Genomic DNA, 72,089 nt, shown 5'->3' on the forward strand with positions numbered 1-72,089 from the left:
TGCAGCATACACGGAAGATTCCACAAGACTTGGTGATCAAGACAAGGACTCCTTGTTGGGTTTCATAGTAATTTCAAAAAATTTCCTACGCACATGCAAGATCATGTGATGCATAGCAACGAGGGGGAGAGTGTTGTCTACGTACCCACGCAGACCGACTGCGGAAGCGTTGACGCAACGTAGAGGAAGTAGTCGTACGTCTTCACGATCCAACCGATCAAGTACCGAAACTACGGCACCTCCAAGTTCGAGCACACGTTCAGCTCGATGACGATCCCTGGACTCCAATCCAGCAAAGTGCCGGGGAAGAGTTCCGTCAGCACGACGGCGTGGTGACGATCTTGATGCACTACAGCAGCAGGGCTTCGCCTAAACTCCGCTACAGTATTATCGAGGAATATGGTGGCTGGGGGCACCGCACACGGCTAAGGAATAGATCACGTGGATCAACTTGTGTGTTCTAGGGTGCCTCTACCTCAGTATATAAAGGACTAGAGGGGGGAGGCTGGCCGGCCACAGGAGGCGCGCCAGGAGAGTCCTACTCCCTCTGGGAGTAGGATTCCCCCCCCCCCCAATCCTAGTTGGAATAGGATTCCTTGAGGGGGGAAAGAGAGAGAGGGGGCCGGCCACCTCTCCTAGTCCTAATAGGACTAGGGGAAGGGGGGAGGCGCACAGCCACCTTGGGCTGCCCCTTTCTCCTTTCCACTAAAGCCCACTAAGGCCCATATAGCTCCCGGGGGGTTCCGGTAACCTCCCGGTACTCCGGTAAAATCCCGATTTCACCCTGAACACTTCCGATATCCAAACATAGGCTTCCAATATATCAATCTTTACGTCTTGACCATTTCGAGACTCCTCGTCATGTCCCCGATCTCATCCGGGACTCCGAACTCCTTCGGTACATCAAAACTCATAAACTCATAATATAACTGTCATCGAAACCTTAAGCGTGCGGACCCTACGGGTTCGACAACAATGTAGACATGACCGAGACACGTCTCCGGTCAATAACCAATAGCGGGACCTGGATGCCCATATTGGCTCCTGCATATTCTACGAAGATCTTTATCGGTCAGACCGCATAACAACATACGTTGTTCCCTTTGTCATCGGTATGTTACTTGCCCGAGATTCGATCGTCGGTATTCCTATACCTAGTTCAATCTCGTTACCGGCAAGTCTCTTTACTCGTTCTATAATACATCATCCCGCAACTAACTCATTTAGTTACAATGCTTGCAAGGCTTAAGTGATGTGCATTACCGAGAGGGCCCAGAGATACCTCTCCGACAATCAGAGTGACAAATCCTAATCTCGAAATACGCCAACCCAACATCTACCTTTGGAGACACATGTAATGCTCCTTTATAATCACCCAGTTATGTTGTGACGTTTGGTAGCACCCAAAGTGTTCCTCCGGCAAACGGGAGTTGCATAATCTCATAGTCATAGGAACATGTATATGTCATGAAGAAAGCAATAGCAACATACTAAACGATCGGGTGCTAAGCTAATGGAATGGGTCATGTCAATCAGATCATTCAACGAATGATGTGACCTCGTTAATCAAATAACAACACTTTGTTCATGGTTAGGAAACATAACCATCTTTGATTAACGAGCTAGTCAAGTAGAGGCATACTAGTGACACTAAGTTTGTCTATGTATTCACACATGTATTATGTTTCCGGTTAATACAATTCTAGCATGAATAATAAACATTTATCATGATATAAGGAAATAAATAATAACTTTATTATTGCCTCTAGGGCATATTTCCTTCAGTCTCCCACTTGCACTAGAGTCAATAATCTAGATTATACAGTAATGATTCTAACACCCATGGAGCCTTGGTGCTGATCATGTTTTGCTCGTGGAAGAGGCTTAGTCAATGGGTCTGCAACATTCAGATCCGTTTGTATCTTGCAAATCTCTATGTCTCCCACCTGGACTAGATCCCGGATGGAACTGAAGCGTCTCTTGATGTGCTTGGTTCTCTTGTGAAATCTGGATTCCTTTGCCAAGGCAATTGCACCAGTATTGTCACAAAAGATTTTCATTGGACCCGATGCACTAGGTATGACACCTAGATCGGATATGAACTCCTTCATCCAGACTCCTTCATTTGCCGCTTCCGAAGCAGCTATGTACTCCGCTTCACATGTAGATCCCGCTACGATGCTTTGTTTAGAACTGCACCAACTGACAGCTCCACCGTTTAATGTAAACACGTATCCGGCTTGCGATTTAGAATCGTCCGGATCAGTGTCAAAGCTTGCATCAACGTAACCATTTACGACGAGCTCTTTGTCACCTCCATATACGAGAAGCATATCCTTAGTCCTTTTTAGGTATTTCAGGATGTTCTTGACCGCTGTCCGGTGATCCACTCCTGGATTACTTTGGTACCTTCCTGCTAGACTTATAGCAAGGCACACATCAGGTCTGGTACACAGCATTGCATACATGATAGATCCTATTGCTGATGCATAGGGAACATCTTTCATATTCTCTCTATCTTCTGCAGTGGTCGGGCTTTGAGTCTTACTCAATCTCACACCTTGTAACACAGGCAAGAACCCTTTCTTTGCTTGATCCATTTTGAACTTCTTCAAAATTTTCTCAAGGTATGTTGTTTGTGAAAGTCCAATTAAGCATTTTGATCTATCTCTATAGATCTTAATGCCTAATATGTAAGCAGCTTCACCGGGGTCTTTCATTGAAAAACTCTTATTCAAGTATCCCTTTATGCTATCTAGAAATTCTATATCATTTCCAATCAGCAATATGTCATCCACATATAATATCAGAAATGCTACAGAGCTCCCACTCACTTTCTTGTAAATACAGGCTTCTCCAAAAGTCTGTATAAAACCAAATGCTTTGATCACACTATCAAAACGTTTATTCCAACTCCGAGAGGCTTGCACCAGTCCATAAATGGATCGCTGGAGCTTGCACACTTTGTTAGCTCCCTTTGGATTGACAAAACCTTCTGGTTGCATCATATACAACTCTTCTTCCAGAAATCCATTCAGGAATGCAGTTTTGACATCCATCTGCCAAATTTCATAATCATAAAATGCGGCAATTGCTAACATGATTCGGACAGACTTAACCATCGCTACGGGTGAGAAGGTCTCATCGTAGTCAATCCCTTGAACTTGTCGAAAACCTTTTGCGACAAGTCGAGCTTTGTAGACAGTAACATTACCATCAGCGTCAGTCTTCTTCTTGAAGATCCATTTATTCTCAATTGCTTGCCGATCATCGGGCAAGTCAACCAAAGTCCATACTTTGTTCTCATACATGGATCCCATCTCAGATTTCATGGCTTCAAGCCATTTTTCAGAATCTGGGCTCACCATCGCTTCTTCATAGTTCGTAGGTTCACCATGATCTAGCATCATGACTTCCAGAACGGGATTACCATACTACTCTGGCGCGGATCTCGCTCTGGTTGATCTACGAGGTTCAGTAGTATCTTGATCTAAAGTTTCATGATCATTATCATTAGCTTCCTCACTAACTGGTGTAGGTGTCACTGAAACATTTTTCTGTGATGTACTACTTTCCAGTAAGGGAGCAGGTACAGTTACCTCATCAATTTGTACTTTCCTCCCACTCACTTCTTTCGAGAGAAACTCCTTCTCTAGAAAGTTTCCGAATTTAGCAACAAAAGTCTTGCCTTCGGATCTGTGATAGAAGGTGTATCCTATAGATTCCTTTGGATATCCTATGAAGACACATTTCTCCGATTTGGGTTCGAGTTTATCAGGTTGAAGCTTTTTCACATAAGCATCGCAGCCCCAAACTTTTAGAAACGACAACTTTGGTTTCTTGCCAAACCACAGTTCATAAGGCGTCGTCTCAACGGATTTTGATTGTGCCCTATTTAATGTGAATGCGGCCGTCTCTAGAGCGTATCCCCAAAACGATAGTGGTAAATCATTAAGAGACATCATAGATCGCACCATATCCAGTAAAGTACGATTACGACGTTCGGACACACCATTACGCTGAGGTGTTCCGGGTGGCGTGAGTTGTGAAACTATTCCACAATTTTTCAAATGTACACCAAACTCGTAACTCAAATATTCTCCTCCACGATCAGATCGTAGAAACTTTATTTTCTTGTTACGATGATTTTCAACTTCACTCTGAAATTCCTTGAACTTTTCAAATGTTTCAGACTTATGTTTCATTAAGTAGATATACCCATATCTGCTTAAATCATCTGTGAAGGTGAAAAAATAACGATATCTGCCACGAGCCTCAATATTCATCGGACCACATACATCTGTATGTATGATTTCCAACAAATCTGTTGCTCTCTCCATAGTACCGGAGAACGGTGTTTTGGTCATCTTGCCCATGAGGCACGGTTCGCAAGTACCAAGTGATTCATAATCAAGTGGTTCCAAAAGTCCATCAGTATGGAGTTTCTTCATGCGCTTTACACCGATATGACCTAAACGGCAGTTCCACAAATAAGTTGCACTATCATTATCAACTCTGCATCTTTTGGCTTCAACATTATGAATATGTGTATTACTACTATCGAGATTCAATAAGAATAGACCACTCTTCAAGGGTGCATGACCATAAAAGATATTACTCATATAAATAGAACAACCATTATTCTCTGATTTAAATGAATAACCGTCTCGCATTAAACAAGATCCAGATATAATGTTCATGCTCAACGCTGGCACCAATAACAATTATTTAGGTCTAATATTAATCCCGAAGGTAGATGTAGAGGTAGCGTGCCGACCGCGATCACATCGACTTTGGAACCGTTTCCCACGCGCATTGTCACCTCGTCCTTAGCCAATCTTCGCCTAATCCGTAGCCCTTGTTTCGAGTTGCAAATATTAGCAACAGAACCAGTATCAAATACCCAGGTGCTACTGCGAGCATTAGTAAGGTACACATCAATAACATGTATATCACATATACCTTTGTTCACCTTGCCATCCTTCTTATCCGCCAAATACTTGGGGCAGTTCCGCTTCCAGTGACCAGTCTGTTTGCAGTAGAAGCACTCAGTTTCAAGCTTAGGTCCATACTTGGGTTTCTTCTCTTGAGAAGCAACTGGCTTGCCATTCTTCTTGAAGTTCCCCTTCTTCTTTCCTTTGCCCTTTTTCTTGAAACTAGTGGTCTTGTTGACCATCAACACTTGATGCTCCTTCTTGATTTCTACCTCCGCAGCTTTCAGCATCACGAAGAGCTCGGGAATAGTCTTGTTCATCCCTTGCATATTATAGTTCATCACGAAGCTCTTGTAGCTTGGTGGCAGTGATTGAAGAATTCTGTCAATGACGCAATCATCTGGAGGATTAACTCCCAATTGAATCAAGTGATTATTTTTTGAGTATATGCTCACTGACAGAACTGTTCTCCTCCATCTTGCAGCTATAGAACTTATTGGAGACTTCATATCTCTCAACCCGGGCATTTGCTTGAAATATTAACTTCAACTCCTGGAACATCTCATATGCTCCATGACGTTCAAAACGTCGTTGAAGTCCCGATTCTAAGCCGTAAAGCATGGCACACTGAACCATCGAGTAGTCATCAGCTTTGCTCTGCCAGACGTTCATAACATCCGGCGTTGCTCCTGCAGCAGGCCTGGCACCCAGCGGTGCTTCCAGGACGTAATTCTTCTGTGCAGCAAAGAGGATAATCCTCAAGTTACGGACCCAGTCCGTGTAATTGCTACCATCATCTTTCAACTTTGCTTTCTCAAGGAACGCATTAAAATTCAACGGAACAACAGCACAAGCCATCTATCTACAATCAACATAAACAAGCAAGATACTATCAGGTACTAAGTTCATGATAAATTTAAGTTCAATTAATCATATTACTTAAGAACTCCCACTTAGATAGACATCCCTCTAATCCTCTAAGTGATCACGTGATCCAAATCAACTAAACCATGTCCGATCATCACGTGAGATGGAGTAGTTTCATCGGTGAACATCGTTATGTTGATCATATCTATTATATGATTCACGCTCGACCTTTCGGTCTCCGTGTTCCGAGGCCATATCTGTATATGCTTGGCTCGTCAAGTATAACCTGAGTATTCCGCGTGTGCAACTGTTTTGCACCCATTGTATTTGAACGTAGAACCTATCACACCCGATCATCACGTGGTGTCTCAGCACGAAGAACTTTCGCAATGGTGCATACTCAGGGAGAACACTTCTTGATAATTTAGTGAGAGATCATCTTATAATGCTACCGTCAACCAAAGCAAGATAAGATGCATAAAAGGATAAACATCACATGCAATCAATATAAGTGATATGATATGGACATCATCATCTTCTGCTTGTGATCTCCATCTCCGAAGCACCGTCGTGATCACCATCGTCACCGGCGTGACACCTTGATCTCCATCGTAGCATCATTGTCGTCTCGCCAATCTTATGCTTCCATGACTATCACTACCGTTTAGTAATAAAGTAAAGCATTACATCGCGATTGCATTGCATACAATAAAACGACAACCATATGGCTCCTGCCAGTTGCCGATAACTCGGTTGAAAACATGATCATCTCATACAATAAAATTCAGCATCATGTCTTGACCATATCACATCACAACATGCCCTGCAAAAATAAGTTAGACGTCCTCTACTTTGTTGTTGCAAGTTTTACGTGGCTGCTACGGGCTTAAGCAAGAACAAATCTCACCTACGCATCAAAACCACAACGATAGTTTGTCAAATAGACTCCGTTTTAACCTTCACAAGGACCGGGCGTAGCCATACTTGGTTCAACTAAAGTTGGAGAGACAGTCGCCCGCAAGCCACCTATGTGCAAAGCACGTCGGGGGAACCGGTCTCGCGTAAGCGTACGCGTAATGTTGGTCCGGGTCGTCTCGTCCAACAATGTCGCCGAACCAAAGTATGACATGCTGATAGGCAGTATGACTTATATCGCCCACAACTCACTTGTGTTCTACTCGTGCATATAACATCAACATAAATAACCTAGGCTCGGATGCCACTGTAGGGTTTCGTAGTAATTTCAAAAAATTTCCTACGCACACGCAAGATCATGTGATGCATAGCAACGAGGGGGAGAGTGTTGTCTACGTACCCACGCAGACCGACTGCGGAAGCGTTGACGCAACGTAGAGGAAGTAGTCGTATGTCTTCACGATCCAACCGATCAAGTACCGAAACTACGGCACCTCCGAGTTCGAGCACACGTTCAGCTCGATGACGATCCCCGGACTCCGATCCAGCAAAGTGTCGGGGAAGAGTTCCATCAGCACGACGGCGTGGTGACGATCTTGATGCACTACAGCAGTAGGGCTTCGCCTAAACTCCGCTACAGTATTATCGAGGAATATGGTGGCTGGGGGCACCGCACACGGCTAAGGAATAGATCACGTGGATCAACTTGTGTGTTCTAGGGTGCCTCTACCTCAGTATATAAAGGACTAGAGGGGGGAGGCTGGCCGGCCATAGGAGGCGCGCCAGGAGAGTCCTACTCCCTCTGGGAGTAGGATTCCCCCCCAATCCTAGTTGGAATAGGATTCCTTGAGGGGGGAAAGAGAGAGAGGGGGCTGGCCACCTCTCCTAGTCCTAATAGGACTAGGGGAAGGGGGGAGGCGCACAGCCACCTTGGTCTGCCCCTTTCTCCTTTCCACTAAAGCCCACTAAGGCCCATATAGCTCCCGGGGGGTTCCGGTAACCTCCCGGTACTCCGGTAAAATCCCGATTTCACCCGGAACACTTCCGATATCCAAACATAGGCTTCCAATATATCAATCTTTACGTCTCGACCATTTCGAGACTCCTCGTCATGTCCCTGATCTCATCCGGGACTCCGAACTCCTTCGGTACATCAAAACTCATAAACTCATAATATAACTGTCATCGAAACCTTAAGCGTGCGGACCCTACGGGTTCGAGAACAATGTAGACATGACCGAGACACGTCTCCGGTCAATAACCAATAGCGGGACCTGGATGCCCATATTGGCTCCTACATATTCTACGAAGATCTTTATCGGTCAGACCGCATAACAACATACGTTGTTCCCTTTGTCATCGGTATGTTACTTGCCCGAGATTCGATCGTCGGTATTCCTATACCTAGTTCAATCTCGTTACCGGCAAGTCTCTTTACTCGTTCTGTAATACATCATCCCGCAACTAACTCATTTAGTTGCAATGCTTGCAAGGCTTAAGTGATGTGCATTACCGAGAGGGCCCAGAGATACCTCTCCGACAATCGGAGTGACAAATCCTAATCTCGAAATACGCCAACCCAACATCTACCTTTGGAGACACCTGTAATGCTCTTTTATAATCACCCAGTTACGTTGTGACGTTTGGTAGCACCCAAAGTGTTCCTCCGGCAAACGGGAGTGGCATAATCTCATAGTCATAGGAACATGTATATGTCATGAAGAAAGCAATAGCAACATACTAAATGATCGGGTGCTAAGCTAATGGAATGGGTCATGTCAATCAGATCATTCAACTAATGATGTGACCTCGTTAATCAAATAACAAGACTTTGTTCATGGTTAGGAAACATAACCATCTTTGATTAACGAGCTAGTCAAGTAGAGGCACACTAGTGACACTAAGTTTGTCTATGTATTCACACATGTATTATGTTTCCGGTTAATACAATTCTAGCATGAATAATAAACATTTATCATGATATAAGGAAATAAATAATAACTTTATTATTGCCTCTAGGGCATATTTCCTTCACTCCTCCCCACCGGCGTATTCGTCTAGGACTCTTGTTATCCTAAGCATTTGGTGCATTATATAAACCGAGGCCAGGCTAGTCGATATACAACATACAATCATACCATAGGCTAGCTTCTAGGGTTTAGCCTTTCCGATCTCGTGGTAGATCAACTCTTGTAATACTCATATCATCAAGAATAAATCAAGAAGGATGTAGGGTTTTACCTCCATCAAGAGGGCCCGAACCTGGGTAAAACATCGTGTTCCCTACCTCCTGTTACCATCCACCTTAGACGCACAGTTCGGGACCCCCTACCCGAGATCCGCCGGTTTTGACACCGACAGAGCTCGACTCCGTACACTGGGGGCTGTGGACCACGCCGAATCATAGTACCGGATACACACCCTTCTTTATGGTGTACGGCGCAGAGGCAGTCTTGCCCTGGGACATAATTCATGACTCACCTCGAGTGCGCATGTACGAAGAAAGAGAAGCCGAGCTCGATCGGCAGGACAGTCTGAACACCCTGGAGGAGGAGCGTGACGTAGCCAAAGCCCGTTCCGCATTTTATCAGCAACAGGCTCGCAGATACCAAAGCAGAGAAGTACGGGCCAAAACTTATAACATTGGTGAACTAGTTCTACGCCTGTCGGATAAGAAAAAGAACAAGCTCGAGCCCAAATGGGAAGGTCCCTTCATTATTGACCAAGTTCTGACCGGTGGAGCGTACCGACTACGGGATGCATCAACTAGTCGACTCGAGGCGAACCCATGGAACGCGGCCAGGCTCCAAAGATTCTACGCCTAGCGCCGGACCCTATATTCGTCCCCTCCCTTTGTCCATTTTTTGCCTGTACATTATCTGTCTTGTTTTTCTTTCTTCCTTTCTGTTATTATTTCTCTAGGCCTTTAAGGGCCAACTTGTGCCTCGCTTGCACATTATAGATGCGCTAGCCGCGCTCATAATACCTGGGGGCTTCTTTCACAAAAGCTTAATTATTTATCTGGGCCTCAGGCCCCGAACATGTGTCATGCTTCCGCATGTACCTTTTTTTGCCATTATATGCATCGATATGACTTAAGTTTTGGCCAAGCTGGGTTGCCTGGCTCTTGTATTTATGCCCTACGTTCCCGTTATTTCGGCTAGGGCATAAGGGGAGCACCTCTGCGATTGTTACTATCGGGTCAGCCGGACGTGTACCTCAGACTGGGTGAAGCCGAAAGCTAGCATTCTTAAGGGAATATTCGGTCGGTGAACAAAAGATGATTTTTTTATTTATTTTCCATATCTGCCCCCGGATGTTTTTCCTGCGTTTCCTATTTCAGTCCAGACATGCACTTTAGGGCATGCTTACCCAGGGAAAGGAACCCTTAACGAAACTATTCTCCCTGGAAGATCTTTCTTACTACCCATGTAATATAACATAACTAGTTGGGCACTTGTCTATTCAAGCACTTATGACCCCTATGCCTGGTCTCCATGCATGCCCCGGTTCTTATATAACTGCGCGAGTATTCGAATACACTCCAGACTATCGGGTCCCGAGGTTGAAGCGAAAAGGTCCGCCAAGACAAATGATCTACAATCCGGCTAGAAGGCATTATACATGTCACTTTAATTACATAGTCATGCAAACTGACTAAATTCCTCTTCTATACCATCCAACAGGCGGTCTAGCTTACAATCTTGTTGGGAATACTTTGCGGCTAATTCTACTTGCCCATAAACTAAGCTAACATGGATCTCTTTTCCGTCGGGCCCCATAGGTCCGACCTCGGCCATGTGATTTGTGTCTGCCTTGGTATACCGCGTCTTCACCATGGCCCAGGCTTCTCTGGCACCCTGTCGGCAGGCTAATATCTTCCATAATCAGAAGCGCTGCCGTGCTCCCTTGAGCGTCTCCGCAAGCTCTGCAACGCCCTCTGGCAGGGAGACGGACGACCACAAGGCCTGGGCAACACCCTGCATCACCTGCTGAACTTGTTCGCGCAGATGTGACAGCTCGGATAGAAGATCACCCGTAGACTCGGGCATTTCCTCCGCAGGACGACCCGTTAGCATACCTACAGACATAACGCTGTTAGTAGGCTTCTTCGCCGAACTCCTTTAAAAGGATTCGTTCAAGCACTTACTGAAAATGTCGCGCCGAAGCCGCGTATTCTCCTTCTCGGAGTCTGCAAGCTGGCCCCGAATGTCTTTTAGTTCCACGCTCAGCTTAATATTGGCATCTTGGAGATTGTTTTTCCCCCGCCTAACCTCAGTCAGCACGCGTTTGCCAGGCTCTAGCTGTTGCATAACATGTTGGTCCTCCGGATTTTCTCCGGATTCATCTGCAACATCTGTTGTTAGATCTGCAGCCATACCGCACATTATATGGTAACCATCATTCTTTAAAGTAAATGTTACCAGCAAGTGACTTTTTCGGTTCCTGCAATACAGCCACAACAGCCCGCAGTTGGGTCTTGCATTCCTCTAGCTCCTGTGACAGCCTAGTATTCTTCTTTGTAAGAACCCACACAATAAAGATGATCCTTAAATCAGTTCTGCTAACTGTTTCAAGTCTCAGGGGCTACTGATACATATAAATCGTCAGATTTACTTAGCCGAACATCCTTTACATACTGATCCGTGGCTCTAGCTAGACCATCTTGAGCAGCTCGGAGGTACGCCTCTCCAGAATTAAAGGCATCAAATGCCTCTAGTGAGAAACAAGCGTCACGGAGTACGGCTCGGCGGCGCCTATGATTCATGGCGCTTTCCACCTCTGAGTTTGTAGCGGATAATCTATCTGCATCCTCTGTAGGGGGGTTATCCGGCGCCCGCCCCATATCGGCGTCCGCCTCTATGTCCGGTCCTGGTGCCCGGCTGGTGGAAGCGCAATTAGTAACATCAGCGGACATATTCCGACGAGCGTTCTTTCTGTTAAAGAAACACGGGTGTCATTATATTTCGAGAAAGACGACAACCACGAAGCGGGGTTTGTTATACCTTTGCGTCGGCGTCTCCGTCCTGACCACCTTCCTTTTTGGCCTACCCGGCCTCGGTGCCTCCTGTTGGCGCGTTGCTGCGGGTTCGGCAGGGCGTCCCGAATGCCTTCCCTGTAAAAATGCCATGTGTATATGGTGGGTGAAGTGTCTAAAAGGGGATCCTAGTTTTGGAGTTGGGATTTTTGGTTTTTCTTACGTGCGATGCAGGGAGCAGTCCGGGATAGTCGGCCGTAATGGCGACCATGGCATCGTCACAGCTTAACTGATAGAACTGCCGGTCTATCAGCTCCATGAATATAACCGAATCTTATTCAAGTCCGGAGTCGAGGGCCCGGTCAGGGTCCTCTGGTTGTGGAGAACGGCTGCTGACCTCCTTTATGGCTTTTCGCAGTTCCTGCCGCAAAGTGGCAAGGTGAATACTTACGACAAAGAATGCGGGAAAAATGGGAGCAGGGAGATATAACTTACCCAGCTTGGAGGATTGTACGTGGAGAATCCATCCCGTGTCTTGATGCGGGTGAACTCCTCTTCCTCACCCTTGAACAATTCGGACAGAATTTTCGCTAAAGCGGCAGCATTGTCCGGACCCTTACGCCCGCAGCGGGTGGCGTCATCTGCCCCGTTATAACACCACAAGGGGTGCCCACGATATTGAAGTGGTTGCACTCCCCACATTATGCAAATCGACATAACTTCGATTACTGCCAGTACTTTAATTCGGTTCATCAGGTAGAGGACTTCTCCATTGTCTTCCACCTGTGGGCTCTGTGGCCGCCAACTTCAGCGTTTCTTAAGAGAAGCATTATTGAACATAGGAAGACCCCGCCGAACAGGGTCCAGAAGGGGAACGTCCTCCATATAAAACCATTCTACAGGCCAGTTTTCGGACGACTTCTTCGGGGTACCGGACAGGTATCCGGTATTGGCGATGCACCATATTTCGGCTCCGCCCACTTGATAAAGTGACCCCCTCTGTGTGCGAGGGACAAGGCAAAATAGCCTTTTCCACAGCTCGAAGTGAGCCTCGCAGCCAAGGAACAACTCGCAGAGAGCAACATAGCCGGCGATATGTAGAGTGGAGGCAGGGGTGAAATTGTGTAATTGGAGGTCGTAGAACTCCAGGAGCCCGCGGAGGAATGGATGAATTGGAAATCCTAGTCCCCTTAGTAAATAAGGAACAAGGCAGACTCGTTCCCCCATGGAGGGACAGGGAAAGCTCTCCGCTTGCTCCCCGCCATTGTAGGTGGCAAGCCCGGCTCGAACGGGCACCATATACGCTGGAGCGAGAAATCCCTTGGTCTGCAGTTCGATCAATCGACTGTGTGGGACTAAACACCTCTCCCAATCACCGGGCTTAGGGCTACGGGGGCGGGAGGAGGAGCTGTGGAGGTCGGCCATGCTGGAATGGATCTTTCTGAAACGTGCTCTGATGGATTCTCGCTGAGGGGAGGATGGTGTGGATCGGATCTAAGAATCCATATCCCTTTAATAGACAATTTATTTATCTGGCTAGGGGGCAAATGTAAAAATGCCCTGGTGCCTTGTATTCATTCGACGCATGGGAGATAGCCCTTATTGGGCACAGAAGCCAAGAGGTTCAACATTTATGGGGCCGAACACTGCTTACAAACACTTGGAAATTGGAGAAGAACCCGCCTTGCAATGCCGACGACAATACTGCGCGCCGGACTCATCGTCATTGAAGCCTAGTTCGGGGGCTACTGAGGGAGTCCAGGATTAGGGGCTATCCGGACAGCCGGATTATATCCTTCAGTCGAACTGTTGGACTATGAAGATACAAGATTGAAGACTTCGTCCCGTGTCCGGATGGGACTCTACTTGGCGTGGAAGGCAAGCTAGGCAATACGGATATGTATATCTCCTCCTTTGTAACCGACCTTGTGTAACCCTAGCCCCCTCCGGTGTCTATATAAACCGGAGGGTTTAGGTCCGTAGGACAACATACAATCATACCATAGGCTAGCTTCTAGGGTTTAGCCTCTCCGATCTCATGGTAGATCAACTCTTGTAATACTCATATCATCAAGAATAAATCAAGCAGGACGTAGGGTTTTACCTCCATAAAGAGGGCCCGAACCTGGGTAAAACATCGTGTCCCCTGCCTCTTGTTACCATCCGCCTTAGACGCACAGTTCGGGACCCCCTACCCGAGATCCGCCGGTTTTGACACCGACAAAGAGCCTAAGCTTGGGGATGCCCATGGCACCCCCAAGATAATCTAAGGACACCTAAAAGCCAAAGCTTGGGGATGCCCCGGAAGGCATCCCCTCTTTCGTCTACTTCTATCGGTAACTTTACTTGGAGCTATATTTTTATTTACCACATGATATGTGTTTTGCTTGGAGCGTCTTGTATGATTTGAGTCTTTGCTTATTAGTTTACCACAATCATCCTTGCTGTACACACATTTTGAGAGAGCCATACATGATTTAGAATTTGTTAGAATACTCTATGTGCTCCGCTTATATCTTTTGAGTTATATAATTTTGCTCTAGTACTTCACTTATATCTTTTAGAGCACGGTGGTGGATTTGTTTTATAGAAACTATTGATCTCTCATGCTTCACTTAGATTATTTTGAGAGTCTTAATAGCATGGTAATTTGCTTTAAATCCTAATATGCTAGGTATTCAAGAAGAATAAAATTCTCTTATGAGTGTGTTTAATACTATGATAAGTTTGATACTTGATAATTGTTTTGAGATATGAAGATGGTGATATGAAAGTTGTGCTAGTTGAGTAGTTGTGAATTTTAGAAATACTTGTGTTGAAGTTTGTGATTCCCGTAGCATGCACGTATGGTGAACCGTTATGTGATGAAGTCAGAGCATGATTTATTTTTTTGATTGCCTTCCTTATGAGTGGCGGTCGGGGACGAGCGATGGTCTTTTCCTACCAATCTATCCCCCTAGGAGCATGCGCGTAATACTTTGCTTTGATAACTTGTAGATTTTTGCAATAAGTATATGAGTTCTTTATGACTAATGTTGAGTCCATGGATTATACGCACTCTCACCCTTCCACCTTTGCTAGCCTCTCTAATACCGCACACCTTTCGCCGGTATCATACAGCCACCATATACCTTCCTCAAAACAGCCACCATACCTACCAATTATGGAATTTCCATAGCCATTCCGAGATATATTGCCATGCAACTTTCCACCGTTCCGTTTATTATGACACACTCCATCATTGTCATATTGCTTATCATGATCATGTAGTTGACATCATATTTGTGGCAAAGCCACCATTCATAATTCTTTCATACATGTCACTCATGTGTCATTGCATATCCCGGTACACCGCCGGAGGCATTCGTATAGAGTCATATTTTGTTCTAAGTATCGAGTTGTAATTGTTGAGTTGTAAGAAAAATAAAAGTGTGATGATCATCATTATTAAAGCATTGTCCTAGTGAGGAAAGGATGATGGAGACTATGATTCCCCCACAAGTCGGGATGAGACTCCGGACGAAAAAAAGAGAAAGAAAAGAGGCCATAAAAAAGAAAAAAAAGAAAAAGAGAAAAGGCCCAAATAAAAAAATGAGGGAAAAAGAGAGAAGGGACATTGTTACTATCCTTTTACCACACTTGTGCTTCAAAGTAGCACCATGATCTTCATAATAGAGAGTCTCTCATGTTATCACTTTCTTGTACTAGTGGGAATCTTTCATTATAGAACTTGGCTTCTATATTCCAATGATGGGCTTCCTCAAAATGCCCTAGGTCTTCATGAGCAAGCAAGTTGGATGCACACCCACTTAGTTTCTTTTTGAGCTTTCATATACTTATAGCTCTAGTGCATCCGTTGCATGGCAATCCCTACTCACTCACAATTGATATCCATTGATGGGCATCTCCATAGCCTGTTGATATGCCTAGTTGATGTGAGACTATCTTCTCCCTTTTTGTCTGCTCCACAACCACCACTCTATTCCACCTATAGTGCTATATCCATGGCTCACGCTCATGTATTGCGTGAAGATTGAAAAAGTTTTGAGAATGTCAAAAGTATGAAACAATTGCTTGGCTTGTCATCGGGGTTGTGCATGATTTTAATATTTTGTGTGGTGAAGATAGAGCATAGCCAGACTATATGATTTTGTAGGGATAGCTTTGTTTAGCCATGTTATTTTGAGAAGACATAATTGCTTTGTTAGTACGCTTGAAGTATTATTATTTTTATGTCAGTATGAACTTTTGTCTTGAATCTTTTGGATCTGAATATTCACACCACAATTAAGAAGAATTACATTAAAATTATGCCAAGTAGCACTGCGCATCAAAAATTCTGTTTTTATCATTTACCTACTCGAGGACGAGCAGAAATTAAGCTTGGGGATGCTTGATACGTCTCCAACGTATCTATAATTTTTGATTTCTCCATGCTATATTATCTACTGTTTTGGACATTATTGGGCTTTATTATCCACTTTTATATTATTTTTGGGACTAACCTACTAACCGGAGGCCCAGCCCAGAATTGCTGTTTTTTTGCCTATTTGAGGGTCTCGAAGAAAAGGAATATCAAACGGAGTCCAAACAGAATGAAACCTTCGGGAACGTGATTTTCTCAACAGATAAGACCCGGGAGACTTGGACCCTACGTCAAGACACGTAACAGGAGGCCACGAGGTAGGGGGCGCGCCCTACCCTACCAGGCGCGCCCCCCATCCTCGTCGGCCCCCTGTTGCTCCACCGACGTACTCCTTCCTCCTATTTATATCCACGTACCTCCAAACGATCAGAATAGGAGCCAAAACCCTAATTCCACCGCCGTAACTTTCTGTATCTACAAGATCCCATCTTGGGGCCTATTCCGGAGCTCCGCCTGAGGGGCCATCGATCATGGAGGGCTTTTGCATCAACACCATAGCCTCTTCGATTAAGTGTGATTAGTTTACCTCAGACCTACGGGTCCATAGTTAGTAGCTAGATGGCTTCTTCTCTCTTTTTGGATCTCAATACAATGTTCTCCCCCTCTTTTGTGGAGATCTATTCGATGTAATCTTCTTTTTGCTGTGTGTTTGTTGAGACCGATGAATTGTGGGCTTATGATCAAGTCTATCTATGAATAATATTTGAATCTTCTCTGAATTATTTTATGTATGATTGGTTATCTTTGCAAGTCTCTTTGAATTATCAGTTTGGTTTGGCCTACTAGATTGATCTTTCTTGCAATGGGAGAAGTGCTTAGCTTTGGGTTCAATCTTGTGGTGTCCTTTCCTGGTGACAGTAAGGGCAGCAAGGCACATATTGTATTGTTGCCATCAAGGATAACAAGATGGGGTTTTCTTCATATTGCATGAGTCTATCCCTCTACATCATGTCATCTTGCTTAAGGTGTTACTATGTTTTTAACTTAATACTCTAGATGCATGCTGGATAGCAGTCGACGAGTGTAGTAATAGTAGTAGATGCAGGCAGGAGTCGGTCTACTTGTCTCGGACGTGATGCCTATATACATGATCATACCTAGACATTCTCATAACTATGCTCAATTCTGTCAATTGCTCAACAGTAATTTGTTCACCCACCATAGAATACTTATGCTCTTGAGAGAAGCCACTAGTGAAACCTATGGCCCCAGGGTCTATCTTTATCATATTGATCTCCTATTACTTAGTTATTTCCTTTGCTATTTACCTTGCCTTTAGTTTACCCAAAATACCAAAAACATTATCTTATCATATCTATCAGATCTCAATCTCGTAAGTGGCCTTATAGGGATTGACAACCCCTAATTTGAGTTGGTTGCGAGGATTTATTTGTTTTGTGCAGGTACAAGGGACTCGCGCGTAGCCTCCTACTGGATTGATACCTTGGTTCTCCAAAACCGAGGGAAATACTTACACTACTTTGCAGCATCATCCCTTCCTCTTCAGGGAAAACCAACGCAGTCCTCAAGAGGTAGCAGAGCACCTTCCAGGCATCTTCGTGAGTTGTTTTGAAGAGCCTCTCCAAGGTGTGGTGTTTTTTCGGGTTGAAATCCCATAGAGGGCGGCTTCGGCTCTTGCAGGGGAGGATCCGACGCACCAGCATCACTTGGATTACGTCGACAAGCTTGATGTCCCTATCGATCATGCTTTCAATGCGCGTTTGCAGCGCAATCATCTCGTCTGACGAACACTAGTTCGGGCCCTTTTCGACCCAGCAGGTGAGTCGCACGGGAGCGCCGGAGTTGAATTCGGCAGCCGCGGCCCAGGTGGCATCGCGGGGTTCGGTAATGTAGAACAATTGTTTCTGCCATTCCTTGACAGACTCCATGAATGTGCCTTTTGGCCAAGAGACGTTGGTGAGCTTGCTCACCATGGCGCCCCCCGCACTCTGCATGCTAGCCAGCCACCACCTTCGGCTTCACATTGAAGATTTTGAGCCACAGCCTGAAGTGGAGTTGGATGCGGAGGAAGGCCTCGCACACGATGATGAACACCTAGATATTGAGGAAGGAGTTCGGGGATAGGTCATGGAAGTCTATCCTGTAGTAGAACATTACCCCGCGGACGAAGGGGTGGAGTGGAAACCTGATAACCCACAAGTATAGGGGATCGCAACAGTTTTCGAGGGTAGAGTATTCAACCCAAATTTATTGATTCGACCCAAGGGAAGCCAAAGAATATTCTCAAGTATTAGTAGTTGAGTTGTTAATTCAACCACACCTGGAAACTTAATATCTGCAGCAAGGTATTTAGTAGCAAAGTAATATGATAGTAGTGGTAACAATAGCAAAAGTAACGGTAGCAAAAGTAGTATATTTGGGTTTTGTAGTGATTGTAACAGTAGAAGCGGAAAAGTAAATAAGCGAAGAACAATATATGGAAAGCTCGTAGGCAATGGATCGGTGATGGAGAATTATGCCGGATGCGGTTCATCATGTAACAGTCATAACATAGGGTGACAGAGAACTAGCTCCAGTTCATCAATGTAATGTAGGCATGTATTCCGAATATAGTCATATGTGCTTATGGAAAAGAACTTGCATGCCATCTTTTGTCCTACCCTCCCGTGGCAGCGGGGTCCTATTGGAAACTAAGGGATATTAATGCCTCCTTTTAATAGAGTACCGGACCAAAGCATTAACACATAGTGAATACATGAACTCCTCAAACTACGGTCATCACCGGGAATGGTCCCGACTATTTTCACTTCGGGGTTGCCGAATCATAATACATAGTAGGTGACTATAGACTTGCAAGATTGGATCAAGAACTCTCATATATTGATGAAAACATAATAGGTTCAGATCTGAAATCATGGCACTCAGGCCCTAGTGACAAGCATTAAGCATAGCAAAGTCATAGCAACATCAATCTCAGAACATAGTGGATACTAGGGATCAAACCCTAACAAAACTCACTCGATTACATGATAAATCTCATCCAACCCATCACCGTCCAGCAGGCCTATGATGGAATTACTCACGCACGGCGGTGAACATCATGAAATTGGTGATGGAGGATGGTTGATGATGACGATGGCGACGGATTCCCCTCTACGAAGCCCCGAACAGACTCCATATCAGCCCTCCCGAGAGAGTTTAGGGCTTGGCGGCGGCTCCGTATCGTAAAACACGATGAATCCTTCTCTCTGGGTTTTTTCTCCCCGAAAGTGAATATATGGAGTCAAGGTTGAGGTCGGTGGAGCGTCAGGGGGCACACGAGGCAGGGGGGCGCGCCCAGGGGGTAGGGCGCACCCCCACCCTCGTGGACAGGTGGAGGCCCCCCTGACATGGATCTTCCTTCCAGTATTTTTTATATATTCCAAAATAATTATCCGTTGATTTTCAGGTCATTCCGAGAAGTTTTATTTCTGCACAAAAATAACACCATGGCAATTCTGCTGAAAACAGTGTCAGTCCGGGTTAGTTCCATTCAAATCATGCAAGTTAGAGTTCAAAACAAGGGCAAAAGTGTTTGGAAAAGTAGATACAACGGAGACGTATCAACTCCCCAAGCTTAAACCTTTGCTTGTCCTCAAGAAATTCAGTTGATAAACTAAAAGTGATAAAGAAAAACTTTTACAAACTCTGTTTGCTCTTGTTGTTGTAAATATGTAAAGCCAGCATTTGAGTTTTCAGCAAAGATTATGAACTAACCATATCCACAATAACATTTAGGTCTCATGTTTACTCATATCAATGGCATAATCAACTAGCGAGCAATAATAATAAATCTTGTATGACAACACTTTCTCAAAACAATCATGATATGATATAACAAGATGGTATCTCGCTAGCCCTTTCTGAGACCGCAAAACATAAATGCAGAGCACCTTTAAAGATCAAGGACAGACTAGACATTGTAATTCATGGTGAGGGAGTCCGGGATTAGGGGTCACCGGACAGCCGGACTATATCCTTTGGTCGGACTGTCAGACTATGAAGATACAAGATTGAAGACTTCGTCTCGTGTCCGGATGGGACTCTACTTGGCGTGGAAGGCAAGCTAGGCAGTACGGATATGGATATCTCCTCCTTTGTAACCGACCTTGTGTAACCCTAACCCTCTCCGGTGTCCATATAAACTGGAGGGTTTTAGTCTGTAGGACACAATAACATACAATCATACCATATGCTAGCTTTTAGGGTTTAGCGTCTCCGATCTCGTGGTAGATCAACTCTTGTAATACTCATATCATCAAGAATAAATCAAGCAGGACGTAGGGTTTTACCTCCATCAAGAGGGCCCGAACCTGGATAAAACATCGTGTCCCCTGCCTCCTGTTACCATCCGCCTTAGACGCACAGTTCGGGACCCCCTACCCGAGATCCGCTGGTTTTGATACCGACACATGGTAAAAGAGATCCAATCAGGTCATACTCAATGTAAATTAACAGTAATGGATGCAAATGACAGTGGTGCTCTCCAACTGGTGCTTTTTAATAAGAGGATGATAACTCAGCATAAAAGTAAATAGATAGGCCCTTCACAGAGGGAAGCAGGGATTTGTAGAGGTGCCAGAGCTCGGTTTTGAAATAGATATGAATAATATTTTGAGCGGTATACTTTCATCGTCAACATAACAACCGAGAGATGGCGATATCTTCCATGCTACACACATTATAGGCGGTTCCCAAACAGAATGGTAAAGTTTATACTCCCCCTCCACCAACAAGCATCAATCCATGGCTTGCTCGAAACAACGAGTGCCTCCAACTAACTACAGTCCCGGGGGAGTTTTTTTGCAGTTATTTTGATTTGATTTGCATAAAGCATGGGACTGGGCATCCTGGTGACCAGCCACTTTCTCGTGAGTGAGGAGCGGAGTCCACTCCTCTTGAGAAAAACCCACCTAACATGGAAGATACGGACAACCCTAGTTGATACATGAGCTATTCGATCATACAAAACAGAATGTTTATTTGAAGGTTTAGAGTTTGGCAAATAAAAATTTACTTGGAACGGCAGGTAGATACCGTATATAGGAAGGTATGGTGGACTCATATGGAACAACTTTGGGGTTTATGGAATTGGATGCACAAGCAGTATTCCCTCTTAGTACAAGTGAAGGATAGAAAAAGACTGGGAAGCGAACAATCAAGAACAATCAAGCAGTACTTAGGGTTTTACCTCCATCAAGAGGGCCCGAACCTGGGTAAAACATCGTGTCCCCTGCCTCCTGTTACCATCCGCCTTAGACGCACAGTTCGGGACCCCCTACCCGAGATCCGCCGGTTTTGACACCAACATTGGTGCTTTCATTGAGAGTTCCTCCGTGTCGTCGTCGTTAGGCTTGATGGCTCCTTCTATCATCGATAGCGATGCAGTCCAAGGTGAGAGTTTTCTCCCCAGACAGATCTTTGTGTTCGGCAGCTTCGCACTGCGGGCCAACTCTCTTGTGAAAGTGCGTTATATCGACTAGAGGGGGGTGAATACGCGATTTTTATGAAATTCTTCACTGAGGAATTTGCCGGTGAGGAAATTCCTTAGCGTAGAACTATTAGCAGCGGAATAAGTTCTCAAAAGTAAACATGACAGAATACAAGCATGGTCATCATGATCAAATGAAGACAGACATAGAGTACAGGTAGCGTGAGCACAGGATAACATAGGATGAAGACAAACAGACTGAAGAAATTGAACTGAGGAAATTGAGAAAGTCTTCAGTCAAAGTCTTCAAACACAGATATGAACAAGTACACAACTCAATTATGAGGAAATGAAAGAGTTGAGGAAATGGAACCAGTGAGCTTGGTGAAGACAATGATTTGGTAGACCAGTTCCAACTGTTGTCTCAGTTGTACGTCTAGTTGGAGCGACTGAGTATTTAAACTCGAGGACACACAGTCCCGGACACCCAGTCATGAACATGCAGCTCAGGACACCCAGTCCTCACCGTATTCTCCTTGAACTAAGGTCACATAGACCTCGTCCAATCACTCGTGGTAAGTCTTCAGGTGACTTCCAAACCTTCACAAACTTGGTCACTCGGCGATCCACAATTCCTCTTGGATGCTCTAGACCATGACGCCTAACCGTTTGGAAGAAGCACAGTCTTCAAAGGTAACAAGCATCGGATCCATGCATGATCAATCTCTTCAGTGATGCTCAATCACTTGGGGTTTGTAGGTGTTTGGGTTTTGGGTTTTTCCTCACTTGATGATTTTCACTCAAAGTCCTCAGAGGATCGGTTGCTCTCAAATGACAAGTGTCAGTTTCTCTCAGAGCAGCCATACAGCTAGTGGTTGTAGGGGGCGGCTATTTATAGCCTAGGGAGCAGCCCGACATGATAAGCATATATGCCCTTCAATGATATGACCGTTAGGTGGATAGATATTTTGGGACAGCTGGCGCATAGCACAGCAACGGTCGGAATTTTGAGTAGCAAAATCCTCAGGGCTATCATGTTCCTCACTGTGTAGGCAATCTGCACTGGCGAATTCCTAACTCCTGAGTCAAGACAAATTCCTCAGAGACCAGAAGAACTTCGTCTCTGTCACTGAAGAAATTGACTGAATTGTATGACATTTCCAATGGCTTCACTCGAAGGGATTGGTAGGTATAGGATTTTGAGTTGAGCATCACATGGAAATTTTTCCTTAGTATTTCCTCGACCCCCTTTAATAGTACGATGTTTCCTATGACTCAAGAAAGAGAAAATGAAACTACGAAAACAAAAGTCTTCATGCTTCATGTTCCTCGAATGAATACCATGTCTTCACGGTCACACCAATTTCTTCACTTTCAAAGTCTTCAAAAAGTCTTCAGAGATCCAAAGTCTTCAGTCGAAGAACTTCATTTTTAGGGGTCGACTTTCTCTGTAAATATCAAACTCCTCATAGACTTATAGACTTGTGTACACTCACAAACGCATTAGTCCCTTAACCTATGAGTCTTCAATACACCAAAATCACTAAGGGGCACTAGATGCACTTACAATCTCCCACTTTTTGGTGATTGATGACAATATAGGTTAAGTTTTCAACGGGGATAAACATATGAAGTGTAAATACTGATATTGAGGAATTTGATTGCAAGATATAGAAGAACTCCCCCTGAAGATGTGCAAAGTGAGGAATTTGCTTTTGAAGCAATGCACACTTGAAGAGTTGAATCATGGAGATCTCCCCCTATATCTTGTAATTCATACACGCATTTGACATATAACAGAGAAGAATTTGAAATGCATGATGAAATATGGTGACTGATGTAATTCAACATGCGTGCACTAGCATATATGAGGAATAAGCATGCAGCAAAACATATCAAAAGTATCAGAGCACCATCGGGTTTAAGTTTACAACTCGATCCAATAAAGTCTCAGAAGAACAAGAGCTGTAACTTAACAAAAAAATGCCCATATAGAAAGTCCCGCTTGAAGACTAACTCAAAATTCTCCCCCTTTGTCATCAAATGACCAAAAGGATCGAATATGAGGACTAACGCCCCTAAAGAATATCAAGTTGATGAAGGAGCGCCAGCGTTGTTGGGGTCGTTTGTCATAGTAGGGTCTGCTGCAGTGTCGTCCAAGTCTTCATTTTCATCAGTGTCGCGCGATGAAGAATATGAGCTGGCCACTAGAGAAGGAACCGTGACCTTCTTGAATTTCTTCGGTGGAGGTGCAGACCAGTCAAAATCTTCATTGAGACCCATTTTCTTCAGATCTTCTTCACCATACAGATGTCACAGGATTGCCCAGGTGCGACCGAAGACTTGATGGAGGTAGTAATGGTTTTTCTTCACTGCATTGTGTGTGGTAGTCATGTTGTGAAGAAGTGAACCAAACTGACGCTTAACCCATTTGTGATTTTGATCCACCTTCTGGTTAAGACTAAGCAGAAGTTCACGGTTAGTCATCACACGCGGAGCAGTGGCTTGAGGAGAGGACTTGGGTGCATTGGCAGAGTCATGTGTGGCAGAGTCATCATTGGTGGAATAAGATGCAACTTTGCGAAACTGACCATCAATGGATGAATTCCTTCATCTATTACAGCTGGTGCCTTGCCCTTTCCATCAACTGAGGAATATGTCTGCTTGAGGAGTTCAATTGGGGGCAAGTAGCTGAGGTGATTCTGGAAATCAGCTTTGTAGTTGAGTGAAGACCTTGTCCTGAGGAATCTCATAACCCAAGGTGCATAAGGCTTCATCTCAAACGGAGACTGCAACATTTGCCATAGTCCTCATGAAGAAATCGTGATAATTGATAGGAATTCCATGAACAATGTTGAATACCAGATTCTTCATGATGCCAACAATTTCCTCATCAGATGAGTCGTGGCCTTTGATAGGACTGATTGTCCTCGTAAGAATACGATAGACAGTTCTGGGCACGTACAGCAATTCCTTGACGAGGAATTTGGTTCTTGGTGCTTGACCTGGCTTCAAAGGTTTTATCAGCACCTGCATGTAATGATGTGTGAGCTCAGGTTCACTGTAGATGCAGCGAGCTTCTTCAAGGGGAGGACTGAGTGGTAGAGCACGAAGCAATTCAGAGGCTGGTGCAGTGTAGTGTGTGTTTTCAGACATCCAGTCCAGCACCCATGAATTCACATCTTCAGCATCTCTGGTGATGTGCAGCGTTGCATAGAATTGAAGAATCAGTTCTTCATTCCAATCGCAGATGTCAGAGCAAAAGTTTAGCAGTCTAGCATCATGAAGAACACTGAGGACTGGTGTGAAGCATGGCAGAGATTCCATATCCACGTGAGGAATATGCTCATGGTAGAAGATTTTCTCCTTGTTGAACAGCACTAAGGAATAGAAATTGGCTTAACTAGTAGTCCAGAAAATCCTCTTCGTAACACGAGCAGAATTATATGGGTTGTAATCTTCAAAGAATATGTGCTCGCCGAAGAAATCATCAGCCTTGAACTTTTGCTTGCGTGAGAATGGATCCTTTGGCTTCGGCAGAGGAGTGTCAGTGAGTTGCATCACGACATCAGGAATCTCAATCGCAGGTTCTTCAGGCTGAGGAATTTCTGGTTCCTCCTCAGTGGCAGTCTGCGTTGTTGGTTGTTCAGCAGCAGCAGTTTCTTCAGCGCTAGTGGCTGGAATTTCCTCATGGACAGATGCAGTGGGATGAGTTTCTTCAGAGCCCATTTGAACAGTTGGTGCGGGCGACTGAGGTATTTGCTGCAGTGGTGTGAACATTGGAGAGTTTGGATGTTGACTGTCCTACAATTCATCACTGATTACGGGTGTGGAGCAACCAACGTACACATCTTCATCTTCCATTTCTTCAACGCCAGCCTCTTCAGCTGTGAACTGAGGCATGGGCAAGGAGATGACAACTGTTGAAGGGATCGCATCCACTTCAATTTCTTCATCAATATGCTCTGACGAAGCAGCAGAAGGAGTTTCTTCATCTGATCCGCTAGGGATCACATATTCTTCATCAAAAGGAACAAGGTCCTTTGATGGCATGGTTCAGATGGGAACAGCATCAATCGGATTAGCAAATGAACTTGTCATAGGCTTCATCTTCTTCGGAGCTGAAGAATCTGAAGCAGTTGATGCTTTCCTTTTCTTCACTGCAGCACGCTCTGCAGCCTTGGTCTTCTTCACATCTGATGCAGATGGAAGGATTGGAGTTGAAGTTGGTGCAGGAGCAGCTGAGGAATCTGGTTGATTTTCTTCAGGCACAACTGATGCAGTTGCCCTGAGTTCTTCATTTTCTTCAGGCGCACCACTAGTGGGTGCCCTGGCAATTTCTTCAGCAGCTGGAATGCAGTCATCAGCCCTAGAACTCACATTTTCTTCAGTAGCCTGATTGTCATCAGCGGTGCTGGCATTTTCTTCAGTAGGCTGAGCAGATGCTTCAGCCTGAGGAATTTCTTGCTGCGTTGGGGCTGCAACATTGGAAGTGAAGTTATCCGCAAGTTTCACAAAACGAACCTTGGCTCCAAGCTAATCAGTGCGATATGCGTGAAAGTCATCACTGAGTTTCTTGATCTCAGTCTGAATAGTGACAAGTTCTTCAGTTGTCATAGAGACAACGTTTTTCTTCAGATAGCGCTCTTTCTTATACTGCGCTTTCTTGATCTGTCTGGCCTTCTCAAATTTCCACTTTTCTTCTTGAATGAAGTGGGTTAGCATGTGACTTTGGCCAGGAGTCAGCTTGAAGTCAGGCATGCGAGTGTTGGGGTCCTTGTGCAAAACATCAATGTAGTCGAGGATCAACTTGGGATCCAAAAGCAGTGGCACCCCTGTTCCTTTGGCTCTAGCGGCCCTGACTTGCCTGTCTCTGATGATTTCTGCAAGTTCATCATCATCAGCTTCGTCTTCTTCAGACGGCACTTGGAAAGCGACTTGTTTCTTCTGAGGACTTGGGCGAGGACCTCGTCCAGCAGTGGCCTTTGACTTCAGCAGTGAGGGGCCAGCTGAGGAACTTGGTGCAGCTGAGGAACTAGCTAAGACACCTGAGGCAATGAAGATGCCTGCAGTCCTTTGGCACGAGGCGAGATGCACAGGTGCTGAGGATTTAGTCGGAACAGCTGAGGACTTTGGCAGAGGAGTTGAGGACTTTGGAGGAACAGGAGCAGCATGAGTAATTGGCCGTGAGGGCTTTGAGGATTCTGGCCGTGAGGGCATTGCTGAGGAACTTGGCCTTGAGGGCTTTGAGGATTCTGGCCGTGAGGGCATTGATGAGGAACTTGGCCTTGACGGCATTGTTGGTGAAGCACTTGGCTTGCGCGCAGGCTTCTTTGACATAGCCTTCTTTGGCTTGACAGCAAAGGCCTCAGCAGAGGCAGCAGTAGCAGCAGAGTCTTTATTGAATTTCCTCACTGCTTCTTTGGCTTGCTTAGCCAACTTGGCTTGGCGCTTGGCCCATTCATCAAGATAGTCCTCACCACGCTTGAGGCTGGTGGGATCAGCGATTTGGCTAGGTGCCAATGGAGCTCTTGGGCACGGAGGATTGAGTGCGAATTTCTTCATGTACTTTGGAGTTACATACCTGTACTCCCTCCACTCTCTTGCCCATCTCCTTTCTATTTTCTGAATGCGCACCTTGCGCTCATTCTTGGTTTCCTCAGTAGGTGTGCAGTACCCAGCATATATTTCATCAGGGATCTCAAACATTGTATTGACCTCAGGCCTCTTTCCTCCCTTCTGTGGCTTCTTACCGTCAGCCATTTTCTTCAGTTGAGGAATTTGGACAATTGAATTCTCTGAAGAAGTATGCAACTTTTCTTCGAGGAATGCTGGAAATGAGTTAAGTTGATGAGACCCTAGTGATTCAGCAGCTGACATGTGTACCTGTGAACAGAGTGTAGTTGCGAGGAATTTGGAGAGGTCATATGCGTTCTGAGAGGGTTTTTCAAAAAGAACAAGTTTGAGGAATTTGACCAGATGAGTCTTGAAGAATTTCACTAAGCGTTCTTTGTCTTAGGTTCTAGAGTTGTATAGATCGAAGATCCACACAATTGAGGAATCTTGCAGAAAAATGATGCTTAGAGAAATGAATCAAGAACAGATGACTTGTGAGGTGTTTAGTGTGTGAAGCTATGAAGAAAAACACCTTTGAAGATTTTGAAGATAATCATTCGAATCAACGAGGGAAGTAAAAGTAACTTTTAATTACCCTGGACAAAGAACACGACGAACTGGAGTGAGGAGATATGAAGTTCGTCTGTGCAGATCTTCCACGCCCTAACTTGGCGGAGGAAGACAGCTACGGCGGCGGCGGAGTGAAGATTTCCACGGTCGACGCGAGTACGTCGGCGACGAGGTCGAGGCAGTGAAGCTCTTCCTCACCGGCGGCGATGAAGTAGAGGCGGCACTAGGGTTTGAGAAGCTCGAGCTGGAGAGAGAGGTCGAGCGGAGTAAAAGAAGTGAGAAAGGGACGGAGGGGTATTTATAGCCACAGTGAAATACTGCTCGCCCAAAGAAATTGGACGAACGTGCCCCTGACCCTTCTCATTCGCTTGACATGTGTCACCCACGTACTGAGAGGTGGAGATCGTGTGCGATCGTGGGTGAGTGGATAAGTATAGTGTGGGATGCGGAACGGTTTGAGCGGCAAAGACGAAATTTTTGATAAGATAGGTTTTAAAGTTCCATTCACAATTTCTTCAGCTAACAAGGACACAGTGAAGATTTTGAACGAGTTTCAAATAGAATGCACATGAAGAATTTGTGAATAGATTGGGTTGAGTATAGCATAGCAGGGGAATGGTCCGATCACATTCACTTAGCAGAAAAAACCAACTTGAAGAATTAGCAATAAGTGAATGCTGTAGAGGACATAAACTTATATATATATATATAGCCGATGAAGAAAAACGACGGAAACAGTGAAAACAATACAAAGTTGAAGAATATGAATAATTGAGGAATTTCAACTTTTGGTGGTGGCGTGACCCACCGTATAAGAATGATGATTTCAGACACCGCGTACAATTATCATAGGGTTCTGAGAATCAAATTCTTCGTTAATTTCTTCACACTAAGAGTGTTGTTCTTCATTGAATTGAGGAAAAACCTTTCTTCATGTGTTGCACATCTAAGTCATCAATTTTGCATAAGTGTTAGGATGAGTGTCCTTTTCAAAGAACATTCGAAGATTCTAGTATATTTAGCTCACACCACAACTTGCTAAATCTCTTCTCATCCAAGGGCTTTGTGAAGATATCGGCTAGCTGTTCTTCAGTCTTCACATGCTCAATAGAAATGTCGCCCTTCAACACATGATCGTGAAGAAAATGATAACGAATCTGAATGTGCTTTGTCTTCGAGTGCTGAACTAGGTTGTGAGCAATCTTGATGGCACTCTCATTGTCACAGTAGAGAGGCACATTCTTCATGTTGACGCCATAGTCCTTGAGAGTTTGCTTCATCCATAGCAATTGGGCACAGCAAGAACCAGCGGCAATATACTCAGCTTCAGCAGTAGATAGTGATACGCAATTCTGTTTCTTCGAGGACCAACAGACCAAAGATCGTCAGAGGAAATGACATGTACCAGATGTTGACTTGCGGTCCACACGATCACCAGCATAGTCAGAGTCAAAATATCCAATGAGATCACAAGCCGAGCCCTTGGGGTACCATAATCCAAGTGTTGGTGTGTGAGCTAGATATCGAAGAATATGCTTCACAGCCTTATGGTGTGATTCCTTCAGTGTAGCTTGAAATCGGGCACACATGCAAACACTAAGCATTATATCTGGCCTAGATGCACATAAGTACAATAAAGAACCAATCATGGAGTGGTATACCTTATGATCGAAGTCAATACCATTTTCATCAGTGCATAGATGGCCATTTGTGGGCATAGGAATTTTGACTCCTTTGCAATCTTGCATGCCGAATTTCCTCAGTACATCCTTGTGGTATTTCTCCTGAGATATGAATATGCCATTGCGTTGTTGACGAATTTGAAGACCTAAGAAGAATTTCAACTCTCCCATCATAGACATTTGGTATTCTAAACTCATCATATAGGCAAATTCATCACTATAACGTTGGTCAGTACAGCCAAAGATAATATCATCAACATATATTTGGCACACAAACAATTCACCATCATAAGATTTAGTGAAAAGAGTAGGGTCGAGTGAACCGGGTTTGAAGCCTTTCGTCATGAGGAATTCCTTCAAAGTATCATACCACGCCCGTGGGGCCTGCTTGTGGCCATAGAGGGCCTTGTTGAGTCTGAAGACTTTGTCAGGATTCTTTGGATCTTCAAAACCTGGGGGTTGAGCAACATATACTTCTTCCTCAAGCTTACCATTGAGGAATGCACTTTTCACATCCATTTGATATAAAGTGATATCATGATGGTTAGCATAAGCAAGTAATATGCGAATAGCCTCAAGTCTAGCAACAGGTGCAAAAGTTTCATCGAAATCAATTCCTTCAACCTGTGTGTAGCCTTGAGCTACAAGTCGTGCCTTATTCCTCACCACAAGGCCATTTTCATCTTGCTTGTTGCGGTAGATCCACTTTGTGCCGATGATATTGTGCTTGCGAGGATCTGGACATTTGACCAGTTCCCAGACATTGTTGAGCTCGAACTGATGTAATTCTTCTTGCATGGCCTGAATCCACTCAGGCTTCAGAAATGCTTCATCTACCTTAGTGGGCTCTGTAATAGAGACAAAAGCATAGTGCCCACAAAAGTTATACAAATGTGAGGCTTTTGAGCGTGTGAGAGGACCTAGCGCTTTGATGTCATTGATGATCTTTTCAACTTGCACTTCTTTTGCAATGCGAGGATGAGCTGGTTGCCGTTGAAGAATTTGATCATCGTTTTCTTCAGCACCGTTTTCTTCAGCATTTTCTTCAGGTGCATTAGCTCGACGTTCTTCATGTTCTGGATTGAATTCTTCAGCAGATTTTTCAGTAGGAATGACATCCTCAGTAGCCTTGAACTTGATAGTTTCCTCAGGTGTTGGTTCATCTATCACAGTAGGTAGGTGCTCTCTTTGTGAGCCATTAGTTTCATCGAACCGCACATCTACAGTTTCAACAACCTTGTGAAGAATGTTGTTCAAGACTCTGTAGGTGTATGAGTCCTTTCCGTAACCAAGCATAAAACCTTCATGTGCTTTCGGTGCAAATTTTGAGTTGTGATGAGGATCTCTAATCCAACATTTAGCACCAAAGACTTTGAAATAACTTACATTGGGTTTCTTATCAGTGAGGAGTTCATAGGCAGTCTTCTTGAAGAATTTGTGAAGATATACTCTGTTGATGATGTGGCACGCAGTATCAATTGCCTCGGTCCAGAACCGACGAGGCATTTTGTATTCATCAAGCATAGTGCAAGCCATCTCAGCAAGAGTCATGTTCTTACGCTCCACGACGTTGTTCTGCTGAGGAGTATAAGGAGCAAATAACTCATGAGTAATACCAAGTTCATCAAGATAGTCATCGAGACCAGAATTCTTGAACTCGGTGCCATTGTCACTTCTGATGTGCTTGATCTTCACACCAAAGTTGGTTGAAGCCCTCGAGGAAAATCATTTGAAGACTTCCTGCACTTCATGTTTGTAAGTAACAAGGTGTACCCATGAGTGAAGAGAATAATCATCAACAATAACAAAGCCATATTGAGAAGCTTCATTTGAAATAGCAGAATAATGATTAAGACCAAAGAGATCCATGTGAAGCAATTCAAATGGGCGAGTGGTGGTCATGATAGTCTTCGCTGGATGCTTGGCCTTCGTCATCTTCCCAGCATCACAGGCTCCGCATAGGTGATCCTTGAGGAATTTGACATTCTCGATGCCAATGACATGCTTCTTCTTCGCAAGCGTGTGCAAATTCCTCATGCCTGCATGACCAAGTCGTCGATGCCAGAGCCAGCCTTCTGAAGCTTTTGCAAGTATGCACACGGCTGGTTGTGGTCCTGTAGAGAAATCAACAATATACAGGTCTCCTCTCCTAAAGCCTTTGAAGACTTTGGAATTGTCAGCTTCCATAACCACAACACAACGGTACTTGCCAAAGACAACAACCATATCAAGATCACAAAGCATCAAGACAGACATAAGGTTGTATCCTAAGGACTCAACAAGCATGACTTTGTCCATGTGTCGATCCTTTGTGATTGCAACCTTACCTAGACCCAATACCTGACTTTTGCCTTTGTCAGCAAGGATGATATGCTTCAGATGCAACGGAGATAATGGAGAATCCATCAATAGATTCTTGTCACCAGTCATGTGGTTTGTACATCCACTATTGAGGACCCACTTAGTGGCTTTGGGTTGATCATCCTGCAGATGAATTAGTGCAGCTTACAAACTCATATACTTTCATCAGTGAATAATATGACATCAATTCATCATATCAATTTCGTCAAGCAAAAGAACAGATAAAGCAATATGAGGACGTGAGAAATGAAAGTTCATTTCTTCATGATTAGCCTATGTCCTATAAGGCATACTCAAGTCTCCAGCAAATTTTTCAGACGATTACGTACGTCTGGAGACCTGACCCTGCAGAAGAGATTAGTTCTTTTTCTTCACCACCCACATCTGAAGGGGTGGCAAAGAGTTCATCATTCTGCGAGCTCCATACGAAAAGGATGGCATAGAAGCCAGTCCATTTTGTTTCACATAAGAGGGGTTAGAATAAGCATCAGAGTAAGCAGAGAAATTCCTCGAGGACTTATGGACATAATGATTTGAAGAATAATGCACATATCCATAATCCTTAGATCTTCCCTGCGAAACAGACGGGTTAGCACGATGACGTTCATTTGAGGACTTTGATCCTTTTGAGGAATATGATCCATATGAAGAATTTGGTCCATATGAAGCATTTGATCTGGGGTTCCTATTCTTCACATGTGGCATCATGATGACATTCACCTGAATATTTTCAAGGCATCTTTTGGGAAGCCAGATTTTCTTCATAGGGGGACCGTTCCTGTAGTTAGTGCCAACATATTTAGCAAATACTTCACCATTCTGATTTTTGAACAGTTTGTAGTTGGAGTCAAATGACTCATGATCAGAATGAGGAGATTCACATGCATATCCAGATAGGTTAGATGGATCAACTGGAGGTCCCTTTGCAGCAACCCATGTAGTTTTGGGGTACTGCTCAGGCTTCCAATATGTACCATCAGCATTGAGTTTCCTCTCAAAGGCAATACCCTCTTTCCTAGGGTTCCTCCTGAGGATCTGCTTTTTAAGCACATCACAAAGAGCCTCATGCCCTTTGAGGCTTTTGTACATGCCTGTCGTGTACAATTCCTTCAGCCCTGCATCGTCAGTGATACTAGCAATGTCCTCAGATGAGGAATTAGTGATAGCAGAGGCATGTGAAGAATTTGAAACATTAGCAGCATTTGAACATTCAGGTGAAGAATTAGCAGATTCACGTTCAATGCACTTCAAGCATGGAGGAACCAATTCTTCCTGAGAAGCGCTGATATGTTGAGCAAGTAATGAATCGCGCTCCTTCTGAAGATCTTCATAACTCACTCTTAGCTTTTCAAGATCTTGCTTTCTTTGAAGAAATTCATAAGAAAGCTTCTCATGATTGGATAAGAGAGTGTTATGATGACTTTGAAGATTGTCAAACCTAGTCTGAAATCTCTGAAGATTTTCAGTCAAGGCTTTAGTGCGATCCATTTCTTCACCCAACATATCATCACTTTTGTCTATCATGTTTTGAACCTTTTCTAAAGCCCTTTGTTGTTTTACAGCAATCTTAGCAAGTTTAGAATAGTTGGGCTTAAGATTTTCATCAGATTCATTCTCACTTGATTCAGATGAGGTATATTTGAGTACCTTGGCACCCTTTGCCATGAAGCAATAGGTGGGAGTGTAGTCATCATCCCCTTCATCAGCTTTGTTGGTGAGGTTATTTTCTTTAGTGTTGAAGATAGACTTGCTGACGAATGCAGTAGCGAGAGCTAGGCTCGCCACTCTGGATTCGGACTCCTCAGATGACTCCTCTTCCTCATTTTCTTTAGATTCTACCTCAGAGTCCATTTCCTTGCCAATGAATGCCCTAGCCTTCTTGGAGCTGCTCTTCTTGTGATATGAAGGCCTTGAGGATTTTGATGATGAGGATTTTGTGGATTTCTTCTTTTTCTTCGCATCATTAGAACTGTAATCCTTGTATTTCTTCTTCTTTGATTCCTTTTCCCATTGAGGAAAATCTTGAATGTAATGTCCAGGCTTCTTGCATTTGTGGCAGAGCCTGCTCTTGTAGTCACTGGATGAGGAATCACTGCTCCTTGAGGGTCTTCCAAGGCGACCACGTCTTGAGAACTTTTGGAACTTCTTCACAAGCAGAGCCAGATCATGGCTTAGTTCTTCAGGATCACCAAGGCTGCTACCAGAGTCTTCATCTTTGGACTCAGATACTGCCTTGGCCTTCAGTGCACGTGTTCTGCCATAGCTTGAACCATAGAGATCTCTCTTTTCAGCAAGTTGGAACTCATGAGTACTTAGCCTTTCGAGAATATCAGCGGGATCAAGTGACTTGTAATCAGCACCTTCTTGTATCATCAATGCCAGAGTGTCAAATGAGGAATCAAGCGATATCAGCAATTTCTTCACCACCTCATGGTCGGTGATGTCAGTGACACCAAGTGCTTGAAGCTCAATTGAGATGTCAGTGAAGCGATCGAAGGTTTGTTGAACATTTTCGTTGTTGAGTCTTTTGAAGCGGTTGAAGAGATTGCAAAGAACATCAACTTGAGAGTCATGCTGAGTTGAGACTCCTTCATTCACTTTGGACAACCTGTCCCAGATAAGCTTCGCTGTCTCCAAAGCACTCACTCTGCCATACTGTCCTTTGCTCAGATGGCCACACATGATATTCTTCGCTTGAGAGTCGAGTTGCTTGAATCTCTTCACATCAGCAGCATTCAGAGAAGGTGTGACTGAGGGAACACCATTTTCCACAACATACCAGAGATCGTTATCAATTGCTTCAAGATGCATTCGCATCATATTCTTCCAGTAGGGGTAGTCCGTCCCATCGAAGGTAGGACACCCAGCAGAGACCTTGATCATACCTGCGGTCGACATAACTAAAACTCCAGGCGGTTAAACCAAAATCACATAGAACAAGGGAGTACCTTGCTCTGATACCAATTGAAAGTGCGTTATATCGACTAGAGGGGGTGAATAGGCGATTTTTATGAAATTCTTCACTGAGGAATTTGCCGGTGAGGAAATTCCTTAGCGAAGAACTACTAGCAGTGGAATAAGTACTCAAAAGTAAACATGACAGAATACAAGCATGGTCATCGTGATGAAATGAAGACAGACACAGAGTACAGGTAGCGTGAGCACAGGATAACATAGGATGAACACAAACAGACTGAAGAAATTGAACTGAGGAAATTGAGAAAGTCTTTAGTCAAAGTCTTCAAACACAGATATGAACAAGTACACAACTCAATTATGAGGAAATGAAAGAGTTGAGGAAATGGAACTAGTGAGCTTGGTGAAGACAATGATTTGGTAGACCAGTTCCAACTGCTGTCTCAGTTGTACGTCTGGTTGGAGCGGCTGAGTATTTAAACTTGAGGACACATAGTCCCGGACACCCAGTCCTAAACATGCAACTCAGGACACCGAGTCCTCACCGTATTATCCTTGAACTAAGGTCACACAGACCTCGTCCAATCACTCGTGGTAAGTCTTCAGGTGACTTCCAAACCTTCACAAACTTGGTCACTCAGCGATCCACAATTCCTCTTGGATGCTCTAGACCATGACACCTAACCATCTGGAAGAAGCACAGTCTTCAAAGGTAACAAGCATCGGATCCACGCAGGATCAATCTCTTCAGTGATGCTCAATCACTTGGGGTTTGTATGTGTTTGGGTTTTGGGTTTTTCCTCAGTTGATGATTTTCGCTCAAAGTCCTTAGAGGATGGGTTGCTCTCAAATGACAAGTGTCGGTTTCTCTCGGAGCAGCCAACCAGCTAGTGGTTGTAGGGGGCGGCTATTTATAGCCTAGGGAGCATCCCGACATGATAAGACATAAATGCCCTTCAATGATACAATCATTAGGTGGATAGATATTTTGGGACAGCTGGCGCATAGCACAGCAACGGTAGGAATTTTGAGTAGCAAAATCCTCAGGGCTATCATGTTCCTCACTGTGTAGGCAATCCGCACTGGCGAATTGCTAACTCCTCGGTCAGGACAAATTCCTCAGAGACCAGAAGAACTTCATCTCTGTCACCGAAGAAATTGACTGAACTGTATGAGATTTCCAATGTCTTCACTCGAAGGGATTGGTAGGTATAGGATTTTGAGTTGAGCATCACATGGAAATTTTTCCTTAGTATTTCCTCGACCCTCTTTAACAGTACGGTGTTTCCTATGACTCAAGAAAGAGAAAATGAAACTACGAAAACAAAAGTCTTCACGCTTCATGTTCCTCGAATGAATACCAAGTCTTCACGGTCACACCAATTTCTTCGGTTTCAAAGTCTTCAAAAAGTCTTCAGAGATCCAAAGTCTTCAGTCGAAGAACTTCATTTTTAGGGGTCGAGTTTCTCTGTAAATATCAAACTCCTCATAGACTTATAGACCTGTGTACACTCACAAACGCATTAGTCCCTTAACCTATGAGTCTTCAATACACCAAAATCACTAAGGGGCACTAGATGCATTTACAGCTTGGCCATCTGGAGCAGATCGAAAGCTACGCCCCTGGCCATCAGGTCAGGTTTGGAAGCTTAAATTACACGGCCGATATCCGCGGAGACTTGATCTTTGACGGATTCGAGCCCCTGCCTTGTGCGCCACGCGGTCACGATGAGTACGATTTAGCTCTACCATCGGACCGTATTCAGGAGATCGCACCGGCAGCCGCTCTGAGCCTCAATTCGGAGCCAGTTGCGCCATCCATGGACGGGTGCATAGACCCCATCACAGAGGCCGTATGCTCAGCGGCGATCAAGCCGAATATCGACCTTACACTTCATGAGATCCGTGTTGCCAAACTGCCGGATCCTTCCCCGGCCATGGACTCCGAACCGCCTGCGCCCGGGCCTATCAAATCCGACTGGGCGCCAATCATGGAGTTCACCTCCGCGGATATCTTTCAGCACTCGCCCTTCGGTGACATACTGAATTCGTTAAAGTCTCTCTCCTTGTCAGGAGAGTCCTGGCCGAACTATGTTCGGCAGGATTGGGATGCGGATGACAAAGAAATTCGCCGCCCACCCACCACCCACTTAGTAGCCAATGTCGATGACTTAACCGGCATGCTCGACTTTGACTCTGAAGACATCGACGGTATGGACGACGATGCAGGAGACGAACAAGAACCACTTCCCACAGGGCACTGGACGCCCACTTCATCACATGACGTATACATGGTGGACACACCAAAAGAAAATGACAACGAGGAATGGAAAGATGCAACAAAGGGTTGTCCCCTCGAGAAGCAGTCAAAGCGGCGGCGTAAGCACCACTCCAAATCCCGCCTCGGCAGAAACAACGATCATATAGACCCAGCGTCAGAGCAGGGTGAACCATCGCCGGACCACGGCAGCACGGAGAATCAAACCGAACAACCCGACTCTGTCAAAGATAATAGTCCGGACGACATCACACCGGACAGACACCCGGAGCAACAGAATGCCCGTCAAAGGCTTGCTTCCTCCGCGAGGAGTCTAAAAAAGCAGAAGCAAAGGCTCAAGGCTGCGCAAGACACACCCAGAATCAGATGGAGTAAAGTACTCAACACAGCAGCGAAGTACGGCGGTAATCGCCCCACCAAGAGCTACCCGAAGCAGAAGTTGCTACCTGAATTCGATGAGGAGGCCTTAGATCCCCCACAACCAAAAATTAAAATGGCCATCTGGCCGGATAGACGACCTCACGGCCAACATAGAGCGGCAAACAACGCCGCACATAAGCCAATACGCGGTCCACGTGAGGGCTCGCATCAAAAGGACGGCGCAACCAGATCCATCTATGGACCACGCAAGTGCACTCCAGCATACGATGCAACACAACATACATCCGAACAACACGGTACACCCAGATATAGGGGTGCCTCACACCCCCTATGTTTCACCGACGAGGTGCTAGACCATGAATTTCCAGAGGGATTCAAACCTGTAAACATAGAGGCATACGATGGAACAACAGACCCTGGGGTCTGGATTGAGGACTATATCCTCCATATCCATATGGCTTGAGGAGATGATCTCCACGCCATCAAGTATTTACCCCTCAAACTCAAAGGGCCAGCTCGGCACTGGCTTAAAGCCTCCCCGAAAGCTCCATTGGAAGCTGGGAAGAGCTCGAAGACGCTTTTCGGGCAAATTTTCAAGGGACTTATGTCCGACCTCCGGATGCGGACGATTTAAGTCATATAACTCAACAGCCCGGAGACTCAGCCCGAAAGCTTTGGAATAGGTTTCTTACTAAAAAGAACCAAATAGTCGACTGTCCAGACGCCGAAGCCTTGGCAGCTTTTAAACACAGCGTCCGAGACGAATTGCTTGCCAGACACCTCGGCCAAGAAAAGCCGAGAACAATGCCAGCATTAACAAGCCTCATGACCCGCTTTTGCGCGGGCGAGGACAGCTGGCTAGCCCGATGTAGCACCAGCGACCCAAGTACATCCGAAGTTAGAGATGGAAACGGGAAATCACGACGCAGCAAAAATAATAAGCGCCGGAATAAATAAGACGGCCCGAAGAGCACGGCGGTAAATGCCGGATTCAGAAGCTCTCGGCCAGGTTAGCAAAAGCCGCCCTCTAAAGGCGCCAGAGATGAACTGTCCAGCCTAAACAAAATTCTGGAACAAATATGTCAGATCCAGAGCACCCCTGATAAACCTGCAAATCATACCCACAGAGAATGTTGGGTCTTCAAGTAGTCCGGCAAGCTCAACGCCGAACATAAGGGGCAGGATACACCAAGCGAAGACGAGGATGAGCCTCGCAAGCAAAGCACTGCGGAACAGAAGAAATTTCCACCAGAAGTCAAAACAGTAAACGTGTTACACGTGATAAAGGGGAGAAACAAAGCGGCACTCCCAGATAAATATGCCCAAGGGCCTATCACCGCGGAGTTCTGCCACTGGCCGTCTCAACCGATCACCTTTGACCATCAGGATTACTCGGCAAGTATCCGGCGCGCAGGATGGGCTGCCTTGGTATTAGATCCAGTAATTGATGGATACCACTTCACACGAGTCCTGATGGACGGTGGCAGCAGTCTAAACCTGATATATCAGGACACAATCCGCAAAATGGGGATAGACCCAACGAAAATTTGCCACAGCAATACTACCTTTAGAGGAGTAATGCCAGGCCCAGGGGCTCATTGCACGGGCTCCCTGCTACTAGAGGTTATATTCGGTTTACCCGACAACTTCCGTAGCAAAAATTTAACCTTCCACATTGCTCCGTTCCAAAGTGGCTATCAAGCGCTACTTGGACGTGAAGCTTTCGATCGCTTGAACGCAACACCGCATTACGCTTCCCTCGCGCTTAAGATGCCCGGTACACGTGGCATCATTACAGTAAATGGAAATATTGAGCGATCCCAGCGCGCCGAAGAGAGTGCGGCTGCCTTGGCAGCCGCACACTAAAACGGACTCACCAACTAAAGCATTCGATAGGTCGTCAAGACCACGGACACGGTTAGACGAGTCCGGCGCAGCTATATGTAATTCATACAGGTTTGATGACCACACCCCTATTACAAATACAAGGGGCTCAACGCGCGTAGACAAGTGGAAATTTTTACTCATCTTGATCTATACATGGTTTCTTTAAAACCTACCTTTTTGCACGACAACTTTTCACCAAAGTTCCTCCCTTTTACAGATGACCATCGTGCTACACCCGTCCAGGATACGGCACAACGAAGACATAGGCGCAGACGTGCAGCAGGGACCCGTTCAAAGGATTCTTTTTAGATTAAGACCCTGCGTCAACCTTTTTTACTGTCTCTTGTTGATACACATCCCTCGAATTCTCAGTACCATTGAGAAGGATGCTGACGTCTTGGCATGTGGCCACGTTAGAACAATGCACGTACCTGGACACCAGGGGCTTCTTACAAAGGGCACTATTTAGGCCTGGTTTACACCATAAAGACCGAATACCTTAGGGAGTGTTCGGCATCGCGAGTTTGGCCTTATATGCATCAGCTCTGAATCATGTCTTTGGTCAAATGTTGGGTTTGCCCGGCTCCTGTGTTTTGTTTCCTTATGTTCTGCTCTATCGGCTAAGACGGCACCGGGAGAACTACTGCGATTGTGCCCTGGTTCATCCGGACTAGCACCTCAGTAGAGAAAGCCGAAAACTGACTGTCATGATATAGCGCGAGACTGGTCAACCACTCGACGACCCATCGGAATCTTAGAATTCCTCCGCCTTAACGAAGGGCCGTTTCCCGGCCGGGCAAGTACGCACCCCGAATTCGGATGAGTGCGGAGCCACCAGGGGCTATATAGTAGCCCCACTGTCAAACTCCTATGGCTAAGTGAAAGTGTTAAAGCATTATAGTCCGGTTGCCTAGTTTGCTGCGCCATCACCTCCTTATTAGGACCAAGACGTTGGATTAAGTGTGAATACGTGTCTTCTGCGAACACCCCCGCATTATATGCGTGGGGGCTGAAGCCGACGACTGCAATCTTTCAGGTTATATACATGTATACATAAACGGCCGCACATGAGGCATCACTATACTTTCAGGCACAAGTATAAATACAACCTTGATAAATTCAATAAAACATTGTTTTTACAATGGGAATACATGTCACTCAAACATAATATTCTTCGAGCACTGGGCCTCTATCAAACGAGCACCCTCAAGAACTTATTCAAAATAGTGCTCGGCAGCCACTCGGCATATGGCCGAACCCTGCGCCGCAACAGTGGTAGCATCCATCTCTGCCCAGTATGCTTTGACACGGACAAGGGCCATCCGCGAGCCTTCTATGCACGCCGACCTCTTCATTGCATTGATGCGTGGCATTGCTTTTCCGGCCACAAATGATCAATGACGGACCTCATGGCGAGTCCGGACAATCTATTGAGTTCGGCCCATTTCGCAAGCTGATCAGTTAGTGGAAGCGGATGCTCTGGAACGTTAAACTACGACCAGAATAGCTTGTCCACTTCACGATCTGTTTGATCTCGGAAGTATTCGGCCGCATCGACAGCACTCGCCGTCAAATCCAGATATGCGTCTATCAAACTCCACAGCCGATCCAGAGGGGCATACCACGGATCTCCGGACTTACTCCGCAGCAAAAAGGGCTTCCCAGCCACAATATCACCAGCTTCACGCAGCTCTTCCTTCTTTGCCCTCATGGCAGAGCGGGTGTCTTTGGCCTCCATCGTGGCCTTTTCGAGGTCCGTCGCCTTCGCTCGGTTTTCTTCTTCAAGGAACCAGCAACGGTCGACAGTGTCTTTTAACTTTACAGCCATCTTGGCCATTTTATCTTTGCTCTCGCAATGCGCGGCCTTCTCGTCTCTCAACTCTTCGGCCGCCTTCAAAGCAGCCACATTACTAATCCTTGCTTGTTCTTTGGCTCGGGCAAGTTCCGCCCGAAGGGTCTCCACGGTGGCAACTCAATCTGCAGTCACAACATATTAAAGATACTGGCATCACGCTGCTCTTCCTATGTGACATTCACCAGAAAATATTACTTACCCTGTGCCTCGTCAAGCCGCTTGTTAACAAGCTCGATGTCGGCCTCTGCCGCATCCAGTTGTCTCTTTAGTTCGGCAAACTCATTAGTCCGGCTAGCCACCGGAGCTTCCACCACCTGCACATAAATGCGGTATGGTTATTACCTGGGACTACGATCCTCTGTTTGCCGCCGTTCTCAGTGACAACCAGAGTCTCAGGGGCTACTATCTACAATGTGCCGTACTATCACAAATGTATATCATTTCACGTACATCAAAGCCCGTCAGTAGACTCATAAAGGCGTCATGCAACCCGCTTTCGGCGGATGAAATCCTTTCCATCACCGTACCCATCAATGTACGGTGTTTTTCTCAGATGGTCGCCCGCCTTAGCAGATCCCTCAGTGCGTCCGACCGCATACTAGACGGCGCCGGACTCTTTTGTTTGCTCTCTTCAATAGCCGGATGCTGGGGACTTCGGGTGACTATGGGATTATCTTCTGGCCTCACCGGATCCGGAGAGGCCCTCCGTGACGACACTTCAAGGTCGCCCGCTTCTTGAGCGGGGGAGTCCGGGGGAGGCGTTTCGCTCTCCATCATCTTCGGAAGAAGGTCCCCTCAAGACGAGCTCCGTTGAGAAGGGCTAAGATCCGAACTGCAAGATAAATGCTTCGGTTATTTTCCTCGGAAGTAAGGTAGAATATCTTTACTATTAAGTATTTTTTGATCACTTACGGCTCGTTAGAGGGCTGATCCCCGCGCGGACTTTGTGCGGCAAAAGCGCCCTCCGAGGCAGGACCCTCTGGTGGAGACTTCTTCTCCCGTTTGGAAGCCTTGGTTTCCGGATCTTCAGAGGCAGTCCTCTTCCTTCCCCAAAGCGAGAGAAGGTCAGATTCTTCCCCTTGGTTATCCTCCTTCACGGAGGCGCTCATTCCCTCGGTTGGAATTGGTAGCGATGGGGGCCCGCTTTCGCCCTCATTATTCCCCCATTTATCTTCGTTTGAGGGCCCCGGGCAAGGTGCTAGCTCGAGCATCTTTTCCAGTACCGGATTGTCCAAAACCTCAGGAAGGGGGGCCAAACACCGAATCATCTTTGCCTTTGTTAGCCAGTCCTGGTCAAAGAGCGATTTCTCATAATGACGTCATGATAAATGAAAGACGGTGTGTTCGGCTAGAGGATTACTTACTTGGTTGTCGGTACGGTTGCTGCTCAGGCCCACGTCCTCGGTAGTATCCGGACACTCTATTTGGGGTCCGAAGAATGATTTATACATCTCCTCGTGCATCAGCCGAGGAAATTATGAATAGTGCGCGGTCCTTCTAGGTTGAACTCCCACATGCGGAGGGGCCGGTGTTTGCAAGGCTGGACAATAAATGCCTCACATACGACAATAAATGCCAATATGTGGAGAAAGGAGTTCGGGGCTAGATCGTGGAAATCTAGCCTGTAATAGAACATCAAACCCCTAACGAAGGGATCCAGAGTGAGGCCTAGACCACGGAGGAAGTGGGAGATGAACACAACATTCTCGCTGGGTTCGGGAGTAGGGACGACCTGCCCTCGGGCAGGCAGCTGATGCGAAACCTTGGCGGTCAGGTATCTGGCCTCCCTCAACTTCTTGATATCCTCTTCCTTAACGGAGGAGGGCATCCATCGGCCTTGAAGGCTAGATCCGGACATGTTTGAAGGTCCGAAGCACCTGACCTGGGCTTTGGGTGTTAGAACTCGAGGCAGGGGAAGGATTCGATTGAGCACGGGAGGGAAAAAAGTAAAAGCCTTGTCCCTTTATAAAGAGGGTGAATATCAAGCGTCCTCCTAGTGGCCGTTTGGGACTTGCCTAAAATCTAGGAGTCCTAGGCACGGTTGGGTTACCCGCGACCGTATTGATGAGAATCCCGTAATTAGGGGAACACGATCTCTGCTTTGACAAGACGTGTCAATAAACCGCCTCGCGTTATGTGTGGAGCTGGTTGAAGAAAAATGGTTCGAATAATCACCGAGCCATGGCCTGATGTCATGTGGCCAAAACGTGTCAGCAGATTAGATTTGTGGAAATATTATTCTCTCTACGGAGGTATGTGGAACTTGTTTTGCAGGGTCGGACACTATCCTTTTATTTAAACTCTTCTGTGGTATATCCGGAGGAGGAACCCGCCTTGCAATGCCGAAGACAACACTGCGCGCCGGACTCATCGTCATTGAAGCCTGGTTCAGGGGCTACTGAGGGAGTTCGGGATTAGGGGTCTCCGGAAAGCCGGACTATATCCTTTGGCCGGACTATTGGACTATGAAGATACAAGATTGAAGACTTCGTCTCGTGTCCGGATGGGACTCTACTTGGCGTGGAAGGCAAGCTAGGCAGTACGGATATGGATATCTCCTCCTTTGTAACCGACCTTGTGTAACCCTAACCCTCTCCGGTGTCTATATAAACCGGAGGGTTTTAGTCCGTAGGACACAATAACAAACAATCATACAATAGGCTAGCTTTTAGGGTTTAGCCTCTCCGATCTCGTGGTAGATCAACTCTTGTAATACTCATATCATCAAGAATAAATCAAGCAGGACGTAGGGTTTTACCTCCATCAAGAGGGCCCGAACCTGGCTAAAACATCGTGTCCCCTGCCTCCTATTACCATCCGCCTTAGACGCACAGTTTGGGACCCACTACCCGAGATCATCCGGTTTTGACACCGATACATGGTAAAAGTGATCCAATCAGGACATACTCAATGTAAATTAACAGTAATGGATGCAAATGACAGTGGTGCTCTCCAACTGGTGCTTTTTAATAAGAGGATGATGACTCAGCATAAAAGTAAATAGATAGGCCCTTCACAGAGGGAAGCGGGGATTTGTAGAGGTGCCAGAGCTCGGTTTTGAAATAGATATGAATAATATTTTGAGCGGTATACTTTCATTGTCAACATAACAACTGAGAGATAGCGATATCTTCCATGCTACACACATTATAGGCGGTTCCCAAACAGAATGGTAAAGTTTATACTCCCCCTCCACCAACAAGAACCAATCCATGGCTTCCTCAAAACAACGAGTGCCTCCAACTAACAATAGTCCCGGGGGGAGTTTTTTTGTAGTTATTTTGATTTGATTTGCATAAATCATGGGACTGGGCATCCCGGTGACCAGCCATTTTCTCGTGAGTGAGGAGTAGAGTCCAGTCCTCTTGAGAATAACACGCCTAACATGGAAGATACGAACAACCCTAGTTGATACATGAGCTATTCGATCATACAAAACAGAATGTTTATTTGAAGGTTTAGAGTTTGGCACATACAAATTTACTTGGAACGGCAGATAGATATCGTATATAGGAAGGTATGGTGGACTCATATGGAACAACTTTGGGGTTTATGGAATTGGATGCACAAGCAGTATTCCCACTTAGTACAAGTGAAGGCTAGAAAAAGACTAGGAAGCGACCAGCTAGAGAGCGACAACAGTCATGAACATGCATTAAAATTAATCAACACCGAATGCAAGCATGAGTAGGATATAATGCACCATGAACATAAATATCATAGAGGCTATGTTGATTTTGTTTCAACTACATGCGTGAACATGTGCCTAGTCAAGCCACTCGAATCGTTCAAAAGAGGATACCACCCTATCATACCACATCACAACCATTTAAATAGCATGTTGGCACGCAAGGTAAACCATTATAAGCTCCTAGCTAATTAAGCATGACATAAGCAACTATAATCTCTAATTGTCATTGCAAACATGTTTATTCATAATAGGCTGAATCAAGAACGATGAACTAATCATACTTACAAAAACAAGAGAGGTCGAGTTCATACCCGCTTTTCTCATCTCAATAAGTTCATCATATATTCATCATTATTGCCTTTCACTCGCACGGCCGAATAGTGTGGATAATAATAATAGTGCATGTGCATTGGACTAAGCTGGAATCTGCAAGAATTCAATTAAAGAGAGAAGACAAGGTAATGGGCTCTTTGTTAGATCAACAATAATGCATATAATAGCCACTCAACATTTTCATTATGGTCTTCTCCTCTCGACACCCAAAGAATAAGAAAGAAATAAAACTATTTACACGGGAAAGCTCCCAACAAGCAAAAGAAGAACGAGAAATCTTTTTGGGTTTTCTTTTTAATTATTACTACTACAGAATGAAAAGTAAACTAGCTAAAAACTACAACTGATTTTTCTGGTTTTTTCTTAAGGTTTATCAAACACACAAAAAGAAAAGCATAAAAAGGAAATAAACTAGCATGGATGATACAATGAAAAAGTATGAGCACCGACAACTAGCATGAGTGTGTGAACATGAATGTAAGCTCGGTGAGACATACGTACTCCCCCAAGCTTAGGCTTTTGGCCTAAGTTGGTCTATGGCCACGGCTGGCCTGCCGGATATCCAAAGTTGTAGCTGGGGTCGTACTGAGATGCAGCGGCAATTTCCTGATGAGCTGCAGCTTGGAGGCGAACTGTCTCCGCCCTCCTCTCGTACTCGGTCGCCTCCTCCCTGGTTATAACATATCTCCCTTTTCCCTGGAAGTCAAAGAAAGTTGGAGCAGGGAGAAACTGATCGTTCCTCTCGACAGACTGATGACGAACCATAGCCTCATAATCTAAATAAACAGGAGGCAACTCAATATCATACCCATGTATGGGTATATCAAGAAAATTAGCTAGACGGGTTGCATAAATTCCACCAAAGAAATCTCCATTAAATCTATTATTATGCAACCTATGTGCAAAAATGGCTCCCAAATTATAATGTTTATCTCCTAATACAGCACTCCCGAGAACACTGAGGTCAGGGACACACATGTGACACGCTTCATCCTTACCATTTATGCACCTACCTATGAAGAGAGCAAAATAATGTATAGCAGGAAAATGAATGCTCCCTATGGTAGCTTGTGTTATATCTCTAGATTCCCCCACGGTTATACTAGCAAGAAAATCTCTAAACTCAGATTTGCGAGGCTCGCTAGTGTTGCCCCATTGTGGAAGTTTGCAAGAAGCATTAAAATCCTCTAAGTCCATAGTATAAGAATTTTCATAAAGATCAAATAGGACAGTTTGAGAATTGCGTGATGATGAAAATTCAAACGTTCTCACAAAGGAATCAGTGAGATAGTGGTATTGGCGGCACTTATCTGCCTCCAAGCTCTCAATATCGGCATTATGCACATACGGGTTAAATTCTTCCTTGATTCCTGCTCGATCCATAAAGTCCTATGACGGCCATTCACAAGCCCGCACCTGAGCTTCCCTCGGTGGTTCATCATCAGCATCGCGTATTGCGAGCATGGGTCCTTGCTTCCTTGAAGGACCACCTTGGTACATTTTCCTAAACATATTTCTTCCTCTGAAAAATTTCTAAAATTCTTAGTATCTTCAAAATAAAAGTGAACCAAACTCAACAATATTGATAGAAACTACCACTACAAGTGCCTAGAGGCAATATCATGCATCAAAACTACTTTTGACCACATAAATTTGACATGCAATCTCAAGAACATGGTCACCTAAGCAGCAAAAATATGCAATGAATAAAGCACTAGAACAAAAACTAATTGGACCGTTGGAGGAGTCACATACCAAAGAACAATCCCCCAGAGCAGTTTTCTGAATGGAGCTTTGAGCAAGGAGATCGAAAATGGCAGCAAGATGAGCTTGGACTCTGGTTTGAGCTGGCTAGTGATGTTTGTGGGGGGAATAAGGAGTGTGTGGTAGCTGGAATAAGTGGACAGGAGCCACCATGGGCCCACGAGGTAGGGGGCACGCCCAGGGGGTAGGGCGCGCCCTCCACCCTCATGGCCACGTGGATGCTCCCCCTGCTGTGTTCTCAGTGCCAGATATTCTCAAATATTCCAAATAAAATCATATTTAAATTTCAGGGAATTTGGAGAACTTTTATTTTTGGGGCATTTTTTATTGCATGGATAATTCAAAAAACAGACAGAAAAGTACTTTTTTTGCTTTATTTAATATAAATAACAGAAACTAAAAAGAGGGTACAGAGAATTGTGTTTCCTAAATTCATCCATCTCATCCTCATCAAAAGGAATCCACTAACAAGGTTGATCAGGTCTTGTTATCAAACTCATTCCGAATAACATGGAACCGGAGAATTTTCGAATAACACTAGGTTACCTCAACGGGGATATGCATGTCCCCAACAATAATAATATCATATTTCTTCTTGACAGTAGGAAGAGGAAATTCAAAACCTCCAATAGTAATAGTTGAAAATTTTCCAATAGAATTGATACTATGGACTTGAGGTTGTTTCCTCGGAAAGTGTACCATATGCTCATTACCATTAACATGAAAAGTGACATTGCCTTTGGTGCAATCAATAACATCCCCTGCAGTATTCAAAAAGGGTCTTCCAAGAATAATAGACATACTATCGTCCTCGGTAATATCAAGAATAACAAAGTCCGTTAAAATAGTAACGTTTGCAACCACAACAGGCACATCCTCACAAATACCGACAGGTATAGCAGTTGATTTATCAGCCATTTGCAAGGATATTTCAGTAGGTGTCAACTTATTCAAATCAAGTCTACGATATAAAGAGAGAGACATAACACTAACACCGGCTCCAAGATCACATAAAGCAGTTTTAACATAGTTCTTTTTAATGGAGCATGCTATAGTTGGTACTCCGGGATCTCCTAGTTTCTTAGGTATTCCACCCTTAAAATTATAATTAGCAAGCATGGTGGAAATTTCAGCTTCCGATATCTTTCTTTTATTAGTAACAATATCTTTCATGTACTTAGCATAAGGATTCATTTTAATCATATTAGTCAAACGCATACGCAAGAAGATGGGTCTAATCATTTCAGCAAAGTGCTCAAACTCCTCATCATCCTTTTTCTTGAATGGTTTAGGAGGAAAAGGCATGGGTTTCTGAACCCATGGTTCTCTTTCCTTACCGGATTTCCTAGCAACAAAGTCTCTCTTATCATAATGTTGATTCTTTGATTGTGGGTTATCAAGATCAACAGCAGGTTCAATCTCTACATCATTATCATTACTAGGTTGAGTTTCAACATGAACATCATCATTAACAGTATCACTAGGTTCATGTTCGTTACCAGCTTGTGTTTCAGCATCAGGAATAGAAATATCATTGGGATTCTCAGGTGTGTCAACAACAGGTTCACTAGAAGCGTGCAAAGTCCTATCATTTTTCTTTTTCTTCCTCTTAGAAGGACTAGGTGCATCTACATTAGCTCTCTGAGAATCTTGCTCAATTCTCTTAGGGTGGCCCTCAGGATACAAAGGTTCCTGAGTCACTTTACTTCCTCTAGTTGCAAGTCTAACAACAAAGTCATTATTCTTATTATTTAATTCATTGAGCAAATCATTCTGAGCTTTAATTACTTGTCCTACTTGAGTGGTAACCATAGAAGCATGTTTACTAATAAGTTTAAGTTCACCTTTAACATTAGCCATATAATCACTCAAGTGTTCTATCATATAAGCATTATGTTTCAATTGTCTACCAACATAAGCATTGAAGTTTTCTTGTTTAACAATAAAATTATCAAACTCATCTAAGCATTGGCTAGCAGACTTATAACAAGGAATATCACCTTCATCAAATCTATAGAGACAATTTACCTTTACTACGTGTGTCGGGTTATCAAGACCATGTATTTCTTCAACAGGCGGCAAATTAAGACCATGTATTTCTTCAATGGGAGGTAAATTCTTAACATCTTCAGCTTTAATACCTTTTTATTTCATAGACTTCTTTGCCTCTTGCATATCTTCAGGACTGAGAAATAGAACATCCCTTTTCTTCGGAGTTGGCTTAGGAGTTGGCTCGGGAAGTGTCCAATTATTTTCATTGGTCAACATATTATTCAATAAAATTTCAGCTTCATCTGGTGTTCTTTCCCTGAAAACACAACCAGCACAGCTATCTAGGTGGTCTCTGGAAGCATTGTTTCGTCCATTATAAAAGATATCAAGTATTTCATTTTTCTTAAGAGGATGATCAGGCAAAGCATTAAGTAATTGGAGAAGCCTCCCCCAAGCTTGTGGGAGACTCTCTTCTTCAATTTGCACAAAATTGTATATTTCCCTTAAAGCAGCTTGTTTCTTATGAGCAGGGAAATATTTAGCAGAGAAGTAATAAATCATATCCTGGGGACTACGCACACAACCAGGATCAAGAAAATTAAACCATATCTTAGCATCACCCTTTAATGAGAACGGAAATATCTTAAGGATATAATAGTAGTGAGTTTTCTCATCACTAGTGAACAGGGTGGCTATATCATTTAATTTAGTAAGATGTGCCACAACAGTTTCAGATTCATAGCCATAGAAAGGATCATATTCAACCAAAGTAATTATATCAGGGTCGACACAGAATTCATAATCCTTATTAGTAACAAAGATAGGTGAAGTAGCATAAGCGGGATCATATTTCATTCTAGCATTCAAAGTTTTTTGTTTAAGCTTACCTAATAGTTTCTTAAGATCACTTCTATCATTGCAGGCAAGAAAATCTCTAGCAGTTTCTCCATCCATAACATAACCTTCAGGAACAACAGGTAATTCATATTTAGGGGGAGAATCTTCATCATCACTTTCATCAATATTATCAGTTTCAATAATTTCATTCTCTCTATCCCTAGCAAGTTGTTCATCAAGAAATTCACCAAGTGGCACAGTAGTATCAATCATAGAAGTAGTTTCATCATAAGTATCATGCATAGCAGAAGTGGCATCATCAATAACATGCGACATATCAGAATGAATAGCAGAAGCAGGTTTAGGTGTCGCAAGCTTACTCAAAACAGAAGGTGAATCAAGTGCAGAGCTAGATGGCAGTTCCTTACCTCCCCTCGTAGTTGAGGGATAGATCTTGGTTCTTTGATCTTTCAAGTTCTTCATAATGATAAGCAGATATAAATCCCAAGTGACTCAAAGAATAGAGCTATGCTCCCAGGCAACGGCGCCAGAAAATAGTCTTGATAACCCACAAGTATAGGGGATCACAACAGTTTTCGAGGGTAGAGTATTCAACCCAAATTTATTGATTCGACACAAGGGGAGCCAAAGAATATTCTCAAGTATTAGTAGCTGAGTTGTCAATTCACCCACACCTGAAAACTTAATATCTGCAGCAAGGTATTTAGTAGCAAAGTAATATGATAGTACTGGTAACGATAGCAAAAGTAACGGTAGCAAAAGTAGTATTTTTGGTTTTGTAGTGATTGTAATAGTAGAAGTGCAAAAGTAAATAAGCAAAGAACAATATATGGAAAGCTCATAGGCAATGGATCGGTGATGGAGAATTATGCCGGATGCGGTTCATCATGTAACAGTCATAACATAGGGTGACACAGAACTAGCTCCAGTTCATCAATGTAATGTAGGCATGTATTCCGAATATAGTCATACGTGCTTATGGAAAAGAACTTGCATGACATCTTTTGTCCTACCCTCCTGTGGCGGCAGGGTCCTATTGGAAACTAAGGGATCTTTAGGCCTCCTTTTAATAGAGTACCGGACCAAAGCATTAACATGGTGAATACATGAACTCCTCAAACTACGGTCATCACCGGGAGTGGTCCTGACTATTGTCACTCCGGGGTTGCCGGATCATAACACATAGTAGGTGACTATAGACTTGCAAGATAGGATCAAGAACTCTCATATATTGATGAAAACATAATAGGTTCAGATCTGAAATCATGGCACTCGGGCCCTAGTGACAAGCATTAAGCATAGTAAAGTCATAGCAACATCAATCTCAGAACATAGTGGATACTAAGGATCAAACCCTAACAAAATTAACTCGATTACATGATAAATCTCATCCAACCCATCACTGTCCAGCAAGCCTATGATGGAATTACTCACGCACGGCGCTGAGTGACGGTGTCCTGGACTAGGGGGTACTCACCACGTCATCTCCCGATCTGTTAGATTGGGACAAGGACCCCCATGGCCGTATACTCATGGGCCAGTTCGGACAGTTGCCGCATACAAGGAAGATTCCACAAGACTTGGCAATCAAGACAAAGACTCCTCCCCACCGGTGTATTCGGCAAGGACTCTTGTTATCCTAGGACTCTGGTGCATTATATAAACCGAGGCCAGGCTAGTCGATAGATCATATACATACAATCATACCATAGGCTAGCTTCTAGGGTTTAGCCTTTCAGATCTCGTGGTAGATCTACTCTTGTACTACCCATATCGTCAATATTAATCAAGCAGGACGTAGGGTTTTACCTCCATCAAGAGGGTCCGAACCTGGGTAAAACATCATGTCATCTGCCTCCTGTTACCATCCACCTTAGACGCACAGTTCAGGACCCCCTACCTGAGATCCGCCGGTTTGGCACCGACATTGGTGCTTTCATTGAGAGTTCCGTTGTGTGATTGACAAAAGGATCGATGGCTCGCCTGCAGATCAACTGCGACTTCAGCGTCTTCGTCACCAGTTCAACTGGTCACCTTGGTTTGACCAAGAATTGCGCCTCGTGTTTGGCTCACCATGTTCGGACGAGGGCCTTCATCAAACATCAACTCTGATCTCTATCAAGATCACGGAGGAATCATCTATGGAGCTCGGGGGCTCAACGTCAACATTGCCCTCAAGCGACCGTGCTGTTTTTTTTGTACAGCGAACTCGTATCTGCCGCCACTACCTCCTCGAGTATCACTTTGACGATCGCTTTGGTGGAATTGTGCGGAATTGAGTCTATAACAACCCTGGAAAATTTCGTCGAGTTCCGATGGCGGAATCTCTGGCAACCCACGATATACCGGAGCCCTGTCAAATCTGGATGGGAATTTGGATGAGTTTAGGGCGTGGTGTCCAGCTTCTAGCTCGGACATCCTTTGGAATCTCCAACCGTTGATCGGCTGCGGAATTCCTATATCGACCACCTCTCAAAATTTCAGCTCGATCCGACCATCCAAACTCCGGGAACCTTCCGATTAGTGCATCACTTTTCGGATCTGTTTTCTGCGTGAAAACGAATCCGACCCGAGTTCATCTTTTTTATGAACGGGATTTCGGACATCCCTTTTGAAGGAAGTTTTGTATGGGCTATTGCGTTTTGTTCCTGAACACATCCCACTAACTTTAAGATCTTTTGAACATGATCTTCAACATCATGCTGGTGTCAAACTAGTCCGGCAATATTACTCCACGGTTGCCAACCTGCGCTAGACACGTCGTCACTTTAGCCGAGCTCAACTTCTTCGGATCATCATCTCGGCAAGCCAAACAAGAGTCCGGCATCGCAAAGGATAAATCATCATCAACATTGCCGCCCCACGGATTACACGGAGCGGACATACCGGCATCGCCGCACGGTCGCTTCATCAAGCCGGCATCGACCACGTCACGACCTGCATCGACAGGGTCGCACTATTGCTTCTTCAAGCTGATGTCCATCACGCCGACCTACTTCGACAACTCGGCTGGATCGGGGGCTTCGCCAGCTCTTCATCAACCTACTCCGGACACGTCGGCGTCACTAGCCGACCAGCTCCGTCACGTTAGCTGGGCCGAGGGCTTTGCCTTGGCGAGTCAACCTTTACCAGCATTGCCATGCTGTCGTTTTATCGCCCATCAGGCAATGGGTGTGCGGAGCGAGTCCCAATTTTGGGAATCACCTTCCTTCGGATTGCTACAACAAATAAACCAAGTGCTATTAATCCCAGTATTTTTTGCTTGTTTGGGTTCATTTTTCCCAAGGAATTATTACTCTGGTTTGTCCATGATATGTACACAGGTCTATCAAATGGTGACCGCATTAACGATGGTTGCGTGGTGGTTCGATCAGTTTCCGTACATAGTCCGGCGAACGCTGCATCCGGAGCTCGGACCGACCTGTGAATTCAGGCTTTGCCACGCCTTTACTACATCACGCCGACGCCCTGCATCGACATTGACTTCGGCGCCAGGCCATATTTCTTCTATTCCTCACTTTGCATAAATTATTTATTATGCAACATTTTTTTAATTATCATTATTACTCTTATCTCCGGTTTGCACTATTTTTTGTGCACAGGAAAATGATCTGGGGACTTCGGCGTCACTCTGCCGGTCTGCATTGATCGTGCTATGTCACCACTTTGGCGTGTCGAGCTCTTCGCTCTGCCACCTCGGGACCAGCTTGGGGGATGGAACCTTGCCCCGCATCAAGCTCGGACCGCGTCATCAATACCGAATACATTAACCAGCTAAATCGCTTTCATGCTCAAAGCTTTAATTTCTAACTTGTGTTCGGTTCGACCAAGCATTATACTTTTTTGGAAAAAAGTTGCTTGTAAAAAATTTCCTTGTCCAAACTTTGTTTGTGACGCATAAATTCAAATACCCAATTCATTTGGGGGCTTCCTTCATGAAGCTTTTCCACTTGCATATGATTATACTTGTACTGCTTCGTTCCTTGTTCGTGTATTACGCCACAATATGCACCATATTGACTTAAGCGATTTGCAAGCTGGGTTGCCTCGCTCCTGTGTTTACCCCTACGTTCCCAATTGTTCGGCTAGGGAGTAAAGGGAGCACCTCTGCGATTGTCACGATCGGGTCGCCCGAGTCGGACCTCAGACTGGGTGAAGCCGAAAGCTAGCGCTCTTATAGTTTTCAATGATGGTCGGCACACAACGGAACTCATGAGTATAAAAAATCTATTGCACAAGTCTCATAATAAATGAGCACCGCAGAAAGGTATTGGTGGGGGTACTATTTTCTTCGAAGATGCTTCTTACACTTCACGGTAATATAGCATAAGTTCCCTGAGCGCGCTTTGTCTGTTACAGCCTTATGGCCTGATTGCCTGGTTATTGGAAACACCGTAGATATTCTCGACCGATGGAGTACATAACACTTTTCGGTCCTTGACCGAAGAGGGAGAAGCTGACGGTCGGTTAAGACGCGTTTAAAGTTTGGTTGAACATAGATATGATATAAGTACTTCGATACATGCAATCATTCTTCTACCCAAGTCACTTAGGGGCTCTTAAGTTTATTTGAGCCGTTTTATAATAAGTGTTCTTCTTCTTAGTCATTGCGAAGTTTTATTATTATTATTTATCACTCCTTTTTCGACATGAGTGTGCGGTCACTAGCCGGGGAGCCTAATTTCTCTCTCAAAACCGCTAGAGTTTAGTTTGCTAAACTAGCCTGATGAGAAGTACTCCGCCCTCGGGATAGGAGGTTGAAGCCGTAGGCTGACCCGCTCGAAGTCTTGAGATATGATGTATCATGTTCAAGCATGACAGAAGCACTTATTTTTTCTAAGACCAACTTTCGGATTGGCACCGAACACTTGATATTGTTCGGACGTCATGTTTTTACTGACGTTTCTTGGTTTTCCAAGCTTTTTGGCACTTTTAAACTATTTGTGCTTTTCCAGCATTAGTCTCGCAGTGCAACGCCGGACACCTTTAGGGATTCGGCAAAAACATTCTCAGATATTGCTATATATGCATCGGTTTCGAATTGTGTCTTCGGTCAATAGTTGGGTTGCATGGCTCGTACACTTGCTTCCTACGTTCCGTTTTGTTCGGCTAGGCGCTCAAAGGGAGAACCACTGCGATTGTGCTTCCAGCTCACGTGGTTAAGCACCTCAGTGGAGAAAGCCAAAAACTGACTTTCACAATAAGCGTAAACTGGTCAGCGATCCGATGACTATGATAAATGATGGGCTATTCATAACATTGACTGAAGTGTTTACGGCTTGACCCCGACTGTCGCCGAACACTACCGGGGGCTATTAACTGGCCTCCCAAACTAAATCCTCAATATTTTGCTCTTACATTAGAGCTGAGGTTTAATGATCATGCTTAGCATGACAACCCAAAGAAAGGAACCGATAGCGGGACTATTTTCTTTGGAAGACATTTCTTCTGTTAAACAGTAATATAACTCTCTGCGTACCTTTGTTTATAAAACCGTATGTCCAGATTGCCTTGTTTGTTGTAAATCTTTGCCCTCATAAAGGCTTTATAAAGTAGGACAAACACTCCTTGGCTACTGGCCGAGGAGGTGGAAGCCGATGGTCGGTCAACAAAGTTTTGTACAATGCGAATCCGAGCATTAATGACGTAAAGTACTTGGATACATAGAGTCATTACACATAATTTGTGATTTTACTATGGATATTGATCCTTAATTCGGCCACCTGTGCCCGCATTAAGGCTTGGGGGCTACTGGGCTTCGAGCTTATTATTTACAAATATTAAAGGGCCACATCGATCCCCTGATCTGGTGTTGCCACCCGACCAGTGTCTCGGGGGCTACTGCATTGCCTGTTCAATGCGGAAAATTGTATGTGCAATATAGTTTCTGAGGAGATTTTGATCCTCAGGATGGTCGGCCACACCCAACCTGAGTCTCGAGGACTGAGCACGCCGCTTTTAGTGTCCCGAAGTATTCTGCCGAGCTAGGACTTGATCCTCAGGCCGATTTTGCAAATCAACCTGAGTCTCAGCGGCTACTGGGATCAGCGGTCTTATGTCATCCTTCATGTGCATCTCGGGTTTTAGACCGATACCCACCTTGAGGCTACTGGCTATATATCTCGGTAGAGAATAAATTGCACCAATCAAAAATATTGACAAAAATCGGCCCACATTCGGGGTGGTGCACCACCCCGGAAGCAGTCCGGCATAAAGCTCGGGCGCTAGTGGCTGGCTCCATAGAGGGCATTTCCGGCATTAAGCTCGGCTAAACTCCTTCAAACTTCTTTGAACCAAGGTGATTTACGACACCTCGGATACAGTCCGGCGTTGGGGCTCGGATACAATCCGGCATTGGAGCTCGGATACATAGTCCGGCGTTGGAGCTCGGATACAGTCCGGCGTTGGAGCTCAGATACATAGTCCAACGTTGGAGCTCGGATACATTCCGGCATTAGAGCTGGGAAGCGGTCCAGCGTTGGTGCTCGGCTGCAAAAGATACCTCGAATGCAGTTCGGCGTTGGAGCTCGGACGCAAGAGGACACTGCCTCCCGGGAACAACTTCAAACCCGAGGTGTGGCATAAAAATAATAAGTCATTGATAAAGGCTGGAAACTTAAAGGGGCTCCTCGGATACCCGACGTGTAAAGTCGTCGAATAGATTTCGGCGATCCTCAAGATCGAAGATGAGAAGATTTGTTGAACCAGTTTTCAAGACCGGCGACCAAAGATGAAGAATAGTTCGGAAGAATCGAGGAGCGTCCCTAACTTGAAGACCGGTTCAGGGGGCTACTGACGGTGTCCTGGACTAGGGGGTACTCACCACGTCATCTCCCGATCTCTTAGATTGGGCCAAGGACCCCCATGGCCGTATACTCATGGGCCAGTTCGGACAGTTGCCGCATACAAGGAAGATTCCACAAGACTTGGCGATCAAGACAAAGACTCCTCCCCACTAGCGCATTCGTCTAGGACTCTTGTTATCATAGGACTCTGGTGCATTATATAAACCGAGGCCAGGCTAGTCGATAGATCATATACATACAATCATACCATAGGCTAGCTTCTAGGGTTTAGCCTTTCAGATCTCGTGGTAGATCTACTCTTGTACTACCCATATCGTCAATATTAATCAAGCAGGACGTAGGGTTTTACCTCCATCAAGAGGGCCCGAACCTGGGTAAAACATCGTGTCCCCTGCCTCCTGTTACCATCCACCTTAGACGCACAGTTCGGGACCCCCTACCGGAGATCCGCCGGTTTTGGCACTGACAGTGAGCATCATGAAATTGGTGATGGAGGATGGTTGATGATGACGATGGCAACGAATTCCCCTCTCCAGAGCCCCAAACGGACACCAGATCAGCCCTCCCGAGAGAGTTTAGGGCTTGGTGGAGGCTCCGTATCGTAAAGCGCGATGAATCCTTCTCTCTGTTTTTTCTCCCTGAAAGTGAATATATGGAGTAAAGGTTGAGGTCGGTGGAGCGTTAGGGGGCCCACGAGGCAGGGGGCGCGCCCAAGGGGTAGGGCGTGCCCCCCACCCTCGTGGACAGGTGGAGGCCCCCCTGAGGTGGATCTTCCTTCCAGTATTTTTTATATATTCCAAAATAATTCTCCATTGATTTTCATGTCATTCCGAGAACTTTTATTTATGCACAAAAATAACACCATGGCAATTCTGCTGAAAACAATGTCAGTCCGGGTTAGTTCCATTCAAATCATGCAAGTTAGAGTCAAAAACAAGGGCAAAAGTGTTTGGAAAAGTAGTTACGACGGAGATGTATCAAAACCCTAGCCCGCGGAGGAAATGGGGGATGAATACTACCCTCTCATTGGGCTTCGGCGTGGGAATGATTTGACACTGGGCTGGAAGATGGTGGGTGATTCCCTTCGCCAGGTACCCATCCGCCCGAAGCTCGGCGATGTCCTCCTCCTTGACGGAGGAAGCCATCCACTTGCCTTGGCCTCCGGATCCGGACATGGTTGGGTGCTTTCTCGAGTGGGGATAGATGAGAACTTGGGCGCTGGAGGTCAAAAGCAAAAAGGCAGAAGAAGAAAGGGGAATCTTATCTCCTTATAAGGGCAGCGAATATCGAATGCCTCCCCACTCGCCTTAAAATTCGCCTACTCCCAAGGGCTGTGTAAAAGGAATGGTTGGGTTACCCATGCTCGTATACATGAGAATCCCGTAATAAGGGGACACGACCTCTGCTTTGACAAGACGTGCCAATGGCAACCGCGTCTCGAAACATGGAGCGGCACACGAAAAATAGTTTGAAATTTTGACCGGACAGACGTGATGTCATGTTGTAAAAAGTTGCCAGCGGATTAGACTCGTGTATTGTTATATTCTCTCTACATTTGTGTGTGGTGTATGTTACAGGTCCGGACACGATCAATTCGTCCGAAGACTATTTTGGAGTTTGGAAGGAGGAACTCGCCTTGCAATGCCGAAGACAGATCTACCCGCCGGATACCTTGTCATTGAAGCCAGGTGAGGGAGTCCTGGATTAGGGGGTCTCCGGACAGCCGAATTATATCCTTTGGCCGGACTGTTGGACTATGAAGATACAAGATTGATGACTTCGTCTTGTCTCCGGATAGGACTCTACTTGGCGTGGAAGGCAAGCTATGCAGTATGGATATGTATATCTCCTCCTTTGAAACCGGCCTTGTGTAACCCTAGCCCCTTCCGGTGTCTATATAAACCAGAGGGTTTTAGTCTGTAGGACAACATACAATCATACCATAGGCTAGCTTCTAGGGTTGAGCCTCTCCGATCTCGTGGTAGATCAACTCTTGTAATACTCATATCATTAAGAATAAATCAAGCAGGACGTAGGGTTTTACCTCCATCAAGAGGGCCCGAACCTGGGTAAAACATCGTGTCCCCTGCCTCCTATTACCATCTGCCTTAGACGCACAGTTCGGGACCCCCTACCCGAGATCCGCCTGTTTTGACACCGACATTGGTGCTTTCATTGAGAGTTCCTCTGTGTCATCGCCGTTAGGCTTGATGGCTCCTACGATCATCGATAGCGATGCAGTCCAGGGTGAGATTTTTCTCCCCGGACAGATCTTTGTGTTCGGCGGCTTCACACTATGGGCCAACTCGCTTGGCCATCTGGAGCAGATCGAAAGTTACGCCTCTGGCCACCAGGTCAGGTTTGGAAGCTTAAACTACACAGTCGATATCCGCGGAGACTTGATCTTCGACGGATTCGAGCCCCTGCCTTGTGCGCCACGCGGTCACGATGAGTACGATTTAGCTCTACCATCGGACCATATTCAGGAGATCGCACCGGCAGCCGCTCTGACCCTCAATTCGGAGCCAGTTTCGCCATCCGTGGACGGGTGGATAGACCCCATCGTGGAGGCCGTACCCTCTGCGGCCATCGAGCCGAATATGGACCTTACCCTTCACGAGACCCGTGTTGCCAAACTGGCGGATCCTTCTCCGGCCATGGACTCCGAACTGCCTGCGCCCGTTCCTATCGAATCTGATTGGGCGTCGATCATGGAGTTTACCTCCATGGATATTTTTCAGCACTCTCCCTTCGGCGACATAGTGAACTCATTAAGGTCTCTTTCCTTGTCAGAGGGATCCTGGCCGAACTACGTCCGGCAGGATTGGGATGCGGATGACGAAGAAATTCGCCGCCCACCAACCACCCACTTAGTAGGCACTGTCGATGACTTAACCGACATGCTCGACTTCGACTCCGAAGACATCGACGGTATGGACGACGATGCGGGAGTCGAAGAGGAACCACTGCCCACAGGGCACCGGATAGCCACCTCATCATACGATATATACATGGTGGACACACCCAAACAAGGCAATGGCGACGAGACAATAGAGGATGACCCCTCCAAGAAGCAACCAAAGCGTCGGCGTCAGCGGCGCCGCTCTAAGTCCCGCCAAGGCAAAAGTGGTGATACCGGCACCGGAGATAATAGCACTTCGGACAGTGCCGAAGACAACAACAATCCCCTCCAACAAGATTTAGAGCAGGAGGATGGAGGAGCCAGCCCTCCTGAGAGAGCGGCAGATGGAGAGGCGGATGATGATAATTACATGCCCCCTCTGAAGATGAGGAAAGCCTCGGCGATGATAAATTCGCCATGCCAGAGGATCCCGTCGAACAAGAGCACTTCAAGCACAGGCTTATAGCCACGGCAAATAGCCTTAAGAAAAAACAGCAGCAGCTTCAAGCTGATCAAGATCTGCTAGCTGACAGATGGACTGAAGTCCTGGCGGCCGAAGAGTATAAACTCGAACGCCCCTCCAAGAGTTACCCAAAATGCAGGTTGCTACCCCGAATGGAGGAGGAAGCACCAAAACCTACATCCCCGACATATGACGCGGCTGATCGGCCACCTCGTGGCCGCGACAGAGAGACATTCCAGCCAAAAGCTCAGCCCGCACCCCGACGTCACTCAAATAAAAAGGCATGGGGAAATACGCCAGACCTGCGAGACGTATTGGAGGACAAAGCAAAACATGCAAGATCAATCTACGGATCACAAGGGCGCGCCACTACGCGAGACGATAATCGTCACGGCAGATACAGTAAAAGTAAGTCCGGCTGGGCCGAACACAGCGGGCAAGACTCATTCGAGATGCTTCACGATATAGCCCAGTACAGAGGCGCCGCACACCCCTTATGCTTCACAGACGAAGTAATGGATCATCAAATCCCAGAGGGTTTCAAACCCATAAATATAGAATCATACGACGGCACAACAGATCCTGCTGTATGGATCGATGATTTCCTCCTGCACATCCACATGGCCCGCGGTGATGACCTACATGCCATCAAATACCTCCCACTCAAACTCAAAGGACCAGCTCGGCATTGGCTCAACAGCTTGCCAGCAGAGTCCATTGGCTGTTGGGAAGATCTCAAAGCCGCATTCCTCGATAACTTTCAGGGCACTTACGTGCGACCACCAGATGCCGATGACTTGAGCCACATAATTCAGCAGCCAGAGGAATCGGCCAGGCAATTCTAGACACGGTTCCTAACAAAGAAAAATCAAATCGTCGATTGTCCGGATGCAGAGGCCCTAGAAGATTTCAAGCACAACATCCGTGATGAATGGCTTGCCCGGCACCATGGCCAGGAAAAACCGAAATCTATGGCAGCCCTCACGACACTCATGACCCGCTTTTGCGCGGGAGAAGACAGCTGGCTGGCTCGCAGTAATAACATATCAAAGAACCATGGTACTTCGGATACCAAGGACGGCAATGGCAGGTCAGGTCGCAACAAGCATAAGCGTTGCATTAACAGCGACAATGCCGAGGATACGGCAGTCAATGCCAGATTCAAAGGCTCTAAACCTGGTCAACGGAAAAAGCCATTCAAGAGAAGCACTCCGGGCCCGTCCAGTTTGGACCGTATACTCGATCGCTCGTGTCAAATACACGGCACCCCCGACAAGCCAGCCAATCACACCAACAGGGATTGTTGGGTGTTCAAGCAGGCCGGCAAGCTAAATGCCGAAAACAAAGATAAGGGGTCACATAACGATGATGAGGAGGAGCCCCGGCAGCCGAACACCGGAGGACAGAAGAGGTTCCCCCCACAAGTGCGGATGGTGAACATGATATACGCAACCCACATCCCCAAGAGGGAGCGGAAGCATGCGCTCAGGGACGTATATGCGTTGGAGCCAGTCGCCCCAAAGTTCAACCCATGGTCTTCCTGTCCGATCACCTTCGATCGCAGGGACCACCCCACTAGTATCCGTCATGGTGGATTCGCCGCATTGGTCCTCGACCCAATCATTGACGGATTTCACCTCACCCGAGTCCTAATGGACGGCGGCACCAGCCTGAACCTGATTTATCATGACACAGTGCACAAAATGGGTATAGACCCCTCAAGGATCAAACCCACCAAAACAACCTTTAAAGGCGGCATACCAGGTGTAGAGGCCCATTGCACAGGCTCAGTAACACTGGAAGTGGTCTTTGGATCTTCGGATAACTTCCGAAGCGAAGAGTTAATCTTCGACATAGTCCCGTTCCGCAGTGGCTATCATGCACTGCTAGGGCGAACCGCATTTGCAAGATTCAATGTGGTACCGCATTATGCATATCTCAAGCTCAAGATGCCAGGACCTCGGGGGGTCATCACAGTCAATGGAAACACAGAGCGCTCTATCCGCACGGAGGAGCACACTGCGGCCCTCGCAGCAGAAGCACAAAGCAGCCTCTTAAGGCAATCCACTAGTTCGGCGATTAAGGACCCAGACACCTTCAAGCGCGCCCGGAGTAATCGGCAATAGGACCGCCTGGCACGTTCCGAGCTCGCATAGCAATGCGGCCCTCACCCCGGTCCCAGCCAAACGGCGAAATCCATGCCACGCGTACATAATTACGCATTAAAAATACCATGGGCACAGGCAGGGAAGGGGGCACGACGGCAGCACGCCCCAAGTCACGGCTTAAACCACACTAGGGGCTTCCCGCTTTGTTATTTTTCTCTTTCAGGACTTCAATCTCTGGAAACCCTGTCCGGCAACGTGATTGCTGAACGCATGATGCAGCATCCAAGGAGGCAGAAAGCTACGTCACACCACGGAACTCCCAGGTGGATTATGATAACGAGTGAAGTATTTGCTTTAATACTATTCCTCAGCTTGCCCTTGGAAGGGACATGTCAAACAGTCCTACCTTTTGCTTATCGCACTACTTGTATCATTCTACTTTAACACACCTTTTTGAATAAAAAATGCATAGCATTAAGACTATTATTGCATTCTTCTTTATATATATATGTGTGTGTGTGTGTTCATTTATGACATCCAGCACCCGTACACTCTGGTACGGCCAATACGCTAGGGGCTTAAGCATACCCCATAATACGGCGTGAGAAGTCCGAACACTTTCGACAGTGCGGCACCCCGAACTTATAGCATTATATGCATCAGCTTCGAATCATGTCTTGGGTCAATAGTTGGGTTTGCCCGGCTCCCATGTTTTGGTACCTTACTGGGAGAACTACTGCGATTGTGCCCCGGTTCTGCTGGGCTAAGCACCTCAGTAGAGAAAGCTAAAACTGACTGTCATGATAAGGCGAGAGATTGGTCGCTCTTTGAGAGGTTTCAAGTCCCTAAATGCTTATGCCGCTTAGAGCGAGGAGACGGCCCTGTCTGGCTTAAGGCGTGTATCACGCCCCGAATTCGGCCTTCCGAATACTAGGGGCTTGGCCAAAATCTAAAATTATAGAATTCTATGGCTAAGTGAGAGTGATAACGCATTATAGTCTGATTGCCTTGTTCATTGTGCTGAGCACCTCCCTCGAAGGACCCAACAATGGGAACAAGAGTGCTCAAGTTTATCCCGAACACCCCAGCACTTGTGGCGTGGGGGCGGAAGCCGACGACTAGCCATCTCTCAAATTTGATAAACAGTCGAACAGAAGGTAATATTTTAAATTCAAACAAGCGTTGCATAGCGCATATGAACAAGTTTTCATAAATACAGGATTACACGAGCAAGTTTACTCGAATATTATATCTTTCGTACACTCATCCGCTATGAGACGAGCACCCTTCGGGACACCATCATAGTACATCTTGGGGTGGCGATGCTCCTTGCCCTCCGACGGCCCTTCCTTAATCAGCTTCACGGTGTCCAGCTTGGCCCATTGCACCTTCACACGGGCAAAAGCCCGGCATGCACCTTCGATCCAGACAGACCGCTTGATGACTTCCAGCCGTGGGTAGGCATCCACAAGCCACCTCACCAGGCCGAAGTAGCTGTTGGGAAGGGCGTCGCCAGGCCACATCTGGACTATAAAGCCCTTCATGGCCTGTTCGGCCGCCTTGTGCAGCTCGACCACTTGCTTCAGCTGGTCGCTCAGAGGCATCGGGTGTTCGGTCCCAGTATACTGAGACCAGAATAGCTTCTCTGTTGAGCTTCCCTCCCTGGCCTGGTAAAACTGTGCGGCATCCGACATGCTGCGGGGCAAATCTGCCAATGCTCCTAGAGAGCTCCGGATTCGGGTAACTAACAGGTAATTTACTTTCACATTCTTGCTTTGCATATAGAATGCCTTACCCGCCGCTCTCTTCTATATCGCATCAATCTCCTGGAGGGCCTTTTGGGCTTCGGCCTTGGCATTCTTTGCGCTCTCGAGGGCCGCGGCAAGCTCAGACTCTCGCATCTTCAAGTCAAGCTCCAACGCCTCGTGCTTCATCACGAGAGCGTGGAGCTCTTGCTGCACCTCGCCCACCCGTGCCTCATGCCTTTCCCGCTCGGTGCGCTCCTTGGCCGCTTTGTTTTCGGCATCGGATAGCGCTTGCTTCAGGGTCGCCACCACGTTCGTGGCCCCTGGCAAATTTACGATGATCCTGTCATTTTGCAATCGCATTCTTTTTATACATATCCATAGACTAGGTACTACTTACCTTTGTTTTCCTCGAGTGCCTCTTGGCAAGGCCGAGCTCGTCCTTGGACCCTTTAAGGTCCTGCTTCAGTGCTGCGACCTCCGTAGTCAGTGCGGCAGAGGCCAGCAGCGAAGCCTGCATATGCATATTGACATACTTATATTAGACTCCTGTGATATTGTTTGATCCTCCGTTCGGCTTTTCTTTGTGAACACCGAACATAGCATCAGGGGCTACTGTCTATGCGGTAATATTTTTCCTATATTTCAAAAACTTACCTCAAAGCCTGTTAGAAGGCTGGCACAGGCTTCAGTAAGTCCGCTCTTGGCGGACTGAACCTTCTGGACCACCGCACTCATAATAGTGTGGTGCTCTTCGTCGATGGAAGCACTTCGAAGCGCTCCCAGTAGATTGTCTGGTGCCTCTCGATGGACAGAGGTCACCGGCACAGGCGTCTTGCCCTTTTGGAAGGAGGCCGCCTGCCTGAGTCCGGAACCACTAGAGGTTCCGGCGCGGTGTTCGGACGAGGGCCGAACTCGGAGCCCTCGGGAGCCTTGCTCCCTCTGCTCCCGGAATTCGGGAGGTCGCCTCGAGGCGCCTCCGGGACTGTCTCCCCTCGACCCGGTGTCTCTTGAGACAATACCTCGGCGTTGTCCGTAGGGCAAGGGGAGGTGGCGGTCGGAAGTGGATCGCTATCCATATCCGACGAGCCCAGGGAGCCGTCCGACGATACGTTGATACGGGCTCGTGGCGGTCTGCATAATCATAATTCGGTGTTAGGAGAAGCGGTGCGACAAAGGTATGCTATGAATTACTCTGGCATCCGAATACTTATGACTTCGCCAGGGGCTTGGCCCTGAGCAGCCACTCGTCTTCGCCTTCGGCGGTGATGGTGGAGTAGTCCGGAAGGAGGTTCCTTCCCTTCTTGGACCCTTCGCCCCCCCCCCCCGGTTGGGGCGGCCTTCCTTTTCTTGTCTCCCCCGACTGGAGGGGGAGCATCTACATCTTCCTCCTCGTCTTCGGGGGAGGAGTGCGTCGCGGAGTTATTGGACGATGAGTCTGATAACACCTCGCGTCGGGAACTCTTTCGGGTTCCCTTGCCCTTCTTGGTCTTCTCCGGCACCTTGTAAGGAGCCGGAGTCAGCATCTCCATTAGGAGAGCGTCCGCAGTGTCTTCGGGCAGAGGGGTCGGACGGTTGATCTGCCCCGACGTCTCCACCCAGTCCTGTCAAAGGCATGGAGCTCAGACCCTGCACATGATTAAGCTAGGGGAAATAAAATATCCTACCAGATGTATAGAACTCACCGAATGTGCTCGGCGCTTCACGCTTAGCCCGCGGTCCTCGGTGAAAGAGGGAGGGACCTCGGCGCCCTTGAACAGCACCCTCCAGACATCTTTGTGCGTCGTGTCGAAGAGCTCGCTCAGAGTCTGGTGCTGGGCCGGGTCTAACTCCCACAAGTCGAAATCCTGTTGTTGACACGGGAGGATCCGGCGGATGAGCATGACCTGGACTATGTTGACAAGCTTGAGCTTCTTGCTTGCCATATTATGGATACATTTCTGGAGTCCGTCCAGCTCCACCGATGAACCCCAGGACAGGCCCTTCTCTTTTCAGGAGGTGAGCCGCGCGGGGATTCCGGATCGAAACTCAGGGGCAGCCACCCAGTTGGTGTCGCGCGGCTCGGTGATGTAGAACCACACCGATTGCCACCCCTTTATGGTCTCCACGAAGGAGCCTTCGAGCCATATAACATTGGGCATCTTGCCCACCATGGCTCCGCCGCATTCTGCTTGTTGGCCTCCCACCACCTTCGGCTTGATATTGAAGGTCTTTAACCACAGGCCGAAGTGCGTCCGGATGCGGAGGAAAGCCTCACACACGACTATGAACGCCGAAATGTTGAGGATGAAGTTCATGGCCAGATCGTGGAAGTCCAGCCCGTAGTAGAACATGAGACCACGGACGAATGGATGGAGGGGAAAACCCAGTCCGCGAAGGAATTGATGGAGGAAAACTACCCTCTCGTGAGGTTCAGGGGTAGGAACGATCTGCCCCACAGCGGGCAACCGATGCGCGATATTCGCGGCTAAGTATCCGGCTCCGCGCAACTTCTTGATCTCCGTAACGGAGGTAGCCATCCATTTACCTCCCGCTCCGGACATGATTGGAGAAGGTTGAGGGGAAGGATGTGGACTTGGGCGTTGGAGCTCGAGTGCGCAAGAATGGATGGGCAAGGAGGAAGAAGGCGTGGGTAGAAAAAGGTTAAACCTTGTTTGTCGGTGTCAAAACCGTCGGATCTCGGGTAGGGGGTCCCGAACTGTGCGTCTAGGCTGGATGGTAACAGGAGGCAGGGGACACGATGTTTTACCCAGGTTCGGGCCCTCTTGATGGAGGTAAAACCCTACGTCCTGCTTGATTAATATTGATGATATGGGTAGTACAAGAGTAGATCTACCACGAGACCAGAGACGCTAAACCCTAGAAGCTAGCCTATGGTATGATTGTATGTTATGGTTGTTGTCCTACGGACTAAAACCCTTCAGTTTATATAGACACCGGAGAGGGTTAGGGTTACACAAGGTCGGTTACAAAGGAGGAGATATCCATATCCATATTGCCTAGCTTGCCTTCCATGCCAAGTAGAGTCCCATCCGGACACGAGACGAAGTCTTCAATCTTGTATCTTCATAGTCTAACAGTCCGGCCAATGGAGATAGTCCAGCTGTCCGGAGACCCCCTAATCCAGGACTCCCTCAGTAGCCCCTGAACCAGGCTTCAATGACGATGAGTCCGACGCGCAGTATTGTCTTCCGCATTGCAAGGAGGGTTCCTTCTCCGAATACATCACAGAAGAATTTGAATACGAGGATAGTGTCCGACCCTGCAAAATAAGTTCCACATTCCACCGTAGAGAAAATAATATTTTCGCAGATCTAATTTGCTGGCTTGTTTTGGCAGCATGACGTTATGTCATGGCCCGGTGATTATTCGAACCGTTTCTTTTAACCAGCCCCACACATAACGCGAGGTAGTTTTTTAGACACGTCTTGTCAAAGAAGAGATCGTGTCCCCTTATTACAGGATTCTCATCAATACGGGCGTGGGTAACCCAACCGCGTCATCAATTGCGGCGCTTGGGGGATAAGCGAGTTTTACCAGGCAAGTCGGGACGCTTAGTTTCGTCCGGCCATATAAAGGGATAAGGATTCACCTTTCTATCCACGCCTTCTTCCTCCTTTGCTAATCTGTTTTCGCACACTCAAGCTCTAGCACCCAAGCCCACACTTCCGCCTCAACCTTCTCCAACCATGTCCGGAGCAGGAGGCAAGTGGATGGTCTCCTCCGTCATGGAGGGAGACATCAAGAAACTGAGGAGAGCCGGATACCTGCCCGACGACATCGCGCACCGGCTCCCCTATGAGGGGCAGCTCATCCCCACCCCCAGGCCCCACGAGAGGGTAGTATTCCTCACCCATTTCCTCCGCGGACTGGGATTCCCTCTCCATCCCTTCGTCCGGGGGCTCATGTTTTATTACGGCCTGGATTTCCACGATCTGGCCCCGAACTTCATCCTCAACATCTCGGCGTTTATCGTCGTGTGCGAGACCTTCCTCCGCATCAAGCCCCACTTCGGCTTATGGCTGAAGACCTTCTGTCAAGCCGAAGGTGGTGGGCGGCCGCCAGGCGGACTGCGGAGGCGCCATGGTGGGCAAGATGCCCAACATAACATGGCTCGAGGGCTCCTTTGTGGAAACCATAAAGGGGTGGCAATCGGGGTGGTTCTATATCACCAAGCTGCGCGACCCTACATGGGCAGCGGCCCCCGAGTTCCGATCTGGCATCCCCACACGGCTCACCTCCTGGAAAGAGAAGGGCATGTCCCGGGGTAATTCAAAAGAGCTAACCGGACTCCAAACATGTATTCAAAACATGGTGGACAAGAAGCTCAAGCTTGTCAACATAGTCCAAGTCATGCTCATCCGCCGGATACTCCCGTGCCAACAACGGGAGTTCAACTTGTGGGAGTTCAATCCGGCGCACCACCGAACTCTGAACAAGCTCTTTGACACGACTCATGAAGACTCCTGGAGGGTGCTGTTCAAAAGTGCCGAGGTCCACCCCCCCTATTACGGAGGATCGCGGATTCAGCGCGAAGCGCCAAGCCAGTGCGGTAAGCTGCCCTACCTTTCACAGGATACTTATTTTTTCATATAGATTGACTCCATGCGGGATCTAAACTCCCGTACCTTTGACAGGACTGGCAGAAGATGGCCGGACAGATCGACTGTCCGGCTCCTTTGCCCGAAGGCCCCGCATACGCTCTTCTGGCGAAGATGTTGACTCCGGCCCCTTATAAGGTGCCGGAGAAGACCAAGAAGGCCAAGGGAACTCGAAAGAGTTCCCGACGCCAGGCGTCGTTGGACTCACCATCCGATGACTCTGCAGCGCACTCTTCCCCCGAAGACGAGAAAGAAGAAGAAGAGGATGCTCCCCCACCGACTGGGGGAGACAAGAAAAGGAAGGCCGCCCCAACTGGGGAGGCCGGAGGGTCCAAGAATGGAAGGACTCTCCTTCCGGAAAGCTCCACCACCGCCGACGAAGGCGAAGACGAGTGGTTGCCCAGGGCCAAGCCCCCGGGGAGATCGTAAGTATTCGGATACCAAAGTAACCCATAGCATTCCTTTGTCGCACTGTTTTCCCTAACGCCGAACACAATTATGCAGGCCGCCCCGAGCCAGTATCGATGTATCATCGGATGGCTCCTTGGGCTTGTCGGACATGGATAGCGATCCAGTCCCGACCGCCACCTCCCCTCATCCTGCCGACGATGCCGAGGTGTTGTCTCAAGAGGCACCGGATCGAGGGGAGACAGTCCCGGAGGCGCCTCAAGGCGACCTTCCGGACTCTGGGAGCCGAGGGGACGGGGCCCCCGAGAGCTCCGAGTTCGTCCCTCAGCCGAACACTGCGCCGGACCCTCCAGCGGTTCCAGGCTCGGGCAGGTGGCCTCCTTCTAAGAGGGGAAAGACGCCTGTGCTGGTGACCTCTGTCCATCTAGAGGTGTCGGACAATCTGCTGGAAGCGCTTCGCAGCGCTTCCATCGACGAGGAGCACAGCACTATCATGAGTGCGGTGATCCAGAAGGTTCAGTCCGCCAAGAGCGGATTGACTGAAGCCTGTGCCAGCCTTCTAACAGGCTTCGAGGTAAGTGCTTCAAAAGGTAGTAGAAATATTACCGCATAGACAGTAGCCCCTAATGCTTTGTTCGGTGTTCACAAAGAAAAGCCGAACAGAGGATCAAATAATATCGCAGGAGTCTAATATAAGTATGTCGATATGCATATGCAGGCTTCGCTGCTGGCGTCCGCCGCACTGACTGCGGAGGTCGCCGTACTGAAGCAGGACCTCGAGGGGTCTAGGAAAGAGCTCGGCCTTGCTAAGAGGAATCTCGAGGAGAACAAGGGTAAGTTGTACCCCATCTATAGATATGTATATATGACAAAGGACGTGATTGCAAAATGACAGGATCATCGTATGTTTGCCAGGGGCCACGACCGAGGTGGCGATCCTGAAGCAAGCGCTAACCAAGGCCGGAGATAAAGCGGCCAAGGAGCGCACCGAGCGAGAGAAGCACGAGGCTCGGGTGGGCGAGGTGCGGCAAGAGCTCCAAGCTCTCGTGACGAAGCACGAGGCGTTGGAGCTTGACTCGAAGACGCGAGAGTCTGAGCTTGCCATGGCCCTTGAGAGCGTGAAGAGTGCCAAGGCCGAGGCCCAGAAGGCCCTCCAAGAGATCGACGCTATGAAGAAGATAGTGGCGGGTAAGGCTTTCTATATGCAAAGCAAGCATGTAAAAGTAAATTACCGATTACTTACCCCGATCCGGAGCTCTTCAGGAGCATTCGCAGATTTGCCCCACAGTGTGTCCGATGCCGCACAATTTTACCAGGCCGAGGACGGAAGCTCGATGAAGAAGTTATTCTGGTCTCAGTATGCTGAGGTCGAACATCCGGTGCCAATGAGCGACCAGCTGAAGCAAATGGTCGAGCTACATAAGGCGGCCGATCAGGCCATGAAGAGCTTTATAGTCTGGTTGTGGCCTGGCGATGCCCTTCTGAACAGCTTCTTCGGCCTGGTGAGGCGGCTTGTGGATGCCTGCCCGCGGCTGGAGGTCGTCAAGCGATCTGTCTACATTGAAGGTGCACGCCGGGCTTTCGCCCGTGTGAAATTGCAGTGGGTCAAGCTAGACTCCGTGAAGCTGATCAAGGAGGGGTCGCCAGAGGGCAAGGAGCACCGCCACCCCGAGATGTACTACAAGGGTGTTCTGCCGGGTGCCCGTCTCATCGCAGACGAGTGTTCAAAAGATGTAATATTTGAGTAAACTTGCTCGTTTTATCCTGTATTTATGAAAACTTGTTTCATATGCGCTATGCAACGCTTGTTTGAATTTAAAATATTACCTTCTGTTTGGCTGTTTATCCAATCTGAGAGATGGCTAGTCCTCGGCTTCTACCCCCCATGCCACGAGTGCTGGGGTGTTCGGGATAAACCTGAGCACTCTTGTTCCCATATTTGGGTCCTTCGAGGGAGGTGCCCAGCACAACGAACAGGGCAACCGGACTAATAATGCTTTATCACTCTCACTTAGCCATAGAATTCTATAATTTTAAATTTCAGCGAAGCCCCTGGTATTTGGAAGGCTGAATTCGGGGCGCGATACATGCCTGTAAGCCGGACAGGGCCGGCCCCTCGCCCTAAGCGGCATAAGTCTTTAGGGACTCGGAAAAACCTCGCCGAACAGTGACTAGTCTCTCGCCTTATCATGACAGTTAGTTTTAGCTTTCTCTACTGAGGTGCTAAGCCCGGCAGAGCCGGGGCACAATCGCAGTAGTTCTCCTAGCGCTACCTTAGCCGATAGAGCGGAACATAAGGTACCAAAACATAGGAGCCGGGCAAACCCAACATTTGACCAAAGACATGATTTGGAGCTGATGCATATAATGCTATAAGTTCGGGGTGCCGCACTTATGAAAGTGTTCGGACTTTTCACACCGCATTGTGGGGTACGCAAGCCCCTGGTGTATTGGCCGTACCAGAGTGTACGGTTGTAAGGCGTCATTAATGAACACATAGATATATATATATATATATAACAAGAATGCAATAATAGTCGTAATGTCATGCATTGTTTATTAAAAAATTGTGTTAAAGCAGAGTGATACAGATAGTGCGATAAGCAAAGAGTAGGACTATGTCCCTTCCAAGGGCAAGCTGAGGAATGATATTAAATTGAATATTTCACTCGTCACTGTAATCAACCTGGGAATTTCATGGTATAACGTAGTTGTCTGCCTCCTTGGTTGCTGCATCATGTGTTCGGCAACAGTGCTGCCGGACAGTGTTTCCAAAGATTAAGGTCCTGAAAGAAAAAGAAAAATAACCAAACGGGAAGCCCCTAGTGCGGTTTAGGCCGCATTTTGGGGCGTGCCGCAGTTGTTCTCCCCTCCCCACCTGTGCCCATGGTATTTTTAATGCGTAATTATGTACGCGCGGCACGAGTTTCGCCGCTAGGCTGGGATTGGGGTGGCCGCCGTATTGCTACGCGAGCTCAGATCGCGCCAGGCGGTCTATTTGCCGATTTCCTCGGGCGCACTTGAAGGTGTCCGGGCTTTGAAGCGCCGAACTGGTTGATTGCCTTGAGAGGTTGCTTTGCGCTTCTGCTGCGAGGGCCGCGGTGTGCTCCTCTGTTCGGAGAGAGCGCTCTGTGTTTACATTGACTCTAATAACTCCGCGAGGTCCTGGCATCTTGAGCTTGAGGTATGCATAATGCGGTACCACATTGAATCTAACGAATGTGGTTCCCCCGAGCAGCACGTGATAACCACTTCGGAACGGGACTATATCGAAGATTAACTCTTCGCTTCGGAAATTATACGGGGATCCGAAGACCACTT

The sequence above is a fragment of the Triticum aestivum genome, chromosome 2A (assembly GCF_018294505.1).
Source record: "Triticum aestivum cultivar Chinese Spring chromosome 2A, IWGSC CS RefSeq v2.1, whole genome shotgun sequence".
Lineage (NCBI taxonomy): Eukaryota > Viridiplantae > Streptophyta > Magnoliopsida > Poales > Poaceae > Triticum > Triticum aestivum.